Source organism: Macaca fascicularis, chromosome 12 (assembly GCF_037993035.2).
Source record: "Macaca fascicularis isolate 582-1 chromosome 12, T2T-MFA8v1.1".
Classification (NCBI taxonomy): domain Eukaryota; kingdom Metazoa; phylum Chordata; class Mammalia; order Primates; family Cercopithecidae; genus Macaca; species Macaca fascicularis.
Window position 1 is genome coordinate 395261 of NC_088386.1, and position 60948 is coordinate 456208.

Sequence of the window (60948 nt, forward strand, 5' to 3'; positions counted from 1 at the left end):
TGGACGACAGTCACCAGGCCCCGGAGGCTGAAAGCAAACCCTGGGCGGGCTCCTGATCGAAAGGATGGATTTTCTTTCAAATAGGCCATGTCCCTTCACGTGACAGGCTTTACATTTCATATCTACTGTGTAAAACAAATTATCCCCAAACTTAGAAGCTTGAACAACAATATTTCTTATCTCACAGCTTCCCTGAGTCAGGAATCTGGGTGTGGCTATTCGGGTTCCTCCAGAACAGGGTGTCTCATGGCGCCTCACGCACAGTACAACCCCAGGTCTGGGTCTACGCATCTCCTGCAACGTATACTTGACATTCTGCTCTTTTTTTTTTTTTTCCATCAAGGCCTTTACATGTCCACATCTAAGCACACACAGCAAGTTTCTCAGCTTGCTTTTTAAGTCTGAGTATTCTAGGTAATCCAGTAACTCCTGGTCCTCAACTTCCTAACTCCTGACTGGGAGACCAATCTGATCCGCCTGTGCTGGTCGCAGGCCAGTGCCTGAGCCAAGGCCTGTCCAGCAGGTCAGGTGAGCGGCTGCGCATGCCCCCAGCACCCTGTGCAGCATCCTCTCCTATGCCTCCCACTTGCTCCCTGCTCCCTGAGTGTGCCTAGCCCTTGGCACATCCTTTAATGCCAACAATTCCTTCCAGACCAGAGACACAGGCAGGGGCTGAATGCGTGCCACCCCCTTGGAGGTCCTTGGGGTAGAAAACTGGCCTTGCCCCCAGCCTGCCCTGTCCCAACACCCTGGCTCCTCCTTCCACGCATTCCGAGTGTCACCCTGTGGGTGTGAATGTGGGAATGAGACCCGGTGGGGACAAAGCCACTGAAACAAATTCTGTCCCTTAAACCTGTGGAACCAAAGCAAGGCTGGCAACTCTGACCCTCCCGTGCCTGCTCTGCCCTCCCAGTGGCTCTAGCTCCCTGAGCTGGAACTCAGATACAGTTTCAAAGGGCATCCAGAGGCCACACAGGATGTGGGCTTATCCCTTGCTCTCATGCGGGGGAAAAGCTTCCGCAGTGTGAATAAGACATTTAATCAGCCAGTCCTGCTCAGAGCCCTAGACCCACCCTGCTCTTGCTAACCTGAAGAACAGACACTAGGCTAGGCATGGTGGCACGTGCCTGCAGTCACATCAACCGGGGAGGCTGAGGTGTGAGGACTGCTTGAGCCCAGGTGGCCAAGGCTGCAGTGAGCCATGATCCAACCACTGCACTCCAGACTGAGTGACAGAATGAGACCCTGTCTCTAAAAAAAAAAAGAATAGACACTGCAACAAGCACTCTATCTTGTCATAAATTTCACCTGCCAGGAGCTCCCTGTTTTGACCTGCTTGCCTTCAGGTCGTTGGCCCTGAGCAGGTGGTCAACGTTCTTTTACCACTTTGTAGTCGCACCTCCATTTCTGGTGCCCTTATCCTTCTTCGCATCCACTGGTAACTGTCTCCTGACTGATTTCCTCACCACTAATACCTGCCTCCTCTCCCCTTTCCCTCATTTAGGAAACATGGTGCTTCCAGTTCTAACATATCATGATTTTCTGTCTCTCACCTACCCAAAACACCATGTTCTCAATTCCACATTAAAGCTAGAACTAGCTATTCATCTTAGAACCACAGAACTCAGCTATCTAGAAGAAAACAGTATTGTGGGTCTCTGCAAAACTGCATATATCGAGAAGCTTCAGACTTGGGGAAAACATAAAAATAGCTGATGTTGGCAAGAGTAGGGGTGGGGCATTGGGGAGAAGTAAGGAGCCAAAAATTGGTAGGAGATGGCCATGAAGCATATTCTGTCTTCCAGCAAATGGTGAAGCCATTCTAGAAATACACTCATCACCCCACTCAGTCCTGGGGAGTCTAAATTTCTTGGTAATACATCTTCAACTAGAAGCATTTATCAGACATAAAATCCCCTAGACATCTCGCTTGCCTTTCCAGGAAAAAAAAAAAAAAAACAAGACAAATATAATTTAACAATAAACTTGTATAGGAAGAGAGACACTCACAGTGAGAGCTGCACATGGTTGGTGTTAATGGTGAATGTCTTGAAGTCTGATTATTCTAGTGAAATCAAAATCCTCCTCAATTCAAATACCTCTTAGGCTCTCTTGACCCATCATTAGACTGCCAGAACAGCAGGAAAGTTCAGTCACTCAGAGAACACTTCTCAGGCACATTATTCTGTTGCTGGCACGCGGGACACAGGAGCTGATGAAGTGAGTATGCCTATGGGGTCAGGTGTGTCTATGCAAAAACAAACGAACTAAGGACTCTGAATGAACAGTTGCCAGCAGCCTATGCAGTGACTCCTTCCTCCCCACTCACTCAGCACCTTGGGCCACATTTCTGTATTGCAGGGTTGGAATGGGCTTTGTTCAGCCTCAGTGAAGAAGGGACCAAATACATTTGTCCCAGGTTCAGGGAGAACATGAGATTCTCCCATTTTCCCAGTGTCAACACTGGGGATGGTGTGTATACATCAAGCTCATTTCTAGGGAAGTCGGCTATCTCACCAAAATATTCCAAGTAATTGTTGATATTCTGGATGCTGACTGCTTTACTTAAAGGCATCCGCTGTACACATGACAATGCAAATTTGAAACATTGGCTGGTAGCAGCAGAGCTACTGATCCCAAACTCTGGTGGGGCTCTTTGACCGGTTTCAAGGTCAGGATGGAGAAAGTTCAACTTTAGAACTCTTTCCCACCAAGAGTTTTCTTTTCTTATTAAATTCAAAAAATGTTTATTGATCAACAACTCAGTGCTAAACCTATGAGAGAACCCAGAGACTTAAAAACCTGGGGTCCTCAGGAGGCTGAGGCGGGGGAATGGCGTGAACCCGGGAGGTGGAGCTTGCAGTGAGCCGAGACTGAGCCACTGCACTCCAGCCTGGGCGACAGAGCGAGACTACGTCTCAAAACAACAACAACAAAAACAAAAACAAAACAAAAAACAACCCCGGGGTCCTGCTCTCCAAGGCATGTTAAATGAGATAATATAAAAATTCCCATTTCTGGTACCTGAAAAAGGTTTCGGGCTGGAGAGGTCACAACGTTCAGCTTGCTGACCTCATCAATCATCTGTCCCCAAACAAACAGACAGGCAGACAGACCTCTTGGAGAAGTCATCCTCAAAAGTAAGGCTGCAGGGCCTGGGCCGACTTGAGAGCAATGGAATCCAGTGGAAATCGCTTCTCAAGTACACTTGATGTTTGGACACTTCTCAGCTCTTAAAGCTTCTGACGTTGATTGGATGCTGGTATGGCTTTATAAACACTTGTCTTTTTCATATTTTCTTAAGGATTCATGACTCCTCGACCATTTTGTATATTCTAAAATAAACATGCCATAAAATAAATAAAACAATTTTCACTTACTGCATAGTGTATTCCGATACTGACCTTGTTTGGGCCAAACTTAGCTATTATTGAACAAAGAGTTATAAGCCATCGTTGCTTAGTGACGTCTTCTATCATCTTCACTGAGGCTGCAATTGGCATTCCGCAGGCTCTTTCCAAAAAGACCATTTCTCTGGTACACAACTGAGCAATCACCCTGACCGAGTTAAAATCCACAATCATTTGCGGAGCACTGCTCTGTGCAGGGGAAGCTCCAAACACGTAGGTGATGAAGAGGAGCAAGACCCATCCCTGACCCACAGAACCTGCCTGTAGCCCCGGATCCTGCCGGCGCAGGGCAGGGGTGTGATGAGGTGGACACCAAGTGCTCTGCAGAGCAGTGTTGGGGAAGAGAAGTTCTGGAGAGGGAGGGAGAAGGCCCCACATCCCCAGGGCAGGTGAGATGTGAGCTGGGTCTCCTGGGATGAAGGAGACTGGGCCGGAGGAGAGAGTAGGGAGGAGCACTCCAGGAAGGCAGTGAAGTTTGGTGGAGCACTGGCTGTGGGTGGGAGGCAGGAGAGGAGGCGGGAGCAGGGCCTGAAGGGTAAGGTTACCAGGGGCTGAAAAGCCATTAGACTCTAAGCAGCAGCCCTGAGCTCCCGACTGCGCTTTGTTTTTTATCAAGCCCCCCGCCCCCCGCATCATGTTAATATCAGGGAAGCTCAGGGGATCCCTATGTCAAGTGGCAATTCCTCACCCTCCCCTTCTGCTGCATGAGGTCAGATATCAGCTGCCCAATATCCAGCAGCAACTTTTACTATCATGTTTTGTTTCTGAAGGTAGCAGGGACATGTAAGCTTGGGAGTATGTGAAAAGAGCACTGAATCGAGAGTTAGAAAACAGAAACAAAGTTTTCATCAATTATGTAAAGCAGCTCTCTGCCCCTGGGGTTGAAAACAAACCTAGCCACAAACAGGGCCTAGTTTTCTCTCAGGACGTCATGGTCTAAGACAAACGAATGCCATGCAAAGGAGCAAAGTCAAGGCAGGGGATGTTGAAAGCAGAAAGGAGGGAGGAGTAACTAACTCCTGTGAAAAGGAGGCGTCATCAGATCCGATCCTACCTGGACACTGACAGCTGAGCCTTCACTGCCCCTACTGGGTCAGAAACAAAGCAACACAAATGTGGTGCCCCACGGGGGTTTGTGAGAGCCCAGACAGATGGGTGCACCCAGTGGGCTGCACTGCGGAAGAGGAGCCCTGAGCTCAGGGCATATCCAGAGGGAAACATCACCTACTGCGGTGTCCTATTGCAAACACAGCCCTGAGATGCCCAGTTCAGGAGCGGCCAGGCCTTGCATTCTTGGATACCCAGTGTGTGACTTTCCTGTGGCCGCCATAATAAATGACTATAAACCGTGTGGCTCAAAACAGCAGATGTTTATTCTCTTACAATTCTGAGGTCCCAAACTGAGGTGTCAGCAGGGTGGTTCCCTCCACTGTCTGTGAGGAAGAATCGGCCAGGCCTCTCTCCTGGCCCCCAGCGGTTTGCTGGCAATCTTTGGCACTCCTTGGTTTGCAGACACTTCACCCCCATCTCTGCCTCCATCTCCAATGACCTTCTTCTCTCCATCTCTGCATCTCCCTCTCCTTTCTCTTATAAAGATATCAGTCATTGGGTTTAGGGCCCATCCTAAATCCAGGATGATCTCATCTCCAGGTGTTTTAATTACATTTGCGAAGACCCTTTTTCCAAATAAGGTTGCATTCACAGGTTCTAGAAGTTAGAACTTGGACCTATCTTTCTGGGGGCCACCATTCAACCCACTACCTCCAGGAAAGACTTGTAGGAGAGCAGGAGATGGGTGGAGGATTGCCGCTCCCATTGCTGAGCTTTCCTAACAAGAGAACGGTTTTTATGTCAGCCTGAAGCAGTGATCTACATGAGCAAAGACCTGGGTCTGGAAAGGGGAAGAGAACATTTGAGACAAGGTATCATATTTTACTACAAGTGAGGAAGCCTGGAATAAATGGTGTGAGATAAATCAGCCTACATGCTTCCTATGTGTCAGCGCTGTTCTAGGAGCTGGGACAGTAGCTGGAAACCAAACACAAACTCCTGCCCTCATGCAGCTTACATTCTTGTCAGCAGCTTACATTCTTGTCAGGAGAGACAGATAGAAAACCATATTAAGAGGTAAATGTTCAAATATATTAGAGGCAGAATCTGGGAGAAAAGTATCCAAGGCAGAGAGAATAACCAGGGCAAATGTCTAAGTGGAAACTGTGCTTGCCATGCTGGGCCAGGAGGGAGGCTACTGGGTCTGAAGTCAGAAACCAAGAAGGCTCAGAGACTGAACCCTCCTCGCACGCTGACAAGATGGCCTGCACAGCTCCACATCACATGCACATGTGTACAAAACACCAGACCAAGGCCGGCCGCAGTGACTCACGCCAGTAATCCCAGCACTTCATGAGGCAGAGGCGGGTAGATCACGAGGTCAGGAGTTCGAGACCATCCTGGACAACATGGTGAAACCCCATCTCTACTAAAAATACAAAAATTGGCTGGGCATAGTGGTGCATGCGTTTAATCTCAGCTACTCAGCCCAGAGGCTGAGGCAGGAGAATTGCTTGAACCCGGGAGGCGGAGACAGGTTGCAGTGAGCCAAGATGATGCCACTGCACTCCAGCCTGGGCGACAGAGCAAGACTTCATCTTGGGAGAAAAACAAACAAACAAACAAACAAACACAGACCTCTGAATCGGGGAAATGGACAATTTATTACTCACAGTGAACACAGCAGCCAGAACAGTATCTTCTGTCACTTTCCCATGCCCCTATTCCCAAGAAGAGGGGATGTGGACCGTGCCACCTGGGCAGGCAGTAGGATTGCATCCCAGGAGAAGGACCTGAAACTGCAAGACTTGGAGATTTTATCAGGGCTGTGGAGGACCTGCCTTTCCTCTCCTCCAGAGATAAATGACTCATTATCCAGCAACACAGAGGTCAGCACCAACCTCACCAGCAGCAGGCTCACAGGAGAGGCAGGGGCATTGGGAGAGTGGGAAGCAGCACAGGGCCAGCTCTTTCATGAAAACAGAGAAACAGGGCAGTTCTAGAGTGGGAAGTAGGGGCACAGAGAACAGGAAGGAAAGGCGGCCAGCGAAGGTATATCACACCAGCTCCCACTGTGGCCACCCAACCCAAGCCTCCTGGAAAAGTCTGGGAACTGTTAAAAATCCACATCTCAGCATCACCCGGCCAAGGGGTGGGGTGGGGGGGTATGAACACATCCCCCATCATACCCTGATTAAAGGCTGCAGGAGAGTGGAGTTCATGCCAAGGCACTTGAGATCGACCAAGGATGCAGCCAGGCAGAGGCAGGGGAAGGCCAGCCCTCACCCAGAGAAGGGCAGGACAGGGGTGGACATGGGACCCAGGGTACTGTGGCGGTACAGACAGGGACCTGGGCAGGCACAGTGTCAGTCAGAGGTCCAGAGACCTGAAGGTGAGAGGGGCGGGACCCTTGAGGTTCCAGGAGAGAGCATCTTATATTTTTCCATTTTGCAGTGACTTGGAGATTTGTCCACACCAGTGCACAGGAGGCGGTTTCTTTTTTTTTTTTTTTTTTTATTTTCTTTAACAGCTGCTTAATGTTTTATCCTAGCAGGATAAAACCTGCTAGGGCCATTTAAAGTGTTTCAAATCTTAGAGGGCTGAGCCTGGTGGCTCACACCTATAATCTCAGCACTTTGGGAGGCTAAGGCAGGAGGATTGCTTTAGCTCAGGAGTTCGAGACTAATCTGGGCAACATGGCAAACTCATCTCTAAAAAATAAAAAAAAAAATTAGACCTGTAGTCCCAGCTACTCGGGAGGCTGTGTGAACAGCAAGGGGTCAGTTTGGTTGGGGGGTCTGTTTGGCTGGGGTCTAGATAGGGCCTGATTTGCTGGGGGTCCATCTGTCTGAATAGCTGGAGATATGTACTCATTTGGGGGACTTCTCTGTCAATCTGGAGGATCACGTCTGACCAACCAACTGGGGTTCACCCATCAAGATGAGAGTCTGGCTGGCTGGGATGTCAGGATTCCATGGGGCTGATGTCTGTCTGTCTGGCAGTCCATCTGGTTGGTTAGGAGTCTGTCTGGCCAGAAGGTCTTTTCAGCCAGCCAGCCCACCTGGGGGATGGGGGTAGGGTCTGAGAAGTCTGTGTATCTGTTCAGCTGGAGATCTGTTTACATCTGTCTAACTTAGGGGTCCACCCGGCTGTCCAGCTGGCAGAGGTGTCTGTCTTTTGGGGGCTCTGTTTGGTGGTCTCTCTGGCTGGGGGTCCCTTTGTCCACCTGTGGACTGTATCTCTGAAGGTGTGGCTGTCTGTCCAGGTTGGTGGTCCACCCGTCTGTCTGCCTATCTGGAAGTCTTTTTATCGGTCTGCCTGGATGGCGAGGGGTCCATCCATTTCTCTGTGTGGTCCCCTGAGTGTTCAAGTGAGGCAGGCTCAGGTGCTGAGGATGGACTAGTGTGTTATGTGGTGAGAAGTCTCTGGAAGCTCATCTGTCCATTCTTCCCTTCATAACTCGGGGGCCATGCCCCTTCCCGATCTTCTTTCTTGAATCTGCTCCGTGCAGCCTCACCAGCCATTATACCAAACCTACCTCCTCCAGCCTCAAGCTTTGAATTCTACAGTCACGGGCAAAGCCCCCGCATTTCCCACCCTGAGAAACATTTATTTTGATTCAGGCGCACTGTTTCCATTCTGCACACAGCAGTCCGAGCTCACACGAGGCAACAGGCAGGAGCTGGCGCAGACTCACACCCGGGTCCACTCAGCAGGGGGGTCCCGGGGCCCCTTCGGCCTCCCAATGCGCAGGTTGAAACCTGGGAGAGGAAGGGTGCCGTGGGTCTCATGACGAAGCTGAGGTGTGCGGAGGCTGGCAAACACGAAGACGGCCATCCCCCTGCCTCCAGGTCCTTCTGATTCACTGCAGCCACATCCACAGGACTGAGCTCCATGCCCCATCCCTCAACCCCAGACTCCCGGGGTTCACTCAAAGCAGCAAAGTCCCGGCAGCCCAGGCTCTCCTTGACTTACCTAGCCCACCGGTCTGAGCTCCACCCGCCACGTCCTCGTAGGCGCCAGATGCGGCAGGACTTGGGTCAGCAGGAACTGAGGGCAGGAGACCCCCAACAGGAGTCAGCTCCGGAAGCCCCAGGGAGTACCAAGACCCCACCCCTGGCGGGGATGCTTCCTCCGAGGCCCAAAGAGGAGGGCCGAGGGCGCCTGGCGGGAGAAGTGGCACACCCCGAACGCAGCCTCCAGCCTTTGGGCGCGGCCGAGACAAGCCCACTAGTGTCGCCCGGAACCTGCCCCGGGACCCGGACCGCGACCGCCAGGGGGCGCTTCCGGGGCGTGGCCAGGGACGCCGCGACGTCAGCGTCGGGGCGTGGCCAGGTTAGTATGGGGGCTGGGGGATTTCACGGCCGCCGGGGTCCCGCGGACCACAGCAAGGTGATGCCCTGAGAAGGAGCAAGCCTCGACTCACCGCTGCCAGGCACCGTGCCCCGCACGTCTTCCGCGTGCGCCCCGGGCCGCTGGGCGCGCGGCGTCACCTGGCTGTAGAGCGGCACCTCCTCCGCGCTGCGCGCCCCCGTCCCGGTCTCCGGTCCCGGCCCGGCGCCCGCTGGAGCTCCGCGCTTCTGCACCACCGCGTAGGTGTCAGCCATGGCGTGGCCCGGGGACCCGGGCACCGAGATGCTCCTGCAGGCAGGGAGGGCCGGGAGGAAGTGAAACGGCGGCGCTGGGCAGGGCGGGAGTGGGGAGGCTGCTCAGTGCGCAAACCACGGGCTTCCTTCCCGTCGAGGCGGGAGACGGGAGGCAGGGCTCCCTGGGTGGGGGGCCTCGCTTCTGTGTCCCTAGCGCCCTGCACGTTAGGTGGATGAAGGAGGAACGGGGTCGGCCTGAAAGGTAATTGGAGCAGTGCTGGTTTGAGGGGTGGTCATTTCTGTGTCAGTGTCTACTGAATACGAGAGTGCGGAAGTGGCATAGAGGACAGGGAAGGATGGCCGCAAGGACAAGAGCCTTAAGTCTCCGCTGCAAGGCGGCTCAGTCCCATGCCCGCAGCACTCAACGTGCAGCCTGACAAGAGGGTGGCATCTAGAATTATTTGCTGAATTGTTTTTTGTTGCTTTTTGAGACAGGATCTAGCTCCGTCGCCCAGGCTGGACTGCCGTGGTGCAATCTCCGTTTACTGCAACCTCCACCTTCTGGGACTCTCCTGCCTCAGCCTCCGAAGTAGCTGGGACTATAGGCTCCCGCCAGCACGCCTGGCTAATTTTTGTATTTTTAGTAGAGACAGGGTTTCACCATGTTACACCAGGCTGGTCTCCAACTGCCCTCAAGTGATCCACCCTCCTTGGCCTCCCGGAGTGCTGGGATTACAGGCGTGAGCTACCTGAATTAAGGTTTGATTGGAGGATCCAGGAAAGGTCTAACTCAGAAGGCAGGGCAAGCCTTAGAGGCAGAGGCAAGGGGACCACTGTGATAAATGAATCATCTTGGAGTGGGTTCCCAGGGCTCAATTTAAAGAAGGGGCCAGAGAGCACTTGGCGAAGTGAACAAGGAATGGACTGGTGTTCCAAGGATGAGGAAGGGGTTAGCCTGAGAAATTGGGCAGGGAAGAATGTGGGAATGGAGCCGGGTACCTGAGGACGCCTCCTGGTGGGCGGGGTATGGCGAGAAGTGCCCGGGGAGTCCGGAGGAAGAGGGCATCGTCGTAAAGTGGGGCACAATTCTGAGGAAAAACAAGAGGGGAGGCTCCTGAGGGAGGAAGCTGGCCAGGTCTCTCACGGGGCTCTGGGAGAAAGCTTAAGAAGGGAGAGCCTGATAAGGATGCCCGGAGGAGGGCACAGGTGGATGTCATAGTCAGTGCCTGCTTCCGGGAGTCCCGGGGGCTGGACCCTGCTTGGGGTCCTGGTCTCTGAGGGTGCTGATGGCAGACAGGAGAGTGGGAAAGGGGCCTCTGTACCTCTTTGATGTTCTGGTAGTGGGGGCTGGCATTCTGGAGCGTGGAGCAGAACATCTGGGCCACCGTGTGGTACAGGAACCTGTATTGCTCCTGTTGGGGTGAGGGACCATCAGGAAGGGAAGGCAGGGAATGACAGCAGCGGGCCACTGTCCCTGAAGATTAGGAGACCCAGCGTTCACCTCTGTCTGCACGGCCGCAGGCCGCTGCTTCCTCATCTCAAGGACCACATCAAAGAGGCTGAAGTCAGGTGGGATCATCTGGGGCAGACAGACAAGGCACTTGAGCGGGACACGAGGTCATGGGCAGCACACTGCACACACAGGATGCCTGCATAGTACCTGGGTCAGGAGCAGCTGCCTCACATAATCCACGGTGCACAGGACACCTGTTCGCCCACAGCCCGCACTGACAAGAGAATCAGAGCGTGCCTGGTCAGGTCCTGACCACAACCCCTTTTAGACAGGGCATTTGGGGATGGGGGTGAGGGTCCTAATGGATCCCTTGCAGAGCCTCTTGATTCCCAGAATCTCCAGATATCTGAGCAAGGAAAACCTTTTTAATCACTTACATTTTGTTGAGCAGCGGCTGTGTGCTTATTCCCCAGCTGAGTCTATGCTGAACAAGTGCTCACAATTATAGTCCATGGAGGTGAGCAAGGTTCTCAAAATAGGCACTCAGACTATAAGACTAGCCCCATGCCCTGCACTCCCCTCCCTGCCCTGTCGCCTCTGCCTCACCAGACCCTCCTGAAGCCCATTTCCAGAACCTGCAGTGGACACAGAGGGGTTCAGGGCCAGATCCCTGGAGGCGACGGGCTTCCTCCACCATGGCAAGCATGTGGTCAGGACTGCTGGGGACCCCACGGTCTGGCCAGGACATATACTGTAGCTGGGACACAGAACGGGACTCCTGAAACACAGAAAAAGATGAGCAAAAGACTTAGGGAAAAAAAAAAAAAAAAGCATTAATTGGGTACCTACTATACACCAGGCCCACTTCTAGGCATCTTCCATTTATATCTACCGGAGAATAACTGAGGAGGTGGGTACTAGTATGATGCCCATTTTTACAGGGGAGGAAATCCCTCCCCTTTCAGGAGCCCCTTTGCCTCCTCCTTCCTTGTCACAGTACCTTCTGGAATGTGACCTTGAGGGTCCTCAGCATGATGTCCTCATTCAGCCACTTCTCCTTTATCTGAGTAAGGGGGTGGGGCAAGTAAGAGGGAGGAGAACAAAGATCACAGGTACCAAAAGACATTTATAGAAAGCAAAGCATTCCTGATTAAAAAATCAAATACAGAAAACATTTTAAAAATTCATATAGCCCGGCTGGGGGCGGTGGCTCACGCCTGTAATCCCAGCACTTTGGGAGGCCAAGGTGGGCGGATCACGAGGTCAGGAGATCGAGACCATCCTGGCTAACACGGTGAAACCCCATCTCTACTAAAAATACAAAAAAATTAGGCAGGCGGGGTGGCGGGCACCTGTAGTCCCAGCTACTCAGGAGGCTGAGGCAGGAGAATGGTGTGAACCCAGGAGGCGGCAGAGCTTGCAGTGAGTGGAGATCGCGCCACTGCAATCCAGCCTGGATGACAGAGCAAGACTCCGTTTAAAAAAAAAAAATCATATAGCCCAAACTTCCCCAAAGCTTTCATTAAGGAAACATTTGACACAGGAGAAAAAGAGGAACTATTATAAAAACACAAGCCCTTTTGCAGTGAAAAGGGATGATTTTGTTCTAAACTGAAACTTCTATTGTATTTATTAAGTACTAACGGTATGTATGACTTGAGAGTTCCCCCAAGCTCTTTTGAAATGGTAAGAGAAGTAAGACTTTCAAGAACCTAACCAGGCACATTTACATGACAGAGATAACTGTGATTGTAGCCAAAATAAAAAAGCAAAGGCTATCCCTATATTAAGTTCTAACTATTTGCAGGCTAACACCAGAGGGTTTCCTGCAGTGTGAGTGGACTGTGGGTTAAATCATTCATCCTTTTAGGCCCAACCCAAAGCCTTTCCACCCTGGGAATCTTCCTTGAAACCTCCCACAGCTCACCAGAGTGATGCAGAAAAGCCCAGTCTGCAGCGGCTCCTGCTCCTGGGCCCAGTACCGCTCACACCTTTTCTGCAGAAGGAAAGGGAGAAAAGGCAGGGAGTGAGAAGAGGGAGTCAGCTTTAGAGCCAGCTCAATCCTGCCACAAGACACCCCAAGTGCTCGTGGTGTAAGCACAGGCAGCTATACTTATAACCTATAACAGGCCAGCCAACAGAGCCATCAGATTAAACACATGCAGACCCAATGGAGGTGCGCTGCTGACCATGCAGGGGAAATACAGTCCAGGATACCCTCCCACTGTAAGCAGCTAGAAACTGGACAAAATACATGAGCTGCTATTTTCAGACACTGGTTGGCAGGCGTTGCAGTACTGTGGTCACTGAACAGACCACTCTGGCTTATTGCATGGAAGTGTCACCAGGCTGTAAGACATGAGTCTAACGATCCCACAGAGTTGAGCCAGAGACCATAGCTCAAGGAGGCCAAGGCAGCTAGAATTTGCAGGGCTGAGTCCTGCAAGGAACAGAGCTATGCAAATAAAAACGAAAGAAAAACTTGCATAGAAGTCCCCTCCTTGATTCTTTGGTTGAATAATCTGAATATATGCAGCATGAAACCCCATGAGGCCAGGCAAGAATAACTTCCCATGAAAGAATAGTAGGGATCTGTACAATGAACATTTCCTTGAGCTCACTAAGAGAAAGAATTCACATTCCCTCTAGCTAGAGTGTAGAGGCATTATCAACTATAAGGGGCATTTAGTAGGGAACCTAGAATGACCACACATGAGAAGTATGGCTAAATTAATTCTAGAACAGAGGCTACTTGATCAGCCATCCAAAAGTTCCTGAAAAGGCAAAACACTCTAAAGAAAACAATCCAACACTTACCTGTGCAAAATTCAAAATATCAAGCATCCAATAAAATTGTACTGGATATACAAAGAAGCAGGAAATTGTGACCCATAACCAGGAGAAAAATCAGTCAGTAGGAAAGGGCCCAGAAATGACAGTTCAGGAAAGAAGCGAAAAATCTTAAAAGAGCTAGTACAAATATACTCAAAGATGAAAAGGAAAACATGAACATGCTGCAGAGTGGAATGAAAGATAGAAAAAATACCTGAATGGAATTTATAAACAAGAATAAGATGTATGAAATGAAAAATCCACTAATAGCAGAGTAGACACTAGAAGAAAAGATCAATAGACATAAAAACATAGCCATATAAATAATTCAAAATGAAATGAAAAAAATGAAGAGAATCAGTTCTCTGTAGAAATATACCAGACAGTGTAGTGTATGTGCACGTGGAGTCCAGAAGGAAAGGAGAAAGGGAGAATAACAGAAATTTATGTGAAGAAATAATAGGTGAAAATTTTCCCAAATTCGATGAAACTCTGAATCCACAAATTCAAGAAAGTCAATGAATCAGAGGGAGAATAAACCTAAAGAAAGTCACACCAAGGCAGATCATGATCAAATTACTGAAAAAGAAGATTTTTTTTTTTTTTTTTGAGACAGTTGCTCTGTCACCCAGGCTTGGAGTGCAGTGGCGCAATCTCGGCTCACTGCAACCTCCATCTCCTGGGTTCGAGCGATTCTCCTGCCTCAGGCCCCCGAGTTGCTGGGATTACAGACACACACCACCACACCCAACTTTTTTTTTGTATTTTTAGTAGAGACGGGATTTCATCAGGTTGATGAGGCTGGTCTCAGCTCCTGACGTCAAGTGATCCACCCGCCTTGGCCTCCCAAAGTGCTGGGATTACAGGCATGAGCCACTGCACCCGGCCCCAGAAGAGAAAATCATAAAAGCATTTCACCCAAAAAGGCACATCACATACTGAGGAACAAAGTTAAGAATTATAGCAACATTTTGTCAGAAACTGCACGTCAATGGTATAATATCCTAAAAATGCTAAAAACCTTTTCAGACAAAAGCTGAGGGAATTAATCACAAACAAATTTGTACTCTGAGAAATGTTAGAGTAAGCTCTTCAGATGCTTACAGACCGTGGCTGCTGCCTGTAATCCCAGCTATTAGAGAGGCTAAGGCAGGAGGATTGCTTACAGCCACTTCAACACCAGCCTGAGCAACATAGCCTATATCTTAAAAAAAAAAAAAAAAAAAAAAAAAATTAGCTAGGTGTGTTGGCAACATAACTAGCCTGTATCTAAAAACAAAAATTTTTTTAATTAGCTGAGTGTGGTGGCACACCTGTACTCCCAACTACTTGGCAGGCTGAGGTGGGTAGATGGCTTAAGCCCAGGAGTTTGAGGCTGCAGTGAGTAGTGACTGTACACTGCATTCCAGCCTGTGTGACAGAGTGAGACCCTAACTCTTAAATAAATAGAATAAGTAAGCTCTGCATACAAAAGGAACACGATACAAATGGAAATACAGATCCACACAAAGTAGCAGAGTAGGGAGAAAAGTAAGTGGCTAAATGTAAAAGACATTTCTCTCATTTTAAACATCTTTAAAAAAATAACCTAGTGAATTTTATCAAAGAGGAATTAATACCAACCCTTCACAAACTCTTGCAAAAAACTGAGAGGAACCATTTCCCAACATATTGTGTGAGGCAAGTATTACCCTGCCACCAAAACCAAAGACATCACAAGAAAAAAAAACTACCAACCAATATCTCACAAACATAGAAACAAAAATTCTCAAAGAAATACTGGCAAAGTGTTAAACACCATGACTAAGTGGGGTTAATCCCAGGAATGTAAGATTGGTTCAATGTATGAAAGTCAATGTCATACACCATATTGGTAGAATACAAAACAAATGATCATCTGAATAGATGTGAAGAACAAAATTTGACAAAACCCAACGGTCTTTTATAATGAAGTTCATTAGAAACTCAGTGCTCAGGATTTTTACTGGGGCGCCTTCTGCACAGCATGCAGGCACACTCTGCCGAGGCTGTACCAAAATGTCAGACCACCAGCAGAAGAACCGGTGTTCTGCATAAAGCATTTTGTTTGTGTTAACAGTTTAGGCAGAGTGAGCACAGTTACCAGAAAGCTAGGTTTCTAGAGGCCGCCCAAGAGTCTACAGGAAGGCCTTTCTAAGCATAAACAGTTATGCTTGCTATGTTTAACTCTTCTGCACAGCAAGGGACCTGCCCAAAATAGCCAAAACAATCTTGAAAAAAGAACAAATTTGGAAGACTCATACTTCCTGATTTCAGAACTTCTACAAAGGTATAATCATCAAAACTATGTTATACTGGCACAAAGATAAACACATCAATCAACTTAATAAAATTGAGAGTTCAGAAATAAACCCTTATATTTATGGCCAATTAATTTTCAACACAGAGGCCAAGACCATTCAATGGGCAAAGCATATAGTCTTTTCAACAAATGGTTCTGGAACAACTGGATAGTCACATGCAAAAGAGGGAATGTGGACCCCTATCTCACATCACGTAGAAAAGTTCACCCAAAGTAAATCTGAGACCTAAATGTAAGCAAGAAAACTACAACACACTTAGAAGGAAAAACAGGAGTAAGTCTTTATGACCTCTGATTAGACGACGGCTTCTTAGATACACCAAAAGCACAGCAACACAATAGATTGGAATTAAAATTTCACAAAATGTTTGTGCTTCAAAACACACCATCAAGAAAGTGAAATGACAACCCACAGAATGGGAAAGACATTTTAAATCATGTACTGATAAGGGACTTATACCCAGAATAACTCTTACAACTCTTACAACTCAATAATAAAAGACAACCTCAAAAAACCCAATTTTAAAATGAATAAATGACCTGAATAGACATTTGTCCAGAGAAGATATACAAATGGACGAATAAGCACATGAAGACCAAAACCACCATTAGGGTGACATATATGTCATTGTCATATGCCACACGATGTTTTGGTTAACAACAGATCACATGTACGATGGTGGTGCCATAGATTATAATGGAGTATATGTAGAAACCTGACACATGGCACTTGATATTGACATTGCATATTTAGTTGGGGAAATGACTGATACTCAGTAATGGTGCTGGGACATTTGGTTTTCCATATGAAAAAATACATATAAATAAAAATGTATATACCCTCTATGTTTGTGTAAGTATACTCTATGATGTTCCCAAAGAGAAGATAGCCTAACAATGTAGACCGTATCCCTGTCATTAAACTACACATGTCCCTCCCTCTCTCTCTCTCCGTTGATGGGAACGTGAAATGGTACAGCCACTGTGGAAAACAAAATGTTAAACATAGAGTTATCATATGATCCAGCAATTCCACTCTTGGTGTATACCCAAGGAACTGAAAACAGGGATTCAAACAGATACTTGTACACCAATTTTTTTTTTTTTTTTTTTTTTTTTTTGAGATGGAGTCTCACTCTGTCTCCCAGGCTGGATTGCAGTGGCGTGATCTCGGCTCACTGCAAGCTCCACCTCATGGGTTCACGCCATTCTCCTGCCTCAGCCTCCCGAGTAGCTGGGACTACAGGTGCCCACCACCACGCCCGGCTAAGTTTTTGTATGTTTAGTAGAGATGAGGTTTCACCATGTTAGCCAGGCTGGTCTCCATCTCCTGACCTCGTTATCCACCCGCCTCGGTCTCCCAAAGTGCTGGGATTACAGGCGTAAGCCACCGTGCCCAGCCCGTATACCAATGTTTGTAGCAGCATTATTTACAATAGCCATAAGGTACAAACAACCCAGATGTCCAACAGGTGAATGGATAAACAAAATGTGATATATATATACAATGAAATATTATTTGGCCTTGAAAATTGTGAAATTCTGATACACACTGCAACATGGATGAACCTTGAAAAAAGGACAAGTATTGTATAAGTGTATTCTTGATTCCACTTGCACAAGGTACCCAGAATGGGCAAATTCATAGGGACAGAAAGGACAATAGAGGCTGCCTGGAAATGGGGGAATGGGGAGTTATTGTTTAATGAGTACAGAATTTCTGTTTGGGATGATGAACATGTTCTGAAAATAGACAGTAGGAATGGTTACAGTAGGAAAGGTACCTAATTCAATTGAATTGTACACTTGAAATTGTTTAAATGGCAAAATTATTTTTAACATTGCTCACTGAGCACCTATAAAATGGCAAATTTTATGTGTACACTTGAAATTGTTTAAATGGCAAAATTATTTTTAACATTGCTCACTGAGCACCTATAAAATGGCAAATTTTATGTTATGTATATTTTACTGCATCATTTAAAGAAAGACACAATGGCATACCACTTCACATCCCCTAGGATGGCTATAAAAACAGAAAGACAGTAACAAGCATCGGGGAGAAGAAATGGGGACCCTCAAACATTGCCGAAGAAATGTAAAATGATGCTGCCACTGTGGAAAACAGTTTGGCAGTTCCTCAAAATGTTAAAAATAGAGTTTCCATATGGCCCAGCAATTCCCAGCAATACGCAAAAGACATGAAAACACACATCTACACAGAGACCTGTATATCAGTGTTGATAGCAGCGCTGTTCATAATAGCCAAAAAGTAGAAAGAACCCAAATTCTATCAACTGATAAGTAAAATGTGACAGATCCATTCAATGGAATAGTCTTCAGCAAAACAAAACAAAAACAAAAACAAAAAAAACATGCTAGGCAAAAAAAAGGCTACATGTTATATGATTGCATTTATATGAAATATCCAAAGTAAGCCAATCTGTAAAGACAAAAATAGATTAGGGATTGTCTAGGGCTGTAACGGTTGGTGGGAAATGGGGAGTGACTGCTAATGGATATAGGATTTCTTTTTCTTTTTTCTTATTTGTTTATTTATTTATTTATTTATTTTATTTATTTTTTTTTTTTTTGAGAGACAAGAGTCTTGCTCTGTCGCCAGGCTGCAGTGCAGTAGGGCGATCTTGGCTCACTGTGACCTCCAACTCCCTGGTTCAAGTTATTCTCCTGCCTCAGCCTCCTGAGTCGCTGGGATTACAGGCATTATTTCTTGTAGAGATTAAGTCTTACTGTATAATCCAGGCTGGTCTTGAACTCCTGGCCTTAAGCTGTCCTTCCACCTCAGCTTCCCAGAGTGCTAAGATTACAGGCATGAGCCACTGCATCTAGCCAGGACTTACTTTTAAATCTAATTTGACAGTCTCTGCCTTTAATTGGAATATTTAGCCTTTAATGTAATTATCAATAATGTTGGGTTTAGACCTACCTTTCTTGCTATTTGTTTTCTATTTGCTCTGTTTGTTCTTTTATTCTGTCTTTCAGAGTGAGAATTTTTTATTAATCTATTGCATAGTAATTATTCCCTTATTAGCTATACATCTTTATTTTAAATATTTAGTGGTGGCTTTAGGGTTTACAATATATATCTTTAACTTATAGTCTATAGTCAAATAATATTATACATTTCATGTAAAATGTCAGAACTTTACTGTAGTATATTTCAATTACCCCTTTCCATACTTTGTGCTATTGTTACTATATATTTTAGTTCTATATATAAAATATACACCAAAGTACACTGCTATTATAGTTGCTTTAGAATATCCTTTTTAAACATCTGTATTGATTGATATACAATTCAGTCATTTAAAGTGTACAATTCCATCATTTTTCTATATTCCTGAGTTATGCAACTATTACCACAGTAAGTTTTCGAACATTTTCATCATTCCATAAAAAAATCCAGGCCAGGCATGGTGGCTCACGCCTGTAATCCCAGCACTTTGGGAGGCTGAGGCCGGTGGATCACGAGGTCAGGAGATCAAGACCATCCTGGCCAATACAGTGAAACCCTGTCTCTACTAAAAATGCAAAGATTAGCTGGGTGTGGTGGCAGGCACCTGCAATCCCAGCTACTTGGGAGGGTGAGGCAGGAGAATCACTTGAACCTGGGAGGCAGAGGTTGCAGTGAGCCAAGATCACGCCATTGCACTCTAGCCTGGGCAACAAGCGGGAAACTACCTCTCAGAAAAAAAAGAAAAAGAAAAGAAAAGAAAGAAATGTAAATGGCTATATTAATATCAAAGTATACTTCAGAAAAAAATATTAACAGAAATAAAGACAGTCATTACATACTAGAAAAGGGATCCAATCATTAGGAAGACATCCTAAATGTATATGTACTCAATCATAAAGTTTCAAAACATGGAAAGTAAAACTGAAAGAATATTAAAGTAGATTTCAACATTCCTCTTTCAGCAAATAATAGGACAAGCAGACCAAAAAAATTGTCAGAAATAAGACTTGAATAGTGCTGTTGACAAACTTGACCTAATCGATATTTATTGAACAAGAGGATCGGTAATTTCAACACTCTTCTCTAAGCAATCGATATATTTAGAGAAAATAAATCAGTAAAGATATAAAATACACAGTAAAGATACAAACGTGTCTTTCAAAAAAGTCTGTCAATTGACCTAATTGGTATTTATGGGACACTCCAGCCAACCAAAGCAGAATACATGTTGTTTTCAAGTACACTTGAAATTCAAGTAGAAAATGAATTAGTTGGGCGTGGTAGCATGTGCCTGTATTCCTAGCTACTCAGGAGGCTGGGGCAGGAGAACTGCTTGAACTTGGGAGGCAGAGGTTGCAGTGAGCTAAGACTGCACCACTGCACTCCCACCTGGGCAACAGAGCAAGACTGTCTCAAAAAAAAAAAAAAAGGTAGAAAATGAAAAAATCAATAGAGAAAATGAATACAAATGAATACAACCAAAGCAGTTTCTTTGAAAAAATAATAAAAAATCTCTAGTCCAAGGATTGGCTGACACTTTTATAAAGGGTCAGATAAATACTTTAGAATTTACAGGCCATATAATTTATTCACCTTGCAACTACTCAACTCTGCCAATGTAGCATAAAAGCAGGCATAGACAATACGTAAATAAATGAGTGTGGCTGTGTTCTAATACATTGTTTACAAAAAAGAGGTAGGAGCATGAAAAAAGAGATAGCAAGATGGAGAGATGAAACAGAAAGACAGAGAGAGAGACACAAATGACCAAAATCAGGAATGAGAAAGAGACATCAGTACAGATCATACAGTCTCCACCATCAGCTAGTCACCCCAGGGAACCCCCACCCCATCCATGGAGCAGGCAAGAATGTAGAAACCACATGAAGCTATGTGCCTTCAGCCTTCATTGTTGACATGCATTTATTTATTTAACTAATTTATGTTAACAGGCAAAACAAAAATCCCTGGACTTACGGATCTTACCTTCTAAATCGGGAGATTAAGAATAAACAATGTTCATAATACATTTGTAGATTATCCAGTGTGTTAGGAGTTTGCAAGAGCTGTGAAGAAAAAAGGAAAAGTAGGACAAAGGAGGGAGAGTGGAAGTTCTGAGAGTTTAAAATGGTGTGAAGAGCCACCCAGGAAGGTCTCACTGAGGACTTAACATTTGAGCAAAAACCTGAAGGAGGTGATAGAGCAAGCCATGGAGAAGGATGTCCTAGGCTGAAGGAATAGCCAAGGCACAGGCCCTGAGGGAGAGCCATCCCTGAACATGTGGGGAACAGCAGAGACCAGAGTTGTTAGAGTGGAGTGAATAAGGAGGAGAGAGGTGGAAAGAGAGATCAGAGCCTACAGGGGAAGAAGTCAGAATAGGGCCTTATGGTCTAAGGTGTGAAATGGCTGGGAAGCCCAGCAGGAGAGGGGTTGCTAACACTGGGGGATGAATAACAGATCAACAGAAACTTAGAGCAACAATGGGGCTTCCCACAGAGCCACAGTAAGGTCACTCCAAGAGCTGGACCCTCGAGTCCTGGGGTCAAGGAGGAGCTAGCAAGATCCCTCCTCCCTCCTCCCTCCTCCCTGCATGAGGACATGAAACCTGGGGGCAGAGGACACCTACCCGCCCGTTCTCTATCTCCCGGCAGGCCATCAGGATCACCTAGACAAGGTGGGTCAGGGGAGAGGAAGGTGATTTGGGTGAGGGGGCCAGGGAAATGCCGAGGGGTTACTTAGATGTTGACCCCACCATTGTGCCCTGCCCCCAAGTGCTGACCTTGACCCCAAACTCCCAGACCAGTCTCCAGAAGTCTAGCAGGGTGTGAGGCAAGGGTCCTTGAGTGGCAATGTAGGCCAGGCTTCCATCCACGCCCTGGTGAAGGCCGAATTCACTACTGAGATTCTGCTGCCCACCCCCCGGCCACTCCCAGTCCACCTCCTTCCGTGACCCCAACCCTCACCCGGATGAAGTTGCCATTAATGTAGTCGCTTTGTCCCTCTTCCTGGAGCAGGGAGAGGATTACTCGCGTCTGATCATCTGTCAGCAGATAAGGTGAGAAACGTGGAGTTTGGGGAGGATAGGGTGACCGAGGGTCTGACAGCCCCCTGGCTGAAAGCCAGCAGGGGACCACACACCTGCAGAGATCCCACCAAGGTGCCCCAGTGGGCTGCTGAGCAGTGCAGAGGGTGAGGCTCTGGGAGGAGAGCGCAGTGGGTGACTCCAGTGCACACTGATACCTGGACAGTGGCGGTGCGTGGCCGGCTGCACCGGCTCCCTACGGAAGCCCTGACTTACATGGCAGCACGTCTTTGTAGCGGTTCTTCCTCATGTTCTCTGGCCGACTGCCCGCCTTGGTGGAGCACATGCCATCAGCCTTCCAGGCGGCCGAGCGGGCCTGGATGTCCTGGTAGAGCATCATGAGTGGGCCAGGGAGGAGAGGAGACAGGAGAGGAGCCAGGTCAGAGTCCCGGGCCACCTAGGCACGCGCAGGATACAAAGCCAGTGGCCTGGGGAGGTGAGTGCAGACCCCGATGGCACCGGGCCTGCCTAATAATAATGATACAGAAATAGCGACCCAGAGCACCTTCTCTGTGCCAGTCTCTGTGCTAAGGGCATGTAATAATCACAGGTTCCTACCACATAGGTACTATTATTGAGGCCCCCATTGTGCAGGCGGGGAAGGTTAGGCACCACGTGGTTCAGCGACTTATGGAAGTTCCCAACCAGGAAGACACACGGTGAGGATTGAACTCAGACCTCTCGGCACCCACCCCCTGCACACTCAATCTGTAACACTGTCCTGTAAGCAATAACTGCGATGAAATATATTAAGGGTTATATAACTAAACCTAAGAGAATGTACAATGCATAGGCATTATAATGGATAACATATTATGTACAAGATACCATAGGTACTGTGTTACTGGGAGATTATAATAATGTTTAGTGAATCGCGTATTACCATCATCGTCAGGTATTCATAATCTCAATGATAATAAGTAACACCCATGCCACTTAGAATAGTGTGTGCCAGCCACTATTCTAAGTGCTTTACTTGGTGCCTTGGGTCATTTAAGCCCTCATGATGCCCTTGTGTAGTGGGAACACCTAGAAGAGCCCAGTGATTCCTGCACATGCGGGAGGCAGTCTTGGGGGATAGGGGTGCCCTCACCACCCAGCCTTTGGCATGTGAGGCCCTGGGCGCTGTGCACGGTTCAGAACCCACCCAGTCGCCTGATGTCATATATCACATGGGTATTACGTTTACGTTTGTTACACACATTCTTATATTGTGTAATTATGTATTTTACATTTATTATGCATTTCTTAGTTTCTTATATACAATGTTTCTACATGTGTGTAAATTACTTAGGTTGATAATTATCTGCTACATATTGTATATTTACTTACGAAGTTATCATATAACTTTGGTCATTTTATAAATTATAATCTTTGTTATATTCATTTGTTGTATTGTTTTACACAGTTATACAATGTTTATTGTATAAACGGTCATTTATACTATTTTTATGTGTTTGTCATATATTGCTAAACTTGATATGCATCACCATATATCAGTTTACGCATTTGTAAGGTATGTTTCTATGTCTGGTACGTAAGCTATAAGCTATTACACTTTAAACACGTCATTGACCGTAGTGTGCAGTGCGTAGCATGCTGCGTGCGCCTTCCTAACGCTGGGCTTGCACTACCCATATTGTAACGTTTAGACTTTTTGTTTGGTTTGGTTTGGTTTGAGATGGGGTCTCACTCTGTCGCCCAGGCTGGGGTGCCGTGGCACCATCTCAGCTCACTGCAACCTCTGCCTCCCAGGTTCAAGCGAGTCCCCTGTCTCTGCTCCCTAGTAGCTGGGATTACAGGCGCGTGCCCACGCAAAGTTGATTTTTGTATTTTTAGTAGAGAAGGAGTTTCGCTGTGTTGCCCAGGCTGGTCTTGAACTCCTGAGCTCAAGCGATCCTCCCGCCTCGGCCTCCCAAAGTGCTGGGATTACAGGTGTGAGCCACCGCACCTGGCCCACGTTTAGAATCTTTATAGGCAGTGACGTTGGCCCCTGCGAAGTGCGCGCCCAGTATGTGCTAAGCGCTTTCCACCCGCACCATTTAATCCTCAGGCCAGTTTGGTCATTCATGTCCCCATTTCACCAGGGAGAAGCCGAGGCCAGAGGGGCCAGGTAGACCGCCGGGACCACACGTGGATTCGGGCCCGGACGCGGATTCCGGCCCCGCGTTCACCCCCTCACCACGCCACGGCCCCCGCGTTCCTCTTCGCCCTGCTGCAGCCCCTTCCTTCCTGCGGTCACAGGGGACAGTCAGGCCGCCAGGAGCGGCGGGGCCGGGGCTGTCCGGGGTAGCAAGGCCGCCCCCCTCCCTGCGGCGCCCGCCCCGCCCGTCCCGCCCGAGCCAGGTTGTTCCGGGCGCGCGAGGACACCAGGAGGGTGTGCACGGTCTGTCCAGGTCTGGCCGCGGGCGCCGCGCTCCGGGGCCGGTGGGCAGAGGGCGAACACGGAGACAGTAAGAGCGACAGAGAAGCGCTGGGGAGAGACACACGGAGAGATCCCCGAGGCGGGGAGACACCCGGGACGCCGAGACAGAAAGGCAGAGCCCGCCGGGGGCGAAGGACCGGAGTCCGCGGGGCCAGGGCCGGGGCGCGCCACTCACGCTGAACTCGCCGGCGAGGACGGCCCCCTCCCGGCCGCCCCGCGCCTCCAGCCGCTCCAGGAAGCTCCGCGCGGCGTCCAGACTGCGGCTCATGGCGCCGCGGGCCAGCGAGGTCCAGCCCGGCCGCCGCGAGTGTGGACGCCGCGGGAGGCGGAGGCCGGAGACGGAGCCCCCGCCCTGGCCTGGGCAGCCAATGGACGCGCGCGGCGGCGGGCAGGGCGCCCCAGCCTCGGTGTTCGGAGCCCGCGCGGCCCCACCCCGGGCGCTCGGCCTTCACGCCCATCCGCGGAAAGTGTGCGGAGGTTAGAGACTGGCTTCCGGGATCACCGAGGGGAGGCTGGAGAGAACGGACCGGCACCCGGGTCTCTTCAAGGACAGGCCTAGGTCAGCCCCCTTCTCGCCCAGGTGGGAAGAATTAAGAGGGGGTGTCAGTGGAACGGGCGTCAGTGGACACTGGTTGGAGGTCGTTGAGGGGTTGAAAGGTAGCATTGGGGCCTGGATGTGTGCCTGAGTCTTTGAAGGGTCAACAGGGGCAGGATGTCAGGTGGTGAATTTAATTCACTAGGAGCCATCCGAGTGTTGAAGGCACACTTTCCTAAAGGGCCTGGTAGGAAGTGGTTTTGGCTTTGCTATCTCTGCCCCAGCCGCTTAACTCAGCTGTGGCACGTGAAAGCAGACAGTATACAGTGTGGCTGTGTCCCAGGGAAACTCTTTATGAACAAAGAAATTAGAATTTCATGTAATTTTCATGTGTCATGAATTATTCTAGTGTGTGTGTGTGGCCTACAAGGTGTGGATTGCTGACCTTGGCTTAAGGGATGGAGGGATCAAAGCGGGTCTGTGGGATCAGCAGCCAGGGCTGTTTGATTTATTGTGAGGTCTGCAGGGGTCCCTGTGAAATCCATGGTCATCATTTATCAGTTTCATCTTGGAGCATTCTAAGGGAGGTCGGAGGTCAGTAGTAATCATTTAGGATGGCGGTGATAGGGAATTCACTGGAAGTCAGCTGGGGTCCCTTGGATGTTCATGGGGGGTGTCAGTGGATATTAATGACAGTCATTGGGAGGCCAGTGGATACCTGGGACAAGAAGTGAAAGTAATCGTGGGGCCATTGGGATTTAAAGTGTTAGTAACTGAAGGTTCAGAAGAGTCTGGAAAGTCATGGAGAGCTCTGCTCAGGGCACGACAGTAACTCTCGGTGTAATCTCTGAGGGTTTGTGGATGGCCATGGAGAGCCAGGGAGGTAGAATACAGACGCGTCAGTGAGCTTTCAGAAAATAAGTACATTTGCTGGGAAAGTTATGGAGGCTAAGCCCCTGAGCACACATGGTTATTAAGGGCAGTCATTATGGGCTAGAGGATCTCTGTCCAGCAGCAGGGATCCTGTTGAGGGTCTGTCCTCATAGGCTGAGGTCTGTCTGACCGGTGGAGGACATGTTGTCCAGCTGAAGGTCTGGGTGACCAGGTGGGTGGTGTGTTCTCTCCTCTGGGGTAACGTCTCTGTCCATTTCGGGGAGGGAGCCTGTCCTTGAGGGATTCTGACCTTTGCCTGGCTGGGGGGCTCAGGTGTCTCTCTGGCCATAGGTCTATTTGGATGTCTGGCTGAGGGTCTTCCCATCTGTCAGTAATCCGTCTGTTTATCCCGCTGGGTGTTTCCCTGGGATCCTGTCCATCTGGAAGTCTGTCCGGCCAGGGTGTGTGTGTGTGTGTTTGGTGGTTTGTCTGTTAGAGGATCTGAGTGACTAGCCAGATGCTGCCTTGTGGCCTGTGAACATTAAGTGGCTGAGGCTGTGGTCTGCCGTTTCTACTTCCAGCTGCTTTGAGTGTCTTCCTGCCCTGGTGTTCACCCTCACTCCAAGCCCCCCTTGTTGTTAAACCCACCTGTCCTCCTGACACCTGACCATCCCTCATGTCTCTCCAAACATCCAGACTCTTAGTTTGTCCTCCGTTAGCTCAGGCTGGGTGTGGGGGATGGGAAGACCCCACATTTTCCAGAGGCCCTGGCTCACCCCAGATTTTCTCTCCCGGAGGACTGCCAGCTGTGTTCTTACGATGAGACTCACTGCTGCTGGTGGCCCTCCTGTTCACACTGCCGGCAGCCGTCTCGCACAACGGGAGCAGCTGGCACTGCTGCAGAGACCCCAAGCATGCCAAAGCCCACGTGCTACGTGCCAGTCTGTCACCTGCCCACCAGTCAGTGTGGCCAGATGGGTCGCTCAACAGAGCCGAGAGAAAGATGCACAGGGACAGGTGCACAAGGCTGTGAGTTCAGCCTGCTCCGAGGCTGCAAAGGGGAAAAGAGAAACTACGGTGGAGACTGCTGGCAGACATCTGTTCCCCCGGGATGTTTACGGGGAGCTCCTTGGAGACTGCTGGCATCTCCAGGGTACAGTTCTTCTCCAGCTTCCTTTTTTGCTTAGTTAAAAAAGGGCAGAAGACTGGAACCAAAATGTTTGAGTCAGAATTCTGGCACCATGACTTTCTCAGTATGACCTTGGGCAAGTCGTTTAATTTCTGTGTCTCAGTTTCCTCTTCTGTAGGGCTGTGTCTCTTCTTGTTGCTTTATTGTGAGAATTTAAGGAAATCATTGTATATAAAGCATTTAGATAGAACAGCACTTGGCTTGCAGTATACACTTGGTGCCATTAATATTATTATTACACAGCTAGTTTCCTTTTCTGAGACTGCCACACCCACCTCCTCTAAGTTAAAAGAAAAGTGGAAGGGGGGGTAGAAATTTGAAAACATTTTCCCACTGTTTCATTCTGTTAAAAACCTTCAAGCTGGTCGAGCTGTCCTGTTGGTCCATCCCCAAGTCTGGCATTTAGCAAACAGGAAAAATGCACCCCTCTTCAGTGCAAGAGGAAGCCGTGGCCGTGCCCCTTCCTGTCCGCTGCCTGAGAGCTGTAAGTCCTCTGGGAGAGCCTTTGTTCCCGTCTCCATTGACTCCCCTCAGGTGTGCCAGGCTTCAGTGTTCCGAATCGAAGACGCCTCCTGGTCCCTCCCTGGGAAAGGGTCAGCAGCTCAGCGCGGGGGAAACAGGCCAAAGAGAAAGCCACCCTTCCCCTTCTCAGCGCTGGACCAAACCCCAGAATCCGCGCTCTGTGGAGGCTGGCTGCTGCCCGCAGGGGCTGTCCTGCAATTCTGCTTCCGAAAGGAGGGGAAACCGCTGGGAGTAGAGAGAAAGCCCTCTTCCCCATCTTTAAAATACTCATAACAGCTTTTCCCCACTTCTCCAGGGCAGAGCCCGGGCATCTGCATTGCCCAGAGCAGGCCCCTGATGTGCCCCTGGAGGAAATAAACTCGGGCAGACAAGTGCTCTAACAGCAACGCTGGTAGCACTCTGGGACTTCCATGACTGACAGGCGGGTCAGGCTGCCGCCTCCTCAGCCTGCAGGTTCTATACCTAATGCTGGCCCAGCCTCAGCACACTTCCTCTGTATGCGGTGCTTTATTTAGAAAAGACCAACTGGCCACGTTATTGTCAGCAAATGCCGGCCGGGGTCCTGCACAGATAAGGGCCGTCTGCGGGCCCTGATTGCACAGCCCATGGATCACAGCTGAGTGTAGTTCCCAGGACAGCCAAAGGGAGGCATGGATCCGTGTGCGTCGCTGTCTGCCCATCAATTGTAACACCAGAGAGACATGAGTGTGCATCCATGCTTGGGTGATGCAAACACCTCTGGAAGGATTCCTGTAATGAGGGGGCACCCTCACTGCTGCTGCTGACCAGGGTGTTCTGAAGTCCTAGGCAATGCAGGGTGGCAAGGAGAAAGGAGGGAGGGGTCCATCAGAAATGCTAATTGGCATATAGTATAATCAGCTACAAAGTTTTAGAAACTCTTATGAAAAACTGTAAGGACTCACAAGAAAATTTAATAAGGTAGCTAGTTAAAATATACTAAGTAGGCCAGGCATGGTGGCTCATGCCTGTAATCCTAGCACTTTGGGAAGCCGAGGCAGGTGGATCACGAGGTCAGGAGATCGAGACCATCCTGGCTAACACGGTGAAACCTCATCTCTACTAAAAATACAAAAAAATTAGCCGGGCGTGGTGGCGCGCGCCTGTAGTCCCAGCTACTCAGGAGGCTGAGGCAGGAGAATTGCTTGAACCCCGGAGGCAGAGCTTGCAGTGAGCCGAGATCGTGCCACTGCACCCCAGCCTGGGCGACAGAACGAGACTGTCTCAAAAAAAAGAGAAAAGTATATACTAAGTACTTCCACACACCATTTTAATGAATTTGAAACTATAATGCAAAAAGCTCCCATATTAATTTCTTGAGAAATAGGCACCAAGTTTGAGCCCCTAATAAATTAATGGAGTTAAGCGATAACACTGCCTACTGACATCAGAAGAACAACTCCCAGGCAGGCACTGCGACTCCTCATGAAAGAACAGAACACCCCCATCAAGTATTCCTGCTAAAAAAAAATTTGAACGTATATCTGATCGAGCCTCCAGATCTCCATATTAATTCAGAGGAAACACGACGGCACATAGAAATGTTAAATGACACTACAGTGTTGAGATCAGCAACATCCAGACAGTGAAAGGTCTGTTAAGACAAACCAGTTTCCTACTTGAGTAAACTGCAAAGAAACAGACAATCTTACAGAGACGCAGGACTTAACACACAAATGCTCATAGCAGCACTGTTCACGATGGCCCAAATGTGGGGGACAACCTAAATTTCATCAACTGATGGATCAAATGTGGCACAGAATAATGCCCCACGTAGAGGGATATACATGGAGTATTATTTGGCAATGAAAAGAAATGAAGTGCTGACATGAGTTACACCGTGAATAAGCTTAGAAAACATTATGCTAAGTGGAAGAAGCCAGTCAGAAAAGACATATTAGTCCATTTACATGAAATGTTCAGAAACGGCAAATCTATAGAGACCAAAAGTATTCATGTAAAAAAAGAAATCCTGTTCTAAGGCCAGGTGCGGTGGCTCACGCCTGTAATCTCAGCACTTTGGGAGGCTGAGGCGGGCAGATCATGAGATCAACAGATTGAGACCATCCTGGCTAACACAGTGAAACCACATCTCTACTGAAAATACAAAAAATTACCCCGGCACGGTGGCAGGCACCTGTAGTCCCAGCTACTCGGGAGGCTGAGGCAGAAGAAAGGCGTGAACCCGGAAGGCAGAGCTATCAGTCAGTGGAGATCGCACCACTGCACTTCAGTCTGGACGACAGAGCAAGACTCTGTCTCAAAAAAAAAAAAAAAAAAAAAAAAAAAAATTCTTGTTATGTCTCAGCAGAATCTGGCCAAAAGTAGATTAGTGGTTGCCAGAGGGGCTGGGGGCCTGGTGGGAGGGAGGGGATTGGAGTGACACCTAATGGGTATGGGGTTTCTCTCCGGGGTGGGGCAGGGGGGTACAAAAAATGTTCTAAAATTAGATCGTGGTGATGGTTACACAGCCCTGTGAATATGATTTTTAAAAAATCATTGATGCACAGGGACGGGCACACAAAGCTGTGAGTTCAGCCTGCGCTGTGAATTGTGTAATATGTTGACTATCTCAATAAAGCTGTTTTTAAAAACAGACTTGAGACTTGTCCATCATTTGCAATGAATGGACCTGATGTCAATCTTAGTTGAAACTAACACACTCTCATCAAGGCAAGCTGAACATTAACTGGATATCTGATGATATTAAGGAATAATCATTGATAATTTTAAATGTAATTTTTTTTGTTGAGTCCTTACCTTTTAGAGATATACATGGAAATACATATGGATGAAATGCTGTGATGTCTGAGATCTACTTCAAAATAAACTGGTGGAGTGGATACAGGGAGTGGGTGGGCTCTGAAGACTGGCTCACATCAAAACCAGCTCAGCAACTCACTATACCATCTTCTCTGCCTTTGTATGTTTCAAAGTTTCCACAACTAACAAGATTTAAAACAAACAATCTAGAGGTGAACAATTGCATCTGTAAGGAGAGCAGACCGGTCATAGAAAATATATACACACACGGCCAGTAAGTATTTGAAAAGAGCACAACCTCCAGAGTAACTAAAGAAATGCAAATGCAATTGGGGGAAAACATTTTGCACCTAGCGCTTGACAGAGGTTAAAACCTCATATGATGCCCAGGGCTGACCTGGGGGGCAGGTGCTCACATCTTGTGATGGTGCCTGTGGAGAGACACAACCTCTACTATCATTTTATTTTAATTTTTTCTTTTTATTGAGACGGAGTCTTGCTCTTGTTGCCCAGGCTGGAGTGCAGTGGCGTGATCTTGGCTCACTGCAACCTCTACCTCCCAGGTTCAAGCGATTCTCCTGCCTCAGCCTTCTGAGTAGCTGGGATTACAGGCACCCACCACCATGCCCAGCCAATTTTTTGTATTTTTAGTAGAGATGGGGTTTCACCATGTTGGCCTGGCTGGTCTTGAACTCCTGACCTCAGGTGATCCACCCGCCTCAGCCTCCCAAAATGCTGGGATTACAGGTGTGAGCCACTGCGCCCGGCCTCTATCATTTTAAAGGCAGAATTCCCCGTGTAGGAATGTATTCATCAGATACACTTGCATAACTACGCACAGAAGTACGTTCAATGATGCTCTTGAAGCAGTATTTGTGGGGATGAAAACAGGAAGCCACCCAACAATGTAGCCACAAGGAAGGAGGCAGATTCATGTGTACTAGACAGCCCTGGCACCCTGTGGCATCCAGTTGTCATTAAAGAGTAAGATGCAAGGTTCAGAGTGGTGTGCACATGATCCCTTTCAGGTTAAAATGTAACTAACAAACAGTCAACAAACTTATGGATACCATGAATAAAAAATATCAGTCCAGCTGCTTTAAAAAGTCAATACCGACGACCTCTGGAGAGTAGGGATGGATTGTTTGGGGTGGAAGGAGGATGATGGTTTACTTTTCACCATGTGCACTTGTGTGTGTTTTTAAAAATGTTTTGTAGAGATGAGCTCTCCCTATATCGACCAGGCTGGTCTCAAACTCCTGGCTTCAAGTGAGCCTCCTGCCTTGACCTCCCAAAGCGCTGGGATTACAGGTGTGAGCCGCTGCGCCAGGCGTTCTGTATGCTTTTCTATCATGAGGATGTCTTCCAAGTGTGCACCTGCACCCCAAAGAAAAATGGGCAGAGAACTCAGAGGGCAGGTCTCCGTGGTCAAGAAGTGGGTGAAATGTTCACCCACTAACATTACGGTAAAGAACCTCCCTGCTCCCTGGGTGCCCAGTGCTCCAGCAAGGCGTCCAGCCTTCTGGGGGACGATGCAGAACATACACACAAGTGCAGGGCCTCCCTGCCTTTTGCACACTGACAGCATATTACACATGGCGTTTCACACCATGCTTCTTTGTATTTAATGTCTATCTTGAGGAGCTTCTCGATGGCTGCATCTACAGAATGGGGAAAACTATTTGCAAAGCATGTATCTGATAAAGGGTTATTACCTGTCTCAATCTGGGCTGGGCTGTTATAACAAAATACCACAGACTGGGTAGCTTAAACAACAGACATTTATTTCTCGCAGCTCTGGAGGCTGGGAAGTCCAAGATGGTGGCTCCAGCAGATTCGGTGTCTGGTGAGGGGGGGCTTCCTGGTTCACAGATGGCAGCTTCGAGCTGTGTCCTCACACGGCAGGAGGCGCAAAAGAGCTCCCGCGGCCATCTTTTACAAGAGCACTAATTCTATGCATGAGGGCAGAGTCCTCATGAACTAATCGCTTCCCTAAACTGTTGACCATAGGGATGAGATTTCACTATATGAATTTCTGGGGGACACAAACATTCAGGCCACAGCAGTATTCAAATTATATAAGGGACTCAAGTGAACAACAAAGAACAAACGACCTAGTGTATGCAAAAATGCTCAGCATCACCAACTGTTAGGGAAATGCAAATCAAAACCGCAATGCGAGATCACCTCATACCTGTTAGGACGGCTGTTACTAAAAAACACAAGATAAAAAATGTTGGCAAGGATGTGGAGAAAAGGGAACGCTAGTGAACTGCTGGTGGGAATGGAAATCAGTACAGCCTTTATGGAAAGCAGTATGGAGGTTCCTCAAAAAATTAAAAATAACCACCATTTGATGCAGCAATCCCATTTCTGGGTATACATATAAAAAGGAGATGAAATCATTATCTTCAAAAGATAGCTATACTCCCACGATGACTGCAGCATTTCCACAACCGCCAAACTATGAAAACGATCTAAGTGTCTGTTGGTGGATGGATCGGTAAGAAAATGTGGCATATATATTTTTTACAAAAAAAATCCTATCAGCCGGGCGCGGTGGCTCATGCCTGTAATCCCAGCACTTTGGGAGGCCGAGACGGGCGGATCATGAGGTCAGGAGATTGAGACCATGCTGGCTAACACGGTGAAACCCCATCTCTACTAAAAAATACAAAAAACTAGCTGGGCAAGGTGGCGGGCACCTGTAGTCCCAGCTACTCGGGAGGCTGAGGCAGGAGAATGGCGTAAACCTGGGAGGCAGGGCTTGCAGTGAGCCAAGATCTGGCCACTGCACTCCAGCCTGGGCGAAAGAGCGAGATTCCGTCTCAGAAAAAAAAAAAAAAAAATCCTATCATTTGCAATAACATGGAGGAACCCGGAGGACATTATGTTAATAGAAATAAGCCAGACACAGGACAAATACCACAGGATGCCACTCACATGAGGAATCAGCCACTGAGCACCGGGTTTGGCCTGTCCCCTCCACGTTGGCACACTGGCAGCTCCCACTCAGTGAGTTAAGTTGGTGGGCTGCCCATGCCACGGACTGGGCCTGCTACCCACATCTACCTGCTGAAGAGCTCATAGGACCCTGACTCTAGAGGGGATGTCAGCATCAAATATCTGACTATGTTAACCCCACACTGACTCCAGGCCAAGCACGTCCCACAGCCATCAGGTCCCCACCCAAGAGGACCCCGATGGGCTTTGCCCTGCAGACGTGGCCTGACCACTCAGAGGCAGGCGCGGCCATGACACAGACGGTTTATTCAGAGCTCTCCACCCACCACGGTTCCACATCCCAGCTCGGCAGGCCTGTCTGTGACGGCCCCATCCTGAGTTCCAAGTCCACGTCCTGACTGAGTGGTGAGTGGGCTCACTCGGCGCTCAGGAAGACCCTCTTGCGTGCGGTATTGGTGTAAGGGTGCCAGCGCCACTCCACGTCTGCTGTGGCCTCCTGCTCCAGCGTGCCCAGGCGGATCATGTACACTGCAGGCAGGGATGGCCATCAGCCCTGGCACAGCCAGCCTCGCCTCCCGACCCCAGACATGGGATTCAGCCTCAAACTCACGCTTTAGCTCAAAGCGGGGCCCGACCTCAGTGAGCTCCACGTTGCGGTGGTCTGTCTTCTTGTACACGTGGTGCCTGGGAGGGAACAGCTGTGGGTCAAAGGCAAGCAGCACGTGGTACACAGGGTGGGGACGCTCTCCCGGGGCATGGCCTGTGGACCCACCGGAACGATATGTAGTCGTCCTGGTTTGCGAAGGTGATGACCCGGTGGCTGTCATCTTTGGGCACGGGAAACAGGTATCGGAGGATGTCAGAGACCTGGGGCACAGGGAAAGAGAGTGGCAAATGCCTGGCCTGGCCCACAGCCCTAGCCTGAAGGCCCCCAGACTCACCCGCTTGCCCAGGCGGGAAGAGAAGCCATGTGTGATGAGGTGGGGCTTGGCCTCTGACATGGTGCCCAGGTCTGGGATGTCATGCCGCATGACCACGTTGCACAGCGTGAAGTAGGCAGTAGGGCCAAAGGGCAGGTGGCTGACGATGAGCCCCACTGGCGGGGAAAGGTGGCTGTCAGAGACCCCCGTCTGCCCTAGACGGCTCCCACCCCGACTCTCCCTCTGGCCTCACCAGGTGTGCCCCGGTGCTCGTGAACGACTAGCAGATCGGTGACGCCGTTGGCTTTGCAGGCTCGCACCAGTGCCCCCACTTCATGTCGACCTCGGTTCATTCGCTGGGCGCCTGGGAACACCAGCTTCAGCTCCTGGGCGTGGATGGCAGTGTGCAGTCAGGACGGGGGCTGTGTGTCCTGGGTGTCTCCCCCTCACTCCCTGCTCACCAGTACCTTTGCAAACATCTTGAGGCGGGAACTGGGGTCTCGGGAGGTAGTGATCATAACCTTGGGATCCTCGACTCCTGCCCATCGGTATTCATCATCCACGTGGCTGGTCACGCCTGTCAGGGGCACGAGGGGCAAGAACATGACAGTCTCGGGAATGAAATGCTAACTTGGGGGCAGCCAAGACCGCCTGGATGGCGCTGTCTGCTGAAGCCTTCAAGAATAGGAATGCTCCACATGCACAACGGGCAAGAGGGCGGCCTCCAACCACTCTGGCTGCCGAGCACACATGTGGCGGAGGAACAGAATCTTTTGTTTAATTGTAGTTCACTGAAGCTATATTAATCACATGGGGTTAGCAGCTACTGTATGACACAACAAAGTCCACACTCTGCTAAGGTGAACAGTGGCAAACTCCTTTCCCTCAAAACAAGTATCTATAATGTTTGGAATTCCTTTCTTGTTTCTTGAATAATGCAGTGAATTAAACGTATGGGCACCAATGATGTGCGAGGGACACCATCTTGCCCCGGCAGGCACTCCGGTGGGGGAGGGAATTAACAAGCAAGGCGCGGAGTCAGTGGCCCACGTGTGCCATGGAAGTGGGACAGGGCACACTCAGGGAGAGCCCTGCGATGCCATCTGTGCAGTGACAAGGGCATAGGAGACAGTTCCAGGAACAGTTTCCTCTGATGGGACAGTGCCCAGTGTGTCTGAGGAACGACGGGAGACCAGCCAGCTCAGTGTTGGGGAGGGCTACCTTGTATAGTTACCTTCACCTCCTGCATCATCAAACTCCAGGGACCCCTGTAAGGCCAGAGCCTCTCGGCGTAACTCAGTGGGAATCAGGCGGTTTTCTGCAGGGAGAAGAGAGAGGAGCTGAGTGGGTCACGAGCATGGAGCCCTCAGCTCACTCCACACACCACAGCTTACAAGCCTGTACACGCTTGAAATAAAAATACCTCAGTCCATTCTGGGCTTGGATACAGCAGGGATAGAGGTGACAAAACTTTCTACAGGCCAGCCCATAAACAGTGGTTACTAGGACTTCATTTTCTTTAGTCTCACAACTTGAAGACTTTCTAAAATATCTAAACATATTGTATTGCTTTTATAATCAGGTCGAAATCTAAAAATTGATTTTTTTTTTTTTTTTGAGAGTCTAACCCTGTCGCCCAGGCTGGAGTGCAGTGGCGTGATCTCAGCTCACTGCAACCTCTGCCTCCCAGGTTCAAGCGATTCTCCTGCCTCAGCCTGCAGAGTAGCTGGGATTACAGGCACCCATCACTACATCCGGCTAATTTTTGTATTTTCAGTAGAGACGGCGTTTCGCCATGTTGGCCAAGCTGGTCTCGAACTCCTGACTTCAAGTGATCCGTCAGCCTCAGCCTCCCAAAGTGCTGGGATTACAGGAGTGAGCCACGGCGCTGGACTTTAAAAATTCCTTTTGAAAAGAAATATAGACTGTTCTGTATGTATGAAGGTGGACCAGAGACCTTAAAGCTCTCAAGACAGCAAAACCGCTAGTCATGATGCCCACAGTGCCTCAAGAGCATGGCTTCAGCGGGTTCTGGGCCGCAGGCTGCCCACTGCAGAGCAGTGCGCTCCAGGCACGCACTCGGGCACCACTGTTCTCCACGGGGCTCAGAGGAACTCTGGCAGGGAGGATGGGCAGTGCAGTCTGCAGCACCCGCGCTATCCAGATAGTCTTTGGAGAAACTTTCTTTTTTTTTTTTGAGACGGAGTCTTGCTCTTTTCCCCAGGCTGTAGTGCAGTGGCACGCTCTTGCCTCACTGCAACCTCTGCCTCCCAGGTTCAAGCGATTCCTGCCTCTGCCTCTGTCTCCTGAGTAGCTGGGATTACAGGCGCGTGCCACCACGGCCAGCTACTTTTTGTATTTTTAGTACAGACGGGGTTTCACCATGTTGGTCAGGCTGGTCTCGAACTCCTGACCTCATGATCCGCCCGCCTCGTCCTCCCAAAGTGCTGGGATTACAGGCATGAGCCACCGCTCTAGAGAGAATTTCTATAGGACAAGGTAAAGCCTTTAAAACTGGGGACGAACTTGACACACTGTATACAGCGGGCAAGCTGCAAAACCCGGGTGCTGCAACGTCAACGACAAGTAAGTACCACTGTCACACGGAAGGAACTCTCAAAACCAACAGGAGAATCCAATGGGCAAGGAAAACGGCCGGCAAGCATTTGGAAAGACGCTTGGATATCCGAACACAAGTAAGTGCGGGGGGTTTACAGCGCAGACGCCCGCGGGACCGACCACCGTACCTTCGAGCGCGTGCCTCAGCCGCTCCTTCCTCTCCTGCGCCGAGCGCTGCGCCTCCTCCCGGGCCTTGCGGTACAGGTACTCGCGGCGCAGGCGGGCCTCGCGGCGCAGCTGCGGGAACAGCGGGCCCAGTCACTACTGGCTCCCGAGCCCCGGAGCCCCGGAGCCCCCGAGGCTCCAAGGCCCCAGGGCCACATCCCCAGCACTTCACGCGTCCCGCAGCTCCGAAACAGGAGCTCAAACATCCTCCTACCATCTTGAGCGCCGCTTCCACGTGGGTCCGGGAGACTCTGTGGGTTCCTCTGGCGCCACGCAGTCCTCACTTCCGCCCTCAACCAAGATGGTCCCTTAGACGCTTCACCGGTGCCTGCAGCCGTCGGGCATGCCCTGTGTTAAGATGGCGAATAGGGCTGGGCGGGGGAGGGGGCATGGCAAGGCGATTGGCCGTTCCAGGGGGCGTTCTCCTTGGGACAACCAATAGACTGGATACAGAATGTCACACGCGGCTTCCGACTGCAGCTAATAAAGATGTCCGCCAGCGGCTTCCCCATCCCCGCCCTTCCCCCGCCACCGCCGTGCAGAATGCACGGTTTCAAGATGATGAACCGCTAAAACAATCATAATTAGCGGCTCGAACCAGTTCATCAGCTGTAAAAATGGCACACCGACTGATCTGGAGGTTGCCTGCCGGCTCCTTTCCAAATTAAAACCACTCTTCCCTCAACCAAAATGGTTTCTGCACAGCTTCGCTTTCTTCCATCGCCACAGCAGGGGCCCGAGTTCTAAGACTGGGCAGCTTCCGGAAGGACTCAGAACCACCTTCGGCCCCGGCCGACAGTCCGGCTGGCTGATCCACGTGGGGGCTAACTGGGGAAACCAGTCGATCGGTTGCTTCTGTGCTGCTTCTCTAAGTGCGCTTGCCCTTAAAGGAGCTGACCCGGAGGCCTAGGTGCTGCCGGCGTGGGGATCCCCAGCTGGGAACGCCCCTCCATGGAAGATCTCGTGTGCCCATTGGCTGTCCTGCCAACCGCGGGCGGTGACGGGGAAGGTGGCGGGTCCGGATCTGAATGCGTGTCCATGGCGGCGCTTGACCTGCGAGCGGAGCTGGACTCGCTGCTCCTGCAGCTGCTGGGGGACCTGGAGGAACTGGAGGGGAAGCGAGCGGTGTTGAACGCCCGGGTGGAGGAGGTAGGCGCCTGGGGCGGGCAGGAGGGCACACGGGCGTAAACTGAGGCTCACCGCTGTCCTCTCCTTGCAGGGCTGGCTGTCGCTCGCCAAGGCTCGCTACGCGATGGGCACCAAGTCGGTGGGGCCCCTGCAGTATGCTTCCCACATGGAGCCCCAGGTCTGCCTCCAGGCCAGGTGAGGAAGCGTCCATGCTGGGCTGGGTGGGTGGGCGCGCTCCAGGCCCGGGGTGCCAAACCTCCATCCTCCCTTCTTGTCCTTCAGCGAGGCCCAGGAGGGACTCCAGAAGTTCAAGGTGGTGAGATCTGGTGTCCACGCCCCAGAGGAGGTGGGGCCTCGCGAAGCAGGTGAGCCCCCTCTTCCTTCTGCAGAACCCCTTCCCAATGTCAAAGACAAAATGCAAATGATGGAGATGGTTTTAATTAGGTTTTTGCGATAAGAGAGAGCATCCCAGAGCTGAAGAACAGAATGTTTTTGTAGGGTGGTTTTGCCTTAGACTTTTATAGGGAGGAGTAGAGAAGTTGGGGAGTTGCTTTACACTGGGAATAATTTTACAATCACTTAAGTTTCAGTCAGCTGAACAGAAAATATTCATCTGTGTGTCTAGCTAGTTTCAGAGGGACAAACTTCTAATCCCAGTTAATCATTCCTGAGACAAAGAATGGGGAGTTGGAACATCTGTGTCTGGTCTGTCAGCATGTTCAGGTCCAATGGGTAAGGTCGGTGTCACAGGCAAACAGGGTCATCTGCAGGTCCTACAGGAGTCATGGGAAAGAGTGGACAAACAGTCTCATCTGAATCACAAGGGGAAAGGCTGTGTTTTGTGGTAAGCTGTTTCCTGGAACCCCAAAGTTGGAATTTTCCAACCAACAGTGTTTTCTAGAATCATGAGCTCAGATCAAGCTCAACATTGTCACCAAGACGATACAGGCCAGGGAGTAAGATCCCAGCCTACTCCAACCTTTCTTTCCTCAGCTCTGCGGAGGCGCAAGGGCCCCACTAAGACCCCAGAACCGCAGTCCTCTGAGGCCCCTCGGGACCCCCTGAACTGGTTTGGAATCCTGGTTCCTCACAGTCTACGTCAGGCTCAAGCCAGCTTCCGGGATGGTGAGTGGACCCTGTCGTTTGGCTGTGTGGCCCTCAGACCCTCTATCCACAGGGAACACTGGAGCACTGCTGCCATGGCTGGGGTTAGTCTGTGAAAGACTTTGCAGGTTTCTCTTCATCCAAACTTCTGTTGTTACCCACTGTGTTTTCCAAAAGCATTTACTGATTGTTGGCAGCATTCGGGTTCATGCTAGCTGCTGGGGATACAGCAGAGAACAAAAGAGAAAAACACCTTTTCATGTAATGTTTAGGAGCAGAGAAAGGCAATGTGCAGATAAGTAATAAGTCAGGATGTGAAAATTGTTACGAAAAACACATAATGGAGTGGGACAGGAGTGGGCCAAGGTAGCTATTTTACGAAGGGTGGCCAGGGGAAGTCTCTCTGAGGAGGTGAAGGAAAAGCTTTGTGGGTGATTTTGGGGAATGGTGCTCTAGATGGAGGAACCAGCCAGGACAAAAGCCCTGAAGCCATATATATCAGGTATGTGCGGAGGCTGATGGCCTGAAGTGGAGTCAGATGAAGACTGTGGGACGCACAGAGAGGCTGTGAGCAGAGGATGGTTCGACTGGCTGCACAGGGTCACAGGAATCCTTGGGTGCTGGGTGGGGACAGAGAGCAGAGGGAGGAAGCGGGCGTCAGGGAGCGGCCAGTGCGAGAAGCAGATGGCGTCACTGGAGGAGGAGGTAAGTGGTGGGAACCTGCACAGGTTTTAAGAGTAGAAGCCGGCCAGGCGCGATGGCTCAAGCCTGTAATCCCAGCACTTTGGGAGGCCGAGACGGGCGGATCACGAGGTCAGGAGATCAAGACCATCCTGGCTAACATGGTGAAACCCCATCTCTACTAAAAAAAATACAAAAAAACTAGCCAGGCGTGGTGGTGGGCGCCTGTAGTCCCAGCTACTGGGGAGGCTGAGGCAGGAGAATGGCGTAAACCCGGGAGGCGGAGCTTGCAGTGAGCTGAGATCTGGCCACTGCACTCCAGCCTGGGCGACAGAGCGAGACTCCGTCTCAAAAAAAAAAAAAAAAAAAAAAAAAAGAGTAGAAGCCTCAGAATTTGCTGACAGATAAGATATGGGAGTAAGGGAAGGAAAGGAGTCCAGGAAAGCCCCCGGTCTCCACTCAAAACCCCTGGAGGATGGAGTGACCCTCACCCACTGTGGGCAGCTGAGGGGATGCCGGAAGGCAGGAGTTGGTGTGGTCTGTGTGGTGTCTACTGATGTCCTGCTGGACAGTCTGAGTGGGCACTTGGGCACATACCTCTGGAGTTTGGGAAAGGCCTGGGCTGGAGAGAGATTTGGGAGTCACTGCATAGCACTGTTTAAATTCCAAAGTTTTTGACACAAACACTGGTTTAAAGCTGAAACAGGATGAGATCAGCAGAGGGCCTGGGGAGTATGGACAGGAGGTGAGGGAGAGGAGGGGAGAAGCCAGTCAAGGAAACTTAGGAGCAACACCTGGGAGCAGGTGTCCTGGAGGCCAAGAAGAGAAAGTGTTTCCTGGAGCAAGCGATCCAGTGTGCGGTCAGCCCTGCTGCTGAACAGGAGGCTGAAGACTGAGAGCTGCCCGGAGGACTGGGCAGCAGCTGTTCCAGCAGAGACATCGGCACAAGCCACCTAGAGGTGGATCCAGAGTGTGGACTACTGTTGGGGCAGAGAAAAGAAGTGGAGGGAGAGCAGGTGAGGGGAGCGAGAGGCTGTAGTCATGGGGGAAGGAAGGAAATGAGAGCATGAGATGGTATTACTAGCTGTGAATTTTTACTTCCTGGTGGGTGATATAATGGGTCCGGGAAGTCTGAGGAGGTAATGTTTTAGCAAAGACCTGAAGGAGGTGTAAGACTGCAGAGGTTCTGGAGCAGCCAATGCAGGGCCGTACCTGGAATGTTTTGGGACAAGTGTTGCGGGCAGAGAGGCCTGGAGCCTCTCCAATTTCTGGGGATGTCCAGATCCTCCTGGGTCCTGTGTTATACCACAGATACCATCCTAACCTTCTCTCCTTTCCTCCAGGCCTGCAGCTGGCCGCAGACATAGCCAGCCTCCAGAACCGCATTGACTGGGGTCGAAGCCAGCTCCGGGGGCTCCAAGAGAAACTCAAGCAGCTGGAGCTGGGGGCTGCCTGACATGCATGCACAGAGGCAGGGCAGTGAGCTCAGCTGTTCTCTGACATCGCTATTTGATCTCAGGCCTTCTTCCTTCACAAGTAGCTCTTGCCCCTACCCCACGCCAGCTAATGCCCACTCTGTCCCTGCTCTGCATGTTTCCTTAGGTGTGAAGTTTGAAGAGGCAAACTAATTTTGAAAGCCACTATTTTGAAACCATTCCGAGGCCTGAGTTCCCATAGGACACACTCACGTGGGCAGGTACACGTTAGTCAACAACTGGAACTGTCTCTTGGATCACTCAGCTGTGGTTTCGTGGCTGGATGACGGAACACTGTGCGAAGAGAGGTGGTGGGGGACAGGAAGTAGCGCTTCATGCTTACTACATCCTCCAAATTGTCTTTGCTGGAGGAGAAAACCGTACTGGGCCAAAAGATCAGGACAATATGACTTGAGTCCACAAGGATACAAACACCTGAGTAGCTGGGCAGCCCTTGGCAGGGTCTAAGCCAGGAAGTGAAAATGATCTGGCCTAGATTTTTAAGGGAACTCTAGGAAGAGGCCTACCTTTTTAAAATCCTGTCTCTTTATCTTACCATAAGAGGCTGAACCTCTCTTCATTTTTTGGAAGGGCCACTTGTGTTTTCTGTTTTGGGAACTTCATTCTTCTACTGGGTTGTTGATCTTTGCAATAATTTCTAGGAGCTGTTTATGTTTTGAGGTAATTGGTCCTTTGTTCGTATGTATGAGATGGAAGTCTCATTTTCCAGTTTATCTTTTTGCTTATGATTTTTTTGACTTTTTATTATAAAATAAAACATATTACATCAAACCACACAGAACAGTTGAATAGCTTAATGAATAACTACAGTAAAAGCTATGGTAACCACTACCCAACTTTTGTGTTTTTTGATCATTATTTGTACATACAATTGAATGTATCCAGCTGTCACATGATTCTGAATTTGGGCTTGTAACTGGTAAGGCAATCAGGGAATTCTCCAGCATTTTCAAGAACCTCTGTGGTTTCCGTTGAAATGTCCACTGAGTCATGTCCAGCTTTTCCACCGTCCGCCCACGTGCTGTATGTTGGTTAATGCTGCCCTTTTGTTTTGCTAACTCCTGTGTAAACTCAATGTAATTTGGGGGTTTTCATTCTGTTCCGCAGACATTACTGTCAACACACCAGTACTACATTGTTTTACTTCTTGAACTTTAACATAACCCCTGTAGGGCAGATTTGCCATTGGTTGAGGGGTCGTTTATTGGCCTGTTGACCTTGAGTTGTCAGGAAAAAGACTAAGGGAGGAACTCAAAAGGAACCCCCGTGACTGCAGGAAAACTGGATATCTGCCCCCAGCCCTCACCAAAGGTTTCCTTTCATCACAAGATCCTATCTACAAGGTGCCCGTTAGTGAGATTCTGAAGCCAAAGTAAGGAAAAAAATAAGTCAATTTTGCTGGGGCCACAAATTCTTCAAGGAGGAGGTGCGACCCCATGGAGCACGCCCTTCGCTGCTGGTCGTGGGCGGGCACTGGGGTGGGCATGCGCCGCCCACTGCGGGCTGGGGGCTGGACTGGCAGGTCGGGCTGGGACCACGGGCTCTGCAACTGCGGTTGATGAAGACAGCAAATCTTCAGCACAACGTCCTTAACTCGCTGCCCTGATCTTCTGCCCTGACTCCAGCTCTGGGGGAGACCACCAGGAAAGGGGGTTCTGCCTGCGGGGGTGGGGTGGGGTGCCTTGTCCCACCAGGGCTAAGTGGGAGACGGGTCCGTGCAGCCAGTCTGGCAGGGCTGCAGTCACACCGGTTTCCACAGGGACAGCAGGAGCTCAGCGCTGCGCAGTGGTAGGTGGGAGGTGCTGGCGCGAAGCTGCGGCATGTCATGTATACAGACATGGTGGGGTGACTACTCAGCGGTTCCCATATGGTCTAGCGGTTAGGATTCCTGGTTTTCACCCAGGCGGCCCGGGTTCGACTCCCGGTATGGGAACAACAGTGGTTTTGTTTTTGTGTTTTTTTGCGGATGTATGTTTTTTTCTTTCAAGTTGAAAATGTTCGCCAGAAGAACTTTGACTTTTCACCACTAGAATGCTCCAGGACAGATTGGGTATTTCCTCTTCATTTGAACTTGGAGAAACGCCCAGGGAGATCTGGGCCCCATTGCTGTGTGTTTTGATGGCAGTGACCATTTTCATCACGGCATTAGCTAGTTGTTTTGACCATCAATAGCTTACTGAGTATATTAGATGCCATGTGCATCACAGGTGTGAATATTGGAATTAGTGAAATGCCCGATAACATTGAAAATATTCAAAATGTGTTGCTGTGGAACCCCCAGCAGAAGACAGGTCCCCACGGGCCCCCATCGTGCTCCAGTGCACTGGCTCAGGTTGGCAGGGGCCACCTCGGGTCCATGAGCAGCCTCTGCAAGGCGGGGAGAGGAAGTCCTAGGCAGTCTGCTGGGAGCATAGCACTCTGGAAAAATGTACTTTTCTCTCTTGCTGCTGCTTTGTTTGGTCCAGTAGTCAGGGTTCCTGTTTTCTCACTCGGACAGTCCAGGCTTGACTCCACTCCCTCAGCAGAAAACCAACTTCAAACTTCAATGATGCCTTCCTGCCAGCAAACACACACACATCCCTTTTAAAGGAGAACCCAGCTGGGTGAGTGGGCACCTTCAGTCCCAGCTGCTAAGGAGGCTGAGGCTGGAGGTTTGCCTGAGCCCAGGAGGTTGAGGCTGCAGTGAGCCGAGGTCGCGCCAGTACCCTCCTGCCTGGGCCACAGAGTCAGACCTCTTACCTAAAAAAGACACTGTCTTTCGGCTTGCTTGCTCAATTAATTCAGGGAGATTATATGTAGGGCTGAGGTCATGTCTTCAGGAATTACTGCCACACTCATTCATTCATTCATTCCTGCCTTTGTTTTTTACAATTATTTTTATAATTATCGCTAGTAAGCATACCAATGAAAATTATTGTTCTGGCACATAAAGAGCTTCAAAATCATCACTTCCATTCTTACAAGAAAAAAGCTGAACGAACTGAAAAATCAACAACTCTCAGATGCCTCAGAAAATTGAGGTCACGTGGCAAACCACTCCCCTGAAAATTAGAAGGAAAGGCAAATACAAAGCCACAGCTTCCAGGCGCAGAAGCTGCTGCTGCAGCCAGCAACTTGTAGGGAAGCTTAAAGGGTGGCTGACTAACTGCCAGAGCCTGGGCATGTAAGCATGAGAGAGGAAAATGCTGGGGACCTAGCCTTGAGGGGCCCCCGCACTCTCATGGGTTTTATCTCCAGGAATTCTATTAGGTTCTTGGGTGAAAATCAGAGAAAAATCTGCTGGAGCTTCTGGCAAGGGGAGGGAAGTGTAACCACTTTGAAATGCACACAGAATGTCCTGTTCTCCTTAACAAAGGCTTAAGGTCAGAGCAACTACCAGAGCCCACCCAACCCAAAGGAAGGAAAACATCCACCTCCAGTTCTCTCTAGTCTTCCAATCTCAAATAAACAAAGCTGAGAAGCACTTGTGAGGGGCACAGCCTAGGGACCACTGGTTCACAACAAGACTGGGCCTTGATGATGGGTCTATAGACCACTCCCCACTGTCCCCACATCTCACTGCCACATCACTTAGGGCTCCGATACGTTAACAGGGGATTACAGCTGAAAGAACTGCAAGGCCCAGAATTCACGTAAGACTCCAGGGAAACCCAAAGGCAACAGGGGATGCAAAAACAAGGACACTAGAGGAAATTTTAGCCTCTGACATTTACAACTACAGCACACAAGAAACACAGCCTTGCTCCTTAGTCAGATAAATATAAGACTTCACAGTAAAAGCCTATTTACCTCAGTTCCTCTCACCTCATGCATGTTTGGCTTTCAACAGAAAATTACAAGATGGGAGATAGAACATTTCTGCAGCAGAATGCCTCCATCAGTCAGTTGCCTGCCTGTGGAATTTTGGAAGCCCCATGGCCTTCTTTTATTCCATTCCATCTCGGTCCCTTAGAGTCAATGCTGCCATGTTTCTACTGCTATCAGAGTCTCAAAACCTTTGTCTCCTGCATAATTCATGGGGTTTCAGCCAACAGACAAACGGGCCTTCCACAGATCTTTCCTTGGTAACCCCATCTCTATTTCTGGCTTCTGCTGAGATGGTGGAGTGGTTCCGTGAGTCACATGTCCAATCTCTTTAGCAAAATGTTATCCAGCCACACCCTTGGTTCTTTTTTTTTTTTTTTTTTTTTTTTTGAGACGGAGTCTCGCTCTGTCGCCCAGACTGGAGTGCTGTGGCCGGATCTCAGCTCACTGCAAGCTCCGCCTCCCGGGTTTATGCCATTCTCCTGCCTCAGCCTCCCGAGTAGCTGGGACTACAGGCGCCCGTCACCCCGCCCAGCTAGTTTTTTGTATTTTTTAGTAGAGACGGGGCTTCACCGTGTTAGCCAGGATGGTCTCGATCTCCTGACCTCATGATCCGCCCGTCTTGGCCTCCCAAAGTGCTGGGATTACAGGCTTGAGCCACCGCGCCCGGCCCAGAGTACACTTTCTAACGGTGAGTTTCCTAATTTTTGTAGTCTTTGTAATCTGGACATCCTGGGAGCCCCTAAATCATTAAGTGCCAGCTCCTTTCTGCTTGACTGTTCTTTACTCAATATACCTTTTTCATCTCACAGTTCCTATTAGCAACAAGCAGGTGTACCTTCGACACTGCCCTTAGAAATCTCCTCAACTAAATATCCAAGCTTTTAATATCCAAGCTTATTATTTATCATGTCTACTTTCCATATAACAGAACACAATTTAGTCAAGTTCTCTACCACTTGATAACAAAGACCTCTTTTACTCAAAAGTCAAAGAACATATTCCTCATTTCTTTCTAAGACCTCACCAGAAGCACCTTCAACATTATGTTTCTACCAACATTCTGTTCATGACAATATATGTATTCTCTAAGAGCATCAGTCCCCAACTGTTTTGGCACCAGGGACAGGGGCTGGGGGGTTGGGGGGAAGACAGGCTGATTTCAGGATGAAACTGTTCCACCTTAGAGCATCAAGCATTAGTTAGATTCTCATAAGGACTGCACAGCTTCAATCCCTGGCATGCATACTTCCCAACAGGGTTCGTGCTCCTATGAGAATCTAATGCCTTGCTGGTTTGACAGGAGGCGGAGCTCAGGCGGCAATGCTGGATCGCTGGCCGCTCACCTCCTGCTATGTGGCCTAGTTCCTAACAGGCCAGGGACCTGCACCAGTCCTTGGCCTGGGGGTTGGGGATGCCTGCTAAGAGAATAGAAGCTTCTCTACAGGTCTTCTCACTTCCTTCTGAGCTTTCATTGGAATTACTGTTCACATCTCAACCAACTGTTTCCTCAGTGGATTCTAGGCTTTTCTATCACTGCCTCACACTTCTTCCAGCCTCTTCCTGATTCCAAAGCTCCTTCCACATTTTAAGTCTTAGTTACAGAAACATCCTACTTCCTGGCACCAATGTCTGTATTAGTTTTCTAGGCTGCCACAGTAATTTAACACAAACTTCGTAATGTATCCTCTCACAGCTCTGAAAGTCAGAAGTCTGGAGTCCAGGTGCTGGCAGACCCCTGTGTCCTCTGAAGGCTCTAGGGAAGAACCCTTCTCTGCTTGTCCTAGCTTCTGGTGGTTCTGAAAGTCCTTGGCGTTCCTTGAGTTGCAGCTACAGCGCTCTGATCTCTGGCCCCATCCTTCATGTGGCCTTCTTCTCCATATGTATCCATGTGTCCTCTCCTGCTCCTGCAAGAACAGCGGTCACTAGATATAGAACCTACTCTAAGCTGGGTGCAGTGGCTCACGCCTGTAATCTCAGCAATTTGGGAGGCCGAGGCAGGCGGATCACCTGAGGTCGAGAGTTGGAGACCAGCCTGACCAATATGGAGAAACCCCGTCTCTACTGAAAATACAAAATTAGCTGGGCATGGTGGTGCATGCCTGTAATCCCAGCTACTCGGGAGACTGAGGCGGGAGAATCACTTGAACCCGGGAGGCGGAGGTTGCTGTGAGCCGAGATAGCGCCATTGCACTCCAGCCTGGGCAACAAGAGTGAAACAACAACAACAAAAACAGAAACAAGAACCTACTGTAATCCAGTACAAATCATCTTAATTACATCTGCAAGATTCTATTCCCAAATAAAATCATATTCTGAGGTTGTGGGTAGACACGATTTTTTTTTTCTTTTTGATGGGGAAACACTGTTCAACTCAAGACAGAGCACTTGGAGGGACAAACTGCAAAACCAGTGGATTCCTATAACAAAGTTTTAAAAATGCTGCCTTGACCCACTTTTGAGGCCCTGGCTAGAGGCCAGTTTCCCTTCTTGGGCACCCAGTTAAGTTCATACCCGCAACCACTGGACACTCTCAGTCTGAGTTCCGCACACCTGCCCTCATCACTCCCTCCCCACCCCATAACACGTGCTCGCTCGGGAACTGAGTAAAATGTTTCAGGGTCCGTCATATCCTATCTTTTCAGTATCAGTCATTTCCTAATCTGCATAATGTTACCTAAATAATAATAAAACCTACGGAAGCAGCGGGCCCAGCAAGCAGAGGGGCTTGGTGGGCTACAGTGACAGCCACTAGGCCGCCCTTGCTTACAGACTGGCCCCACCCCGTGGCAGCACCAGTCCGGGACGCAGCTATTTTTTGCTGTCTACAGGGTGTCTGGGGAATCTCATTCCCAAATTGTGAAACTTTGAGTCATCACGAGTTTCTCCTAAACCGAGGTATCAAGCGCTCCGGGCAGCTCAAATTGGCTACTTCTGGTTGTCAAAAGACTCCACAGAGGCGAGCAGGCAGTGAGGGGTGTGGCTCTCCTCCAGGTGCCATGGAGCCGGCTGAGTGGCTCATCAGGGGAGCGGACACATGGCTGGCAACACGATGACTCTCTACGGCCCATTCCACCGCACAGTACAGCGGGAGGCCGCGCTGCCAGCACGGCCCGGGGCCTGGTCGCTCGCGGGGTTGGGGCGCCTGCAGCCTCTTCCCGGATCCAGGGCATCCTCCCTGGAGTCCTTGATAGTATTTGTGGACTGCTATGGTGTTGCCTGCCTTGATGCTGTCGCCGTGTGTCCCTCCAACCCCGTGCAGGACAAGGGCTCAAACCCATGGAGGCCGCTGGCACAGTGCTCCCTAAAAAATGAAGGCCGGCCCGGCGGCTCAGGCCTGTAATCCCAGCACTTTGGGAGGCCAAGCAGGCGGATCATGAGGTCCGGAGATCGAGACCATCCCGGCCAACATGGTGAAACCCCATCTCTACCAAAAATTCAAAAAAATAACTGGGTGTGGTGGCGGCGCCTGTAGTCCCAGCTACTAGGGAGGCTGAGGCAGGAGAATGGTGTGAACCCGGGAGGGGGAGCTTGCAGTGAGCCGAGATCGCACCACTGCACTCCAGCCTGGGCAACAGAGCGAGACTCCATCTCAAAAACAAACACAAAAACAAAATAAAATAAAAAATAAATGAAAGGGGAGGGAACCCTTCTTCCTGCCCTGCCGGAGACCCCCAACAAGGAGGTCATGCGGTTGATTCAGGAATGGGAAGCCCTGAATGCTGGCCTCGCAGAGCAGTGACGGTTAGGTTAGGTTGGTGAAAGCAGAAATGAAGAAATGTGGGTGAGTTCAAGAGAGACTGATGTAGTAGAATTAGTGTGTCTTTGCAATGTTTGGATGTGAGGAGTCAACAAGCAATGAAAGCTGTTTTCCAGATTTCTGTCTCATGCAACTGTTTGTGCCTTTCACTGCAGAAGCTGGAGACTAAACTGGGCTGGAAGTGGGTAGTTTTTTTGTTTTTTTGGAGATAGTCTTGCTATGCTTTCCACCCTGGACTTGAATTCCTAGGCTGAAAGGATCCCATCCTCCCACCTCAGCCTCCTGAGTAGCTGGGACCACAGGTGTGTGCCCCTGTACCCAGCTTCATGAGTTTAGTTTTACATATGTTGAATTTTAGCCATCTTGGTTCAAGATTTCAAGGTAGAAATGGTTACGTGGGTCTGTAGCTCAGTGCAGAGGCTGGTTATGTGCTCCATCTGGATGCTGAAGTTACTTACCCCTTCAGGGAGGTCTTGGAATGAAGAGGAATTACTGAGCTAAGTGCCAGAGTCCCTAGTGAATGAAGAATGTAATTAGGATATTTTTTAGATGGCACAACAAAGGGGATTGGATAGAACTTTGGTTGAATGGTTTGGTCTCTTCACAGGAAGATTGCTTTCTACAAGCGAACGGGTTAGTAATGGTCCGGAAATAGTGACGGGCACCAAGAGCTGACTGCTCACCCTCAAGTGAAGAAATAACACTTGAGAGTACTTAGGAAAGGTAGTCTTGGCAGGAGAGTGCCAGGTTTTAATTTGAGGAGGTCAAAGGAATGCTTTAGACTAGTTAAGGATGTGGAAGTTTGTATAATGGAAAGGTTTAGAGACTTTCAGAAGAGGAGGTCTCTGCCTTTCCAGAATGCATATTCTCTTTTCCTTACTATTTATGTTATGATGCGCAAATTATTTACATTACAGAACCAAGCTTTTACAAATTTAAATACACAGATTTCACATTTTTAAGGAAAATTTTTTTATTGCTTTCCCCATTGAGTTTTTTGTTTTCCCTACATTTCTTTCTCTTTCTTTCCCCTCCCTTCTTTCTTTTCTTTCTTTTCCTTCCCTCCCTCCCTTCCTCCCTCCCTTCCTCCCTCCCTCCCTTCCTTTTTTGAGACAAGGTCTGCCCTCTGTCACTTGGACTGGAGTGCAGTGGCACAATCTCAGCTTACTGCAACCTCTGCCTTCCAGGTTTGAGTGATCCTCCTGCCGTAGCCTCCTGAGTAGCTGGGACTACAGGAGTGTGATACTATGCCTGGCTAATTTGTTTTCGTATTTTTTGTAGAGGTGGGGTTTCGCCATGTTGCCCAGGCTGGTCTCCTACTCCTGAGGGTCAAGCGATCCGCCTGCCTTAGCCTCCCAAAATACCAGGATTACAAGCATGAGTCACCGCGCCCAGCCCACATTTTCTGCTTTTTATGTATCTGCTTTTCTTTTTTTTTTTTTTTTTTTTTTTTTGAGACGGAGTCTCGCTCTGTCACCCAGGCTGGAGTACAGTGGCCGGATCTCAGCTCACTGCAAGCTCCACCTCCCGGGTTCACGCCATTCTCCGGCCTCAGCCTCCCGAGTAGCTGGGACTACAGGCGCCTGCCACCACGCCCGGCTAATTTTTTTGTATTTTTAGTAGAGACGGGGTTTCACCGTGTTAGCCCGGATGGTCTTGATCTCCTGACCTCGTGATCCGCCCGTCTCGGCCTCCCAAAGTGCTGGGATTACAGGCTTGAGCCACCGCGCCCGGCCTGCATCTGCTTTTCTATTTCAGGACTCATATGAATGAGCAAAACGTACATTGAACACTCATGCAAAAGAGCGTAAGAATCTAGCAGAGGCTTTATTGGCCTCTGAGACTTTGGATGCCAAAGAGATTCACGTTGTTCTTGAGGGGAAGAAAGAAACTGGAAGTGATATGATAACCCTCTTCTTGATAGGGATGCATTGCTAGTTTCATCGAAGAATGGAAGCATTAGTTTTTCAGCAGTGCTTTCCCATCCATTCTTGAATTAAGGGTGTGAGATACTTTGTCAGTCTATTGCCATGATGACACCTATTGCAAATTAGCAACCTTGTAGCACGCATATTTAAAAAAAGAACAACCAGGATTTAGAAGAGCTTATTTGAGAAATGTTAGTCATAAAGTTGAAAGTAATGATTCTATGGTTGGTGACTCTACCAGATGCGAATAAAAATTGTTCCCTTAGCTCTTGGGAAGCATTTTTAATTTGTAAGCTAAAATTGTTGAAGGATATCCATTATCTCTTGATAGTACCATTTATCTTTTATACTAAAATATTTGGTTGTTGGTAAATCATAATTTTATGTACATCAGTGGAAACAATTAAGATGCAGTAGTTATGCTTCAGATTAACTGCATATACAATGTTTAAGAGTACAGAGTTGTAATTCAGTTACAATCAGAATTTAAATGGTTATAACATTTTAAAATGGACAATAAAGAGGCAGACCATAAGAAGTAATGTAAAAGATGTGGAGAAACTATAACCCTCATACATTGCTTGTTAGAATACAAAATTCTACAGTCACTTTGAAAACCACATCCATTTAGTTATGAGCATATTTCTTAATTTTAATACGTCATGTTTTAATAAAATATGTTAGAATACAGACTTGATCTTTGGATTGAAAAAATAATACTGCGCAGTGGACATGAAGATTTGGAGAGTTGGTACCTTCGAAACAAGTATTTTATTTCTGTCTATATATCTTTCTGTCCCCACTGTTATGCATGAATCCTTATTTTCGTCAGGAATATAATCTTTCCTCCCTTTCACAACAGAAAATTAAATTATATATAAAAGCGATTTTTTCTGAACCATTTACATCTTCCATCAGCATGACAATATAATGGGTGGCTAATCTGTTATGAATGTGAGAATGCATTTCATTGAAGAAAATTACTAACTTGCCAAACAGGGAGGGTGGGAGGACACTTACTTCTTAAATTCTACTTCTGAGAGCTTAATGTGAATGTTCTGCATTTCTGGAAGCAGGTGCTTGACTCATGCAGGAAATCAAGCCTGAGAGAAAGGCTGGTGAGCTGCTTTGTCTGAGAAAGGGAGAATTGTTATTGTGTTCAGCCTGGCCTGCACTCTCCGAACTTGTTTTGGCAAAGAACGCTTGAGTGTTTACAGATGCCCAGATGTTGGTCAAGGGCACAACACAGTGAGCCATTGTGGGGAGGCAGGATCCATTTTAGATCCCATGTGAAAGGGCCTGTTAAAGGTGTGAAGAGGCCTCAGAAGACTATAATTCAAAGTGAATCTCTGGATTCCTTAGGAGCTATGAGAAAATAAAGGCCAGGAAGGAGTGCTTTCATTCAGGTTAAAGCAATTACAGGTGAGGACAGCTATGGGCAGAGAAGTACTCCTGAGGGAGTTGGTTTTTTTTTTTTTTTTTTTTTTTTTTTTTTTTTTTTTTTTTTTTTTTAAAGAGACGGAGTCTCACTCTGTCGCCCAGGCTGGAGTGCAGTGGCCGGATCTCAGCTCACTGCAAGCTCTGCCTCCCAGGTTCATGCCATTCTCCTGCCTCAGCCTCCCGAGTAGCTGGGACTACAGGCGCCCGCCACCTCGCCCACCTAGTTTTTTGTATTTTTTAGTACAGACGGGGTTTCACCGTGTTAGCCAGGATGGTCTCGATCTCCTGACCTCGTGATCCACCCATCTCAGCCTCCCAAAGTGCTGGGATCACAGGCTTGAGCCACCGCGCCCGGCAGGGAGTTGGTTTTAAAATAAACGCTGTGTCTGGAATTGGTGGGTTCTTGGTCTCGCTAACTTCAACAATGAAGCCCTGTACCTTTGCAGTGAGTATTACAGTTCTCAAAGATCGTGTGTCCCGGGTTTGTGCGTTCAGATGTTCTGATGTGTCTGGAGTTTCTTCTTTCCAATGGGTTCGTGGTCTCACCGGCCTCAGGAGTGAAGCTGCAGACGTTCACGGTTAGTGTTACAGCTCATAAAGGCGGCCCTGACCCAAAGAGCTAGCAACAGCAAGATTTACTGCAATGATAAAGAACAAAACTTCCTGACCACGGAAGCTGACAGAACAGGTTGGGGCTCCTAACGCTGGTGGGCTGCTTTTATTCCCTTATCTGGCCCCACCCACACCCTGCTAATTGGTTCATTTTACAGAGAGCTGATTGGTCCGTTTTGACAGAGTGTTGATTGGTGCCTTTACAATCCTTCAGCTAGACACAAAAATTCTCCAAGTCCCCACCCCACCTTTGGTAGACACAAAGCGCTGATTGGTGGGTTTACAAACCTCTAACTAGACACAGAATGCTGATTGGTGCGTTTATAAACCTCTAACTAGACACAGAATGCTGATTGGTGCGTTTACAATCCTTTAGCTAGACTGAAAAATGCCCACCCCACGTTTAGCTAGCCAGGAAAGAGCAATGTCTTAGCTATTGTGCTGATTGGTGCCTTTACAAACCTTTAGCTAGACTGGAAAGTTCTCCAAGTCTCCACCAGACCCAGAAGCCCAGCTGGCTTCATCTCTCAAGGGCACTGGGGGCGGGACTGTGCCGCACCTAGGCCAGTCACCTAGTGCGGCCCGCGAGCCCGCGCCCACCGGGAACCGGCACCAGCTCGGGAGCGCCCCGGGCAGCCCCGGCTCCCACCCGCGCCTCTCCCTCCTCACCTCCCCGCTAGCAGAGGGAGCGGGGCCCGGCCTCGCCAAGCCCAGAGAGGGGCCCCCACAGCGCAGCAGCGGCGAAGGGCTCCTAAAGCGCGGCCAGAACGCACACGGAGACTGAGGAGGCGCCCAGAACGAGCAGGGGCTGCTAGCAGGCTGTCACCTTTCAATGCCATATAAAGATTGCTGGCAATTATCTTACAACTGTATCAGTCAGATAAGAACTCAACCACCCTTTGCAGATTTGTCTCTTGCAGGATCAGAAACCATAATTTGGTAGCTGAGGGAGGGTGAATGGAATTAGGGAAGAAGTAAAGAACTGTGCCTGCCTCTTACCTTTATTGCATTTGGCCAGACTGCAACAGGCCCTAGCTGATTAACTCTTGACTTTGGGGCTCTTTTTTTTTTTGAGAGACGGAGTCTCGCTCTGTCGCCCAGGCTGGAGTGCAGTGGCGCGATCTGGGCTCACTGCAAACTCCGCCTCCCGGGTTCACGCCATTCTCCTGCCTCAGCCTCCCGAGTAGCTGGGACTACAGGCGCCGCCACCACGCCTGGCTAATTTTTTGTATTTTTAGTAGCGACGGGATTTCACCGTGTTAGCCAGGATGCTCTCGATCTCCTGACCTCGTGATCCGCCTGCTTCGGCTTCCCAAAGTGCTGGGATTATAGGCGTGAGCCACCTTGCCTGGCCGACTTTGGGGCATTTTTATCATTACATGGAGAGGGACATTCTGTTTCAGTGCTTTGTCAATTGAAGCAGCATTGGGTTTTTTATATTCCTTGAGAATCATGTTTTTAGCCTGGGCGAAGAACAGGGACATATATAATTGATAGGTGATAGTGGGAGATGATGTTGCCTTCTGATTCCCCTTGCATTCTGTTGAAAGCTTTCCTATATGATTATGTTAAAACTCAGGAATGACCTTGCGAGACCCTCATTCTTTGCTCTTCCTGCTCTAACCACAAGGTTAGAGCCTTGTTTTTGTTTAGCATCTCTCTGTATTTCTCTCCTCTGTATGCTGTTGCACCTTAGTGCAAGCGAAAGACTGTCCCTCTAGCTTTTTTCTGTTCGGGATGTATGTCCAGCTGCTTTCTCTGTTTCTTCACAGTGTTTGATTTGTACTTTTGTAATAAACTGTTCTATAATTTATCGTGTCTATTTCTGCCTTCCCCCCTACCGAGTTCCAGGAAGTTTCTTTTGAACACCTTTGCATCTCTAAAGCTAAATGGAGTGCATTATAGGTAGGTACCTAATACATTTTAATAGGCATTCAATCGATGAAATTTCCTCATTCTGTCAGCGTCAGGCAGAGCATCAGAACAGATGGATCAGACTCTCTGAGGAGGGTTAAAAAATGCTGCAGAGAATAGGAGTATTAAGTGCTTTTTTCACCTGTGAAAATATCCTGGGGAGTATTGTAGTAAAAAGACTGATGGGCCAGGCGTGGTGGCTTACACGTGTAACCCCAGCACTCTGGGATGCCGAGGCGGACGATCACTTGAGGTCGGGGGTTCAAGACCAGCCTGGCCAACATGCTGAAGCCCTGTCTCCACTAAAAGGGCTTCTCCTGGGCAGGGGGGCGTGCACCTGTAATCCCAGCTACTTGGGAGGCTGAGAAAGGAGAATCGCTTGAACATGGGAGGAGGAGGTTGCAGCGAGCTGTGTTCGTGCCATTGCATTCTGCACTCCAGCCCGGGGGACAGAGTGAGACTCCATCTCAAAAAGACTGGTGGAATGCCTTCCTGTAGGGCAAAGTCTGATTTCTTTTTAAGAAGAGAAAAAATATAAGGCAAGATTGTGACCCAGGATAACAGTACCTGTCACATAGAAGGATCTGTCAAATGAGTAGACACTTAATTTAAGATCTCTAGCATGTGAAATTCTAAGGTATTCTGGATTGATTTTATAGAGATGCATTTTATCCTTGCTCAACCAGTTTCTGTTATTTAGGTTCGAATCATATATATTGCATACATTTATTACTAATGAAAGTGACTTGGAATTCAACCTTATGGGACACAGAGTTAAACGAGTCTTTTATATATGTATTTCTTTCTTTTTTCTTTTTTCTTTTTTTTTTATGAGATGGAGTCTTGCTCTGTCACCCAGACAAGTGCAGTGGTGCGATCACGACTCACTGCAACCTCCGCTTCCATGTTCAAGCGATTCTCCTGCCTCAGCCTCCTGAGTAGCTGGGATTACAGGTGTGCACCACCACACCCAGCTAATTTAGTATTTTTAGTAGAGACGGGGTTTCACCATGTTGGTCAGGCTGGTCTTGAACTCCTGACCTCATGATCCGCCCACCTCAGCCTCCCAAAGTGCTACGATTACAGGTGTGAGCTACCATGCTTGGGTCTATATGCATATTTCTTAATGCTGAAAGCCTTCAGACTCAACTGTAAGACTAGAAGAGGATGTTGATGGACTTATGGTAAGTGAAGCAGAAGCAGCAGCAGTTAAACTCATCTTATTTAAATACTTCTAGTTATTAATCACATCCATGTCAATTTTTTTTCACACCAAATTTGCAGTTAAAACCCACAAGTTTTGGGCCGGGCGCGGTGGCTCAAGCCTGTAATCCCAGCACTTTGGGAGGCCGAGACGGGCGGATCACGAGGTCAGGAGATCGAGACCATCCTGGCTAACACGGTGAAACCCCGTCTCTATTAAGAAATACAAAAAACTAGCCGGGCGAGGTGGCGGGCGCCTGTAGTCCCAGCTACTCGGGAGGCTGAGGCAGGAGAATGGCGTAAACCCGGGAGGCGGAGCTTGCAGTGAGCTGAGATCCGGCCACTGCACTCCAGCCTGGGTGACAGAGCGAGACTCCGTCTCAAAAAAAAAAAAAAAAAAAAAAAACCCACAAGTTCCATAGATTATGTGATAGAGACCATGTCATTAAAGTGGATGACTATGTTCTTGCTTTCCTTTAGGAAGAAAGTAGTATTTCTGGGTTTTGTTTACTGAACACCTAAATGGAATTTTTAAGTTGAATTGATACACCATTAGCAATCAGATGCAGACTTTTTTGGAGTTAAAAATAATGAAATGGAGTATTTCATGTTATAAAGAAATGAAAAAATTAATCTTTAATATTTTTCAGATCTTATGTTCTCTCTATATATGTATATATGTGTGTAATATATACATATATATTCCAATATTATCTCTCCTTAGATATATATTGTCCAGTGAATCTACCAAATGAGCAAATTAAAAGGAGATGGTTTTATCTTTGAGTGGATGGGTGTCTACTGAGTAGGGTCTATATTTAAATAAAAATGGTTATAATGCAAAAAACCATGGACTGTATGGACTCTGAGGGAGATGGATATATAGTGAGAACATCTCTGTAGTTGCCCTTTATTACTGAACAATTATGTATAAGTGAACAATTTTACCTAAATGTGCTTATCTTTTATGCTTCCTGCAGAAATGATTTAGACTCTAATCTCACATTTTGCTACTATTGTCCTGGAGCATGTTGACAACCTGTTGTTCTTAAACCAGAGATGCTTGTTACTTCTGTGTAACTCTCTTAGAAATCACAAACCAGTTGATGAAAGAGGCAGGAGTGGGATAAAATGGTAGAAGAAGAGAGACAAATTAGAGAGGAAATTTGAGAAACTGGCAGTTAAAAGGATTTACAAGAAGGAAAAAAAGGAATCTTTACATTATTTTGAAAAAAACCTCACAGTTATCAAAAAAACAATCAACCTTAGCCAAAAATATGAAGTGACTGAATGGTTATAATAAATTTGTGAATCAGGTTATACATTCTAAGTTTTTGATGTGTGCATTTAGCACTGTAAACTTTCCTCTTAATACTGCTTTGCCGTGTACCAGAGGTCCTAGTATGTTGCACCTTTGTTTCATTAGTTTCAATAAATTTCTTGATTTGTGCCTTTATTTCATTGTTTACTCAGAAGTCATTCAGGGACAGGTTTAATTTTCATGAAATCGTGTGATTTTGAAAGATCTTCTTGATATTGATTTCTATTTTTATTGTACTGTGATCTGAGAGCGTGGTTGGCATGACTTTGGTTTTTTTTTAATTTGCTAAGAATTGTTTTATGGCCAATTGTGTGGTCATTTTTAGAGTATGTGCCATGTGCAGATGAAAATAATATATTCTGTTGCTTTTGGATGTTCTGCAGATGTCTGTTAGGTCCATTTGGTCAGGTGTCAAGTCCAGTTCCCAAATATCTTTGTTAGTTTTCTACCTCAGTGATGTGTCTAATACTGTCAGAGTGGTGTTGAAGTCTCCCACTATTATTGTATGGTTATCTAAGTCTCCTCATACGCCTCTAGGAACCTGTTTTATAAATCTGGCTTCCCCTGTGTCAGGTACACACATATTTAGGGTAGGTACGTCTTGTGGAATTGAATTAACAATTTACCATTATGTAGTATACTTCTTTGTCTTTTTTTATTGTTGTTGGGTCTAAGTCTCTTTAGTCTGAAATTAGATTAGCAACTCCTGCTTTTTTGTTTTCCATTGGCTTGGTATATTTTTCTCCATCCCTTTACTTTGAGCCTATGGTCACTGCATGTGAGATGGGTCTCTTGAAGACAGCATACAGTTTGGAGACACAATTAAACCAGTGTTAAGAGGAAAGTTTATAGTACTAAATGCTCCCGTCAAGTGTTAGATCTCAAATTAACCACTTAACATCACACCTTGAAGGAACTAGAAAAACAAAAGAAAACCAACCCCAAATCTAGCAGAAGAAAAGAAAAAATGAAAATCAGAGCTGAACTGTATGAAATTGAGATGTGAAAAGATCAATTAAACTATACAAAAAGTCAATGTAATTAAAAGGAGTTGCTTATTTGAAACAATGAGTAAGACCACTAGCTAAACTAATTAAGAAAAATGAGAGAATATCCAAATAAACACAGTAAGAAATGACAATGGAGACATTACCACCAACCCTAAAGAAACACAGAAATCCATCAGAGACTATTGTGAATACTTCTTCGCACATAAAGTAGAAAACCTAGAATGAACGGGTAAATTCCTAGAAATGTACAACTCCCCAAGACTGTACCAGGAAGCAACTCAAACCCTAAACATGCTAATAATGAATTCTTAAATGGGATCAATAACAAAAAGCCTACCAAAAGCCCAGGACCAGACTGATTCACAATTGAATTCTACCAAACATATAAGGAAGAGCTGGTACCATTCCTACTGAAACTATTCCAAAAATCGAGGAGAAGGGGCTCCTCCCTAACTCACTCTATGAGGCCAGTGTCATCTTGATGCCCAAACCTGTCAGAGACACAATAAAAAAGTTCAGGCCAATATCCTTGATAAACATAGATGCAAACATCCTCAACAAAATACTAGCAAACTGAATCCAGCAACACATCAGAAAGCTCATTCATCACGGTAAAGTAGGCTTTATTCCTGGACTACATGTTTGGTTCAATATATGCAAATCAATACATGTGATTCATCCACCTAAACAGAACAAAAAATAAAAACCACATGATCATTGCAATACAGGTAGAAAAAGATTTTGATAAAATTCAGTGTCCCTTCATGTTGAAAACTCTCAACAAACTGGCATTAAAGGAACATACCTCAAAATAATAACAGCAATCTATAACAAACCCACAGTCAACATCATGCTGAACAGGCAAAAGCTGGAAGCATTCCCTTTGAGAACTGGAGCAAGACAAGGATGCCCACTCTCACCACTCCTATTCAATATACTACTGGAAGTCCTAGCTAGAGCAATCAGGCAAGAAAAAGGAACAAAACGCATCCAAATAAGAAGAGAGGAAGTCAAATTTATGTCTGTTTGCAGATGATATGATTTTATACCTAGAAAACTCCATAGTATTTCCCCAAAACCTCCTAGGTATGACAAACAATTTCAGCAGGGTTTTTGGATAGAAAATCAATGCTCATCATCACTTGCCATCAGAGAAATGCAAATCAAAACCACAATGAGATACCATCTCACACCAGTTAGAAAGGCAATCATTAAAAAATCAGGAAACAACAGGTGCTGAAGAGGATGTGGAGAAATAGGAACACTTTTACACTGTTGGTGGGACTGTAAACTAGTTCAACCATTGTAGAAAACAGTGTGGCGATTCCTCAAGGATCTAGAACTAGAAATACCATTTGACCCAGCCATCCCATTACTGGGTATATACCCAAAGGATTATAAGTTATGCTGCTATAAAGACACATGCACACGTATGTTTACTGCGGCACTATTCACAATAGCAAAGGCTTGGAATCAACCCAAATGTCCATCAGTGACAGACTGGATTAAGAAAATGTGGCACATACACACCATGGAATACTATGCAGTCATAAAAAAGGATGAGTTCGTGTCCTTTGTAGGGACGTAGATGCAGCTGGAAACCATCATTCTCAGCAAACTATCGCAAGAACAGGAAACCAAATACTGCATGTTCTCACTCATAGGTGGGAATTGAACAATGAGATCACTTGGATGCAGGAAGGGGAACATCATACACCGGGTCCTCTTGTGGGGAGGGGGTGGGGGGAGGGATAGCATTAGGAGATATACCTAATGTAAATGACGAGTTGATGGGTGCAGCACAGCAACATGGCACAAGTATACATATGTAACAAACCTGCACGTTATGTACATGTACCCTAGAACTTAAAAGTATAAGAAAAAAAATCAATGTACAAAAATAATAAGCATTTCTATACACCAACAGTGTTCAAGCTGAGTGCCAAATGTAGAACACAATCACATTCATAATAGCCACACATACACAAAGTAAAATATGTAGGAATACAGCTAACCAGGAAGGTAAAAGATCATTACACACTGAGAATTACAAAACACTGCACATAGAAATCAGAGATGACACAAACAAATGGAAAAACATTCCATGCTCATGGATAGCAAGAATCAGTATCATTAAAACTGGCCATGCTGCCCAAAGCAGTTTACAGATTCAATCCTATGCCTATCAAACTTCCAAAGACATTCTTCACAGAACTAGAAAAAACTAATTTAAAATTCTTGTGGAACCAAAAAAGAGCCCAAATAGCCAAGAGAATCCTAAGCAAAAAGAACAAAGCTGGAAGCATCACAATACTCAACTTCAAACTATACTACAGGGTTACAGTAACCAAAACAGCATGGTACTGGTGTAAGAACAGACACATAGAGCAATGGAACAGAATAGAGAGTACAGAAATAAAGCTGTACATCTACAACCATCTTCTCTTCAACAAAGCTGACAAAAACAAATAATGGGGAAAGCATTCCATATTCAATAAATGGTACTGGGATAACCGGCTAGCCATATGCAGAGGATTGAAACTGGACCTCTTCCTTACACCATATACAAAAATCAATTTAAAATGAATTAAAAACATATATAAAACCTAAAACTGTAAAAATCTTAGAAGAAAATCTAAGAAATACCATTCTAGAAGTACGTCCTGGCAAATATTTTATGATGAAGATACCAAAGGCAATTGCAACAAAAACAAAAATTTCCAAATAAGACCTCGTTAAACTAAAGAGCTTCTGCACAGCAAAAGAAACTGCCAACAGAGTAAATGATAACCCACAGAATGGGAGAAAATATTTGCAAACTAT

General features: G+C 48.0%; 3 protein-coding genes, 1 long non-coding RNA gene and 1 other non-coding gene across 10 annotated transcripts; 3 read left to right on the forward strand and 2 right to left on the reverse strand.

Annotated features, from left to right (window-relative positions):
* Positions 1–6953: 6953 nt before the first annotated feature.
* Positions 6954–24467, reverse strand: PTPN18 (protein tyrosine phosphatase non-receptor type 18). 6 transcript variants are annotated; one of them, XM_005572824.5, is made up of 15 exons: positions 24332–24467; positions 21948–22056; positions 21613–21689; positions 21429–21524; positions 21276–21314; positions 12427–12495; positions 11500–11562; positions 11135–11277; positions 10707–10773; positions 10548–10625; positions 10369–10458; positions 10046–10134; positions 8887–9101; positions 8436–8510; positions 6954–8221 (listed from the first exon to the last, which is right to left on the reverse strand). In XM_005572824.5, exons 1-15 carry the CDS (start codon positions 24422–24424, stop codon positions 8154–8156), a joined length of 1371 nt encoding a protein of 456 aa, XP_005572881.3. In that variant the 5' UTR covers positions 24425–24467; the 3' UTR covers positions 6954–8153. The 6 variants fall into 6 exon arrangements, with proteins under 6 accessions (XP_005572881.3, XP_065381382.1, XP_073864770.1 ...); XM_065525310.2 differs by lacking the exon at positions 21429–21524; XM_074008669.1 differs by lacking the exons at positions 21276–21314; positions 21429–21524; positions 21613–21689.
* Positions 24468–24639: 172 nt separating this feature from the next.
* Positions 24640–26948, forward strand: LOC135966486 (uncharacterized). Its single transcript, XR_010579798.2, has 2 exons — positions 24640–24736; positions 26362–26948. It is a non-coding gene; the product is annotated as an uncharacterized lncRNA (long non-coding RNA).
* Positions 26949–31819: 4871 nt separating this feature from the next.
* IMP4 (IMP U3 small nucleolar ribonucleoprotein 4) lies at positions 31820–37012 on the reverse strand. The gene is made up of 9 exons (XM_005572827.3): positions 36939–37012; positions 36688–36796; positions 35175–35258; positions 34408–34517; positions 34194–34326; positions 33962–34116; positions 33793–33887; positions 33631–33704; positions 31820–33548 (listed from the first exon to the last, which is right to left on the reverse strand). The coding sequence occupies exons 1-9, from the start codon at positions 36939–36941 to the stop codon at positions 33436–33438; spliced, it is 876 nt and encodes a 291-aa protein (XP_005572884.1). The 5' UTR covers positions 36942–37012; the 3' UTR covers positions 31820–33435.
* Positions 37013–37723: 711 nt separating this feature from the next.
* On the forward strand, positions 37724–41969 carry VMA22 (vacuolar ATPase assembly factor VMA22). The gene is made up of 5 exons (XM_005572826.4): positions 37724–37873; positions 37944–38047; positions 38135–38217; positions 38846–38977; positions 40981–41969. The coding sequence occupies exons 1-5, from the start codon at positions 37763–37765 to the stop codon at positions 41091–41093; spliced, it is 543 nt and encodes a 180-aa protein (XP_005572883.2). The 5' UTR covers positions 37724–37762; the 3' UTR covers positions 41094–41969.
* Positions 41970–42994: 1025 nt separating this feature from the next.
* Positions 42995–43066, forward strand: TRNAE-UUC (transfer RNA glutamic acid (anticodon UUC)). The gene has a single exon. It is a non-coding gene; the product is annotated as a tRNA-Glu (tRNA).
* The last annotated feature ends 17882 nt before the right edge of the window (positions 43067–60948 follow it).

Excerpts from the sequence above, each read along its gene's own strand:
- PTPN18 (XM_005572824.5), bottom strand. The coding sequence starts at position 24,424 with ATGAGCCGCAGTCTGGACGCCGCGCGGAGCTTCCTGGAGCGGCTGGAG. Across the intron at positions 12,496-21,275 it reads GGGAGATAGAGAACGGGCGG|AAAAGGTGTGAGCGGTACTG; the intron begins GTAGGTGTCCTC and ends TTCCTTCTGCAG. Across the intron at positions 10,626-10,706 it reads GGCAGCTGCTCCTGACCCAG|ATGATCCCACCTGACTTCAG; the intron begins GTACTATGCAGG and ends TGTCTGCCCCAG.
- IMP4 (XM_005572827.3), bottom strand. Across the intron at positions 33,888-33,961 it reads CTTCCCGCCTGGGCAAGCGG|GTCTCTGACATCCTCCGATA; the intron begins GTGAGTCTGGGG and ends CCTGTGCCCCAG. Across the intron at positions 33,549-33,630 it reads GCCCCGCTTTGAGCTAAAGC|TGTACATGATCCGCCTGGGC; the intron begins GTGAGTTTGAGG and ends CCCTGCCTGCAG.
- VMA22 (XM_005572826.4), top strand. The coding sequence starts at position 37,763 with ATGGCGGCGCTTGACCTGCGAGCGGAGCTGGACTCGCTGCTCCTGCAG. Across the intron at positions 37,874-37,943 it reads TGAACGCCCGGGTGGAGGAG|GGCTGGCTGTCGCTCGCCAA; the intron begins GTAGGCGCCTGG and ends CTCTCCTTGCAG. Across the intron at positions 38,978-40,980 it reads TCAAGCCAGCTTCCGGGATG|GCCTGCAGCTGGCCGCAGAC; the intron begins GTGAGTGGACCC and ends CCTTTCCTCCAG.